Raw genomic sequence first — 72,089 nt, forward strand, 5'->3', positions numbered from 1 at the left:
ACTTGTGGTCATGAATACGCTGTGACTAAGCTACATAGGGGCTATGCTGAAATATTTCCCCAACATGTACCCTCTCTGCTAACAACTGTTTTGAATACTTTTTACATGTTGAAGCAATTATTTACAGCCTGTGACATGCAAAATTTTTTTGTCTGTTGCAAATCTGGTTACACAGGTAGAATTCACATGAAAAAAATGAAATACCAGAAATTGTCAAGTAAACAATTGCACCCTGCACAGCATTAATTGATCGTTCGCTTTGCATTTTGATATCATAAGGATAGTAAATCATTCTGACAACAAATTAAAAACCTTTGCCTTTCCTCATAGAGATTGGGTGTAATACTTTTAAACTGTAACATTGCACTAAATTATTTTCACATACTTTTCAATAAAAAGCAGATTACCACAATGAATGTAAACGCATTAATAAATAATTTTATATAAAGTTTTTTTTTTATGCTAACAACAACTTCCCACTCCTGTTCCCTCTACTGGAGATCCCAGCTGAGGTCTATGGAGAAACCCTGTGCATATGCAGTATGCCAGCATAGACCAATGAGGGTGGATGCTGGCTATCTGGAGTCTGCAGTAAGGGGTATATGAGGAATAGGAATGTGGGGCTTAGGATTTATTATGACCTGGGTTACAACCTATGTCCCCAGTTTAGGGGTGCCCTGCTTTATATGAAGGGACCTCATCAGATTTTTTGTGCTTCATTGGATCAAATTGGATCCAGTTCTTCCAATACACATGATGTAAATCCTTGAGTTTGTGCAGTTTAGGAATATTTGATATAGATCAGCCCCAGCTTGTCATTGATACAGAGTTACATTGAAACAGTCTGATCACTTACAGAAAAGAGAGAGAGGACATGCTTTTTCCTGCCTGCAGCATAAAAGCATGCCATTACCCAAGCCACTGATTGGAGAACAAGGAATACTTTTTAATGATAAATTATACAACTAAAATGGTTATTTGAGTGTGTTTGGTTGTGGCAATACTGGAAATATAAAATCAATAAAGACAATATGGACTGTATAATTTAAACTTTGTTGTTTTTTTTTTAATAATACAGGACAATAGATCATGAAAGCCCCTGTAGGCTTTTTTGATATTTCTGTCTCTGCAGGGGAGATCCAATCTCCTTATTTGTGCTGATGACCATTGTTCTGTTTCAGTGGCAATAGTTCTATCAGATATCACAGGGGTAGAAAGTGAGCTTTAAGTTTCCCAATGAATATACATTTAACACATGAACATTTAAATATTACATATACCTTACAGACAAAGTATTTCACCATCTAACAGTGTGCCATTAAAACAGCTCTGACTTATAGAAGTCAACTTCACAAGACCTCTAGTTGTTCAGTGGTATGTGGCACTGAGATGTTAGATGCTTTCTTCCCATAGTGCATCAAACTTCCTCAGGTAAACATTGAACACGTGTCATCCACATGATCTAAACATAATTCATTAGATCAGCAACTTTCTTCCTTATCTCCATGTTCTAGTTCGGACAATCAAGCGCCCATTGTAGGCACTTTTGGCAGTGAAGAGAGGTTGCAGGCTGCAATGTACTTTATCTCAAATACAGCAATAAGTTTTTAAAGCTAGATTTCATCTAAAATTATTTGCCCTTGAGGGCAAAGATTATTAGTTTTGTCTGGAGGATGATGCTTTGGAGTGAAAACTTACTCTCTGCTCTTACAGCAGGTGGTGCTCTCCTTCCACTTTGCTAGACTGGTGCCACTCAGGCATGGAAGCAGCCTTGGAGCACCACCAGTCTGACTGCTGACGTCATCAACTTCAGTACATGTCTAGGAGCATCATACTGTACAGCAGGGGTCGGTACCTGGACTACCAGGCCATTTCAGGAGTTCAAGAAGGCACACTAGGCCGGAAAAAACAAGGTGTCTAAAGAAAGGTTTTTTATTTAAAAATACAGTAAAATTAATGGGAAACATGATGTTGCATGTTCTTAGAGACAGATACAATATCAGGTTCCAATGATGAGGAGTTCAGCAACAGAATGTCATTAAGGTGATTGTCAGTGAGCTGAGAGCGCAGCTTGTTCTTACAAAACTTCATCTTGGAGAACAGCTGCTCGCACGAATAAGTGCTGCCAAACATTGCGATCACACGCTTGTCATGGGCTAACAACATTGGAAACTGAGCATGTGGCAGTTGACGGTAGAAGTCAATGAAAGTCTCTTTACGTGTGCGCGTGCTTGGCATAGAAATGCCCCTTGAGATTCGACCACTTGAAAGTGCTGTTGGTGTCGTTGCACACTAAACACAGGGCTTTGTTGCCGCGTTGGACGAAGAATAATTTGTCAGTCCATTTGGGGTTGAAGACACGATGTTTGAGGACAACCTGCCAGAGACTGGTGGCTGCGCATTGCTTCTCCTCTTTAGACATAGTAATTGGGGTTACTGTGCAGAAACTCAATGATATTGAGTTTGCGGGAATGCGAAAATTCAATAGGCCGGATCCAACAATAAATAACTAGGGGTCGCGCTAGGTCGGACTGGAATACTGTCTAAGCCGTATCCGGCCTAAAGGCCGGAGTTTGCCTACCTCTGCTGTACAGGATGACAATTAGGCCCCTCCTATATTCTGGAGCACCGGGCTGCAAAAGAGAACCTCCTAAAACTGCAGGAGTAATTAGTGAGGCACATATGTCTCCCAAAACAGCATTCTCCAGACAGAAGAAGCTATTGAACCAATGCATTAGAACGGGGGACCCACTGCAAAGATATTAAACAGAGATCAGCTTTTAGGAATTTTTGAGTCCATGAGTTGGCAGACATATTAAAAACTACGCGCCCTCTTCATGGCTGATATTTTATTTCATTGGGAGGTAGACTGACTAGTAAAAAAAACATTTGCTTCTTTTGTTAATTAATTTACAAATCTCTATATCTAATACTATACCAGAAATACATAAGAGAAAGCTTGAACTAATGTGAAATAAATTCAAAAAACAGTGCAGTAAAAACTCCAAAGCATTAGACCAGGGGTCAGCAACCTTTTCCAAATTAAGGGCCTATGCACACATATGCACTGCAGTACCCTGCACTAGGGCCATGCAGCACTGTGATGTGCGCTAAGTATGCCTCTACATCCAAGTGCATGAAAAATGGCAGAATATGGTCATTTCTATCATATGGTCTGAACTGCATTGTATGTATGATGCCACATGCACTGCAACATTTGCCACATGTACTGAGGCGGCGTGATGGGAGTGCCATTAAAAATGAAAAATGTCACTGCACTACACAAATACATAGTACGCATGGTACCTCGCACATAGACACACAGCATTTGTATGAATGGGCCTTATGTGTACATTTTGCAAGCGGACAGTTGGTGTTTTAATAAACAAACCATTTGCCAGAACATGTCAGGTGAAGCGTGTTCGATGGGATATCACAAACAGAGGCAACTCTGGTAACATATATCTTCTCCTTGTTCTGTTTTCCAAAGTGACCTTACATTGTAATAAATACATATGACTGAGGTAGGGACATTAGATTGTGAGCCCCTTTGAGGCACAGCTAGTGAGCTAGTAACATGACTATGGACCTTGAAAAGGGCTGCAATATATAAACACTGTGTAGTAAGTAATATTAATTGGAAGTGTTGATTGCATGTCTTAGTTATACTATAGTTGTATTCATTTATGCCCTTATAGTCGTGCTTCTAGTTGAATTCCATTATCATTATATCTCCCCCAATTACAGAACCTTTAGACCTCTGATCAACCCCAAACTGTGAACTCTCAGACTAACGTCAATCTATGCAACTTCACACCACACAGGTTAGCCCTAATTTAAACTTCAGTATCTGCACCTTCAGACCACAGGTAAGCCCCAAATTTTGTTCCTGGGGGTAAGCTGGGGTTGAGTAAATGCTTACAGCAGGGGCTAGCATTCCATCTATGTGGACAAATCTTTTATTCTCATTAAGGAGGAACTCATGATAAACTCACCTATTTCCCATGTCATACATGGTGTCTGATTATTGGAATTCCTAAGTGCAGCACAAGCAGGGCAGCCTATCCCTGAACAATGACTTGCATGGTCAGTATTTCAGTATTTACATAGGATTTGTGGCGCCTGAGAAGGAAGGTTAGTAAACATGTATGTGTGTATATATATATATATACCGGTATATATTTATATATATATATATATATATATATATATATATAAATATATACACTGTATATATGTGTGTACATTCTAGATCTTGCTTCTCCGTTGATACTGTACAGTGAGTGTGCTTCATTGTCTTAGCAGACCTAGAAGTGGCAGGGTCACCAGGTGAAAAAACACATGAATGACAGGTAAGCTGCAATACATGATATTTCTAGTATGGGTGTAGATACACAAGCTTCTAATTCTTAAATAGCATAGTGTATATTCTTACAGTAAATTTGTATTGGAAATTTAGCAAATGAACATACCATTCTAGATATTATGATTTTATGAACAGTATTTATATAGCAACATATTACACAGTGTGAACATTAAATAGGGGTTGCAAATGGTAGACAGAAATAAACAATGACACAGGAAGATGAGAGGATCCTGCCTAGAAGAGCTTACAATCTAAGTGGTGGGGGATGAATGACACAAATGGTATGGGATACAGTATTTATATAAAAGAAATGAATATAGTTTAAAATACCCAATTAGGAAAAGACCAATAATGTAGTCACATCAAGGGGCAATTCACATTAAGTGACTCCGGTACAATGGCTTCTTACAAAGCTGAGAAACTTTGGTCAAGTGCCTATTAATGTCTGCTGTGCACATATCCCAACATTTTATATTTCAGCCAGTTCCTTCCCTCATAACTTTACTTTCCTGCTCTGTGCTTACATTACTCATGTAATCTGTAGAATGTACACTTTCTCCCCTATTGCATGTACTTTCTTTTTTTTGGTTTCCTTTCTCCTCCCATTCCTCTATTTTCTTTCAGCTTCTTTATTCACTTCTGCTCCATTTTCATCTGTTTGACCACCTCTCACCTAAACTATTCCTAAACCTATTTACACTACATGAAGTCACTACATTCTTGTCAGTTATAAGTGCCATTCTGTCTAAATGTTTCTGCTCACCTCTCCTAGCTCTTATTTCTGTAGGAAATATCCATTTTTTGCCTTTTGTTCCCTGACTTCCCAGCAGCATTCACTCCCTCATCTCCCTGCTCCCCAGGCTCTTTGCCAGCAAGTGGATAGTTTTAGCCTGAGTAACATCCTCTATGGCAGATCCTTCTTCCCGTCCTGAGTATTTGAAGTGGAGGCACACAAGAGGGAAGGGAAACGGGTTCCTCTGCTTCTAGCACAGGATGTCAGAATGTCCCACCCGCTTGGGAAAACAATGTGCGTCTTCTAATGAAATGGGACGCAGGTATCTATATATAACTTTCTCTTTTTTTTTTTTTTTTTTTACATGTCACATGAGTGAAAACTGTTTATAACGACTGATTCCATGCAATAAACCTGTTTTAGACATCAATGAACATGTGGAAATAAAGTTTAAATTAAAATACGTGACACTTCAAACACAACAGGGCAAATTAAAAAAGCATCTGGTTTTCTCATTGCCAAAGCAGTAAAAAAAATGTTTATTAATCACTGTAATCGCTCTATTTGGAACAGTGATTGTACTGATCTGTTTAAGGTAGCAATGGGTTGTTAACTCTCAATGACTAGGAGACTAACTATTTATATCTGGTATAAAAAAGTTAGACTTGCAAATGTGTTTTTTAAGTTCTATAGTGTAGTCATAGAGATCCATGCATAATCCATCCATAAAACAGGGAATCAGACATTCCCTCAAACACTTGCTTGTGGGAATCTTCCAGGTCCATGTGTTACAGTTGCAGTAATTGATTCCCACAAAAGTATATTTGAGGGAATGTCAGATTCCGTTTTATAAATAGAATGCATAGTAATGCTCAACTTCACACACAGTCAAACAAAAACTAAAGCAGTTCGGTAAATGTCTTAATCAAATATGTGATTTACTCAAGTGTTATACTTAAAATATTCGTTAAAGAAGATGTCACTTGTAGAAGAACTGTTTTCACCATTTATACAAGGTAGCTGGTTTCCACTCAGATGTTAACGGCTCACATTTACAAAATGAATAATTTGGGGAAAAACGTTGAACTACTATGTGGTGCTCAGACACAGTGCACTTTAGTAGCAGTTTCTCTGCAAAACATTTAAAAATGTACTGGGCAGTTATTAAAATGTTAAAGCTATTTGTATACAAAGTTCTTGGCATGTTATACAACACTAATACATTCAATCTGTATCAATTTGCCAAAGAGGAGTTTAAAGGAACAGGACCATGCACCAGGTTTACTCCCAAGATGCACATTTCCTTTCAATCTGATTGCTCCCTGTTTGGCTGCAAATAATGAAAATGAATACCAGTTACAGGGCATGGGATGCAATGGTATTCGTTCCCCTCCAGTCCCACACCCTAAGACATTCACTGCCAAGGCAAGTGCAGGTTCTTCTGGGAGACAAATCATCTAGAAGTTAATGTTTAGGAGTTTAGGGAGTGGTTTTGTTTTTTTTTTCCTCCCTGCCCCATGTCATGTAATCTGTGGAAGAGGTCTGCTTTCTGTCAGTAAATACCCACTGTAGCAGAGCCAGTATTGCTCCTAATGCTGTTCATTCTATTCAGTCTAAGGATTACAGAACAATGCTGTTGACTAGAGTAGCTACATTTAAAATGCACTCTATTTAAGGGAACACAGCCTAATTATTTAGGATTTTTTTTTATCAGCTTGGAGTTCAGATTTCCTTTTGTATTCAACGTAGAACAAAATATCCTGCACATAATAACATACATATTTGTTTACAAAGACTAAAAATAGAGGTCTTAAAAACTTTATAAGACTGAAAACTAGCAGGTAGTTGTGCCTTGGTAAGACAAAATGAGTTACATGGCAAAAAATATTTTTGTTGCTTCAGGAAGCTTGTGGTTACCAGTAAAAATTACAGTGCTGAAATATAACTTGCTGGTTTACAAAGGAAACCTTTAGGGCAGAATTTGCAACATGTAAGGTTTTTTTTTTTTTTTAGGTGCTGGGTCAGTGGGACATGATAGAATGACAAGGAGAATGTTTTTAAGGTGCATTCATATTTCTACCCCTGCAAAGTTCCTTATAACTAATACTTAACTGAGGGAATGGGTTGATGCTCTCAGCTGTAGTTGAAAACGCCATGTAGACATAAAAACAATTACACAGGAGAACTTGTGACCACAATGCTGCTGTGTAGTTGTTGATTTACTGGAAAAACAGGTTCCTTGCAGTATTAGGGGGTAGGAATTTTCATACGAATGAAACAGGTAGTGTGTAGTGATTATGCAATGTTGGCTATTTAAGACTTCCCTAAAGCTGCGTACACACGGCAAATTTTTCTCGCCCGATAATCGGTATCGGCCAATTATCGGGCGAAAATCTGCCGTGTGTACAGTCGTACAGTCCTGGCGGATCCATGGACGATGGACGACGACCGATCCTAATGAAAGGGAAGGGGAGAGCGCGCAGCAGGGTGCCACTCCGTCGCTCTCCCCCTCCCCTCTCCATAGAGCATGAACGGTGCTGTATGTACAGCATCGTTCATGCATCGTGCAGTCTTTTCTCGTTGGAAAGGATCGTGAAAGATCCTTTCCAACGAGAAAAATTGCAGGTGTGTACGCAGCTTAAGTGTCTTGCAATCGACTTTCATACACAGGCAGATAGATGTCTCTCAGCCTGCTATCCCTAGGAAGACACTGGGAATCATATGGCCACCAGGTACAGAGGTACAGATGAGACAATTTGTCAGAGTATGGTGACAATGAGGAGTGTGCAGTGATAAAGTTATATTGTAAAGGGAGTTTATGTATACAGGGGGTGTGCACTATTTAAAAAACAATATACCATTAACAGAAAAAGAAATGTTCAACACATTTACAGCCAAGTGAGGATGGGGTGATTGCTTTATTTACAGCCCACAGACTTGCAGTATAGTACATACACAGGTAATCCCAATAAACAAAATATATACAAGAATGTTAAGGCGGCTCTTTACCTTTAACCTCTCCAAACAAATCCATAGGTTGTGGTCATTTTTTTGAAAAGTGGAGAGGTATAAAGCAGTGGTTTTAATACAAGTCACACTCATACTCACTCTATGCAATAAGAAAGGATACTGCATGGTCTCTCTTCTGTTTAAAGAACAAGCAGTTAAATTGTACACAACAGAAAACACAAAACAGACTCATGCACACACTATGATGCCCAGCTCATGCCAACGCTCGGCTGACAAAGATCAGTGAAACAAAATCACTAACAATGGCACACATATAGATTGTCATATTGCACACAGTACTCCAATCTCATTCACTCATTATAGAACAAATTAGAAAGATGCTTATAAAAACACATTCAATCTATAAACAATATAGAGATATCAATAATCCTCTCTTTGTACATAAATTTATATATATAAAAAAAAAAAGTTGCTTTGGCTTTTGTGCTCAAAAAAGGAATGGCCACAAATTCGATTTAAAAAAAAAATCCAAGCGTGTCTCAATTAAGAGAAACCCGCCTATTCAGTCCATTAGCCCCTTGGAGCGGCTAGATGACATAGTTATAGGCCTTCTAGACAGGGAAAAGCTCAACAGTTAAAAAGTTGGTGCAGCTCATAGGGGCAGAGAAAACTCTCAGGATCCTCCTAGGTATCCAAAGTGATTCTGATCGGTTTCACACAGTTGGAGACTTGGTTTGGTCTCAAGAGGGTCTTTGGTACACTGGAGGGGAGGTCTGACTTTGAAAAAATCAGACACATACCGCACCTATGGGAGTCAAGATACAGGGAGATGCTATTACCAAATAAGAAAAATGGCATAATGAGGGAAAAAAATGTAAGGGAATGACAAACATATATCACATTTACTAGTTTAACCCCCCTAGCATTCTAGTTCTGTCCATATTTCCATGCAAAAAGCGTTCCTTTTTTTTTGCATGGAAATTTTTTTATTGTAGGCTATAATGTTTAGGCATAACTCACTGAAATATGACCAATACTTAATAAATGAAATAATAAAATATAAAATAGTATTTAAAATAAATAACACATTATATTAAATAAAAAAACAAAAGTTTGTTAAAAAATAGTGAAAAATAATATAACTCTACAGAAGCATGCATAATATATATATATATATATATATATATATATATATATATATATTATATGAAGATTTCTTTGTATTGGACTCAATACAGCTATTTTGTATTTAATCCAATACAAAATTATTTTAATTTCCCGCCGCTTCACCGTGAAAACCCCGTAGATCGTCTCTGCAGTTGGTGGTAGAGATCAGAGGAGGACGTGTCCCCAGGACCTGCGGGGACCAGCAGGACATCGTGAGACGCCGACTAGGCAAGCTTTTTTTTTTTTTTTTTTTTAAGTTTTAGGTGACCCTGAGTGTGACTCAGGATTTCTGCTTTTTGCAGGTAAAATCCACCCTAATTCACACTCGGGATTACCTCTGGGGGGGGGGTTAAGACATATATAGTATAAACCAGTATAGAGTGTGGATTATGTTCTTACAGGCAACATACAGTGACTTACTGTAAGTGCAGCAACAAGTGCCCCTTGAAGTAGTCCTATTAGTACATCACTCCAATGGTGTTTATAATCTGATACACGTGTATATCCAACATATAAGGCAAAGGACAAAAGGAAGAACTGTATTGTGGGTCTCAGAAGGCGAGCCCACTTTCCACACAACCGGGCCTGGATATATAACTGGAATAAAAAAAAATGGTTTTATTAACAGTTTTCATGGAAAAAAGGCATTCAACTGACACGAACCTTTATCCTAGGAAAATAATTGTTAAAAGTTTTGTATCAGAAAGAATAAATTATACATGCCTCAAAAATGCAGTGTGTGTGGTGCAATGCTCAATATACCTGTCTAGCTCCACAAAGATAGACAACGAATACTGAATGTATTGATTTTGCAGGGTCATCCTGCACACTTCAGTGGGCTGGGGGAAATTATCCATGCTTTATGAAGAGACTGCTTTTTTCTTAAGCTAAGCATGTCACCCTGCCATTCCTGGATCCTAGTACAGGGGGTGTCATATTGTTTGGTGCACGTGGTAATTGATCTATGATACATGTAGCTGCCATTAGCATGCAGTGAGTATCAGCTGACAGAATGATACAAAGTGCAACTGTAATTTAGAAATAAATAGAGGCTGTAAATCATGCTTACTACACACATGAAACTGAAAGGTGATAAGCAGCGCTGTGCAATAAAGTTATCAAAGAAACCCTAACGTTGAATGCTAGGCAGATATAAAAAAAAACAAAAACAAACAAAGTGATACAGCTCTGTAATTATTAATACATCCTCCTGATAAAAGGTCACAGAGTAACAAAGAAAGATGCTCATCAGACTGATGATTTTTCGTTATTTGTCCAGTCATAGGGGCGGTAGTTTAAATGAAACTGCAGCAGAGAAAGATCAAGTTTCTTAGGAATACAAATCCTCTGGCTTGTAAACAGTTCCAGTATATGAAGTATATTTTTTTGTATTATTTTAGCTGTTTTCTTAGAGTTCAATTTTAAATAATAATTATATAAATAATACAAGCAGTGTGAGGTCAATACACTGGCTTTAGCTTCTACTACAGCAATGTGAAGCTTTTAAAAAGTACCTATTTATTTCCAATTTGGGAATGCTGAACACAGACTAAATAGGAGCACTGAAAGTGTAAACAAACTGCTAACAGGTTTCAACTTTAAGTGGTAAAGCTCATTTACACTTGTTTAAAGTGACAGTAAGCACTCTTTTTAAGATCTGTGTATATCATTGCCAAACTAGGGATGAATGGTACTTTAAAGGCTTAAAAGGGCACGTAACAGCACCAAAAATGCTTCAGGAACACTTGCTTTACACACTGCTTTATACAACCTGAAGCTGTCAAAGCAAGGCCTATTTTTCTGACTTTAAACATGTATCAGCCTTTTGCAGTCGACTGTAATGCAAAGCTAAGACTGGGAAGATGGAGTCAGAGGCTTGGGAAAGTGGCAAGATATGTAAGTTTTATTCAACTGCAACAAAGTAAAAACAGGTCCCATGTGCTGTGTAAATTTAAGGACTGGATAGATAAGAAAACAAATCTTTTGGCAGGTAAATTTCTCCCCATATGTATTTCATTGGTGTCTTTAACTGTTTGCCTGGAGTTCCACTTGAAATGTCACACCATCTAAAAAAATGGATCATTACAATTATTCAAAACAATTTACAACTTCTGAACTGAGGCAGGGTTTATTTCCTGCAAAACTGCCTACTGTCTTTGCCCCTTTCACTACTATAACAACCAGGCACAAAAGAAAAAAAAAAGGGTTTAGGCTGTTGTGGCCTTTAAGTTAATGTCAGATACATATAAAATGCACTTTTTTTGTTTTCCTCTCTTGTGAGAATAGGCAACAAAAAGCAAGCTGTGCACTGAGAATGAAATCTTAATGCGTAGTAAGAATATAGGTATACTTGCACACATGCTTACCGAGAGAAACAACATGCAGTACATTCCAAATGAAGAGTGTCCAGAATAAAACGACAGCCTAGAGAAAGAAAAATCAAAACAAAATGAGAACACTCATAATCGTAAGGGTGTGTCAGGGTAGCAATTTGCCCGCAAATTTCATGAATGCAGATAAATAACCACAATAGCACAGTGTACTGGTTAGGAAATCATTTTAATATATTTACTGTTAGAATTACCCATGTATTCCACTTCAAACTATAAAAAATGTCTGGAAAAAAGCAAAACTTCTGGGAGCTTTGTTTTTTATCGAACATCAGCAGTCTTTATTAGAAATAAGACTAAGATTAGGAACACCAATCTTGTGTAAAATTTGGGGAACAACTCCCACCCACATCAGCAGGGTACTTTCAACTCTAAAGCGACCAACTCTAAAATTAAGTATGAGTACCCAAGCCTGCAGGATTATAAAAGTTTCTATAAAATAATCTTTGTGATTGTTAATTAGATGTTAATATTTTTATGCCTGAAACATTTTTGTCTTTTATGAATAAAAACAGGAAAAAAATGGGCACCTAATATGTTCCTTAGTCTACACTGACTTTAATTTTAAACACTTATAAAATGACCATACAGCTAAAGAAGAGTTAGAATAAGCCAAAACGGTCAAAAAAGCCTTCCAAATGTCCAAAAACATCCACTCATGTTATTAGTAGCGTTAGGAGTGCATATGGGCATTTTAACTCCTTCCAAACACTGCAGGATGGTGTGGAATGGCCCATTAGAATTAATTGGAATTTCAAACATTGGTTGAATGCTGGGGAAACAGCATACAGCAACATAAAGACTAAGCCTTATTGTATATAATTATAACATATTCATCAAGTACAACACAAGTGAAAAAAAGTCTTATGGATAAAAATGTCAGCAAAAAAAAAAAAAAAAAAACACACACAAGAACTACAGACTAATAAAAAGTACTTTTGCTTAAGTTGCTCACCTTGACTCGGTTACATTGGCATGGCTGCCACGACATTCAAATTCTGCCACATATCCAGAGCAATTAATAGTTTTCCAGTCAGGGTCACACACAGCCAGAAAGTTAGGGCGAGGTCGGCCTATCATGTACTTGGCTAGGTCTGTAAGAGACTGGCTGACAGAGGCACCAAAGAGAAATGTTCCTATCACCTTGTAGAGTGCGGCCACATAATTATTACACTCTGAGCGGGAGTACAGGCGCTTAGAAAATACCATATACATTTCTCCAGAAGTTATCTGTGGAAAACAGTGAAGAACAGTCAGTCATCAAATTACCAGCATTCTTTGTTGTGAACAGTAAAACAATGTAGTAAATACAAACAAGCAAATAGGATTAGTTATCGTTTTTCTGCCTCTTCATGGCAGTTTTTAGAAGTAATTATACATTAAAATTTACCTTACAATTTTCTCCAAATTGACTACAACAATAAGGAGTATAAGAATATATCTTTTAAAAATTTTGCTTTTAAATAACATCCTTGTGAATCTGTAAAATGTTATTTTCAAATACTTGGAAGTTCCCTTTCACAGGGGAATGTAACAGCCTAAGAACATTAAATCTTAAGAAAAACTACAACAACAATTAGAAAAACCAAACAACCAATACCATAATATACTGGAAAAAAAAATATCCTAAGAGAAGTATGTAAGACGCAAACTATATTTCAATGGTTTCAGTTACATTAATTGGGGATGGAGGTTTACGGATTGCAGAAATTATAATTTCTTTATGTCTACAATATAAATAAATCCTTATTGTTTTCATGCTCTCTTAATACCCATAAACCACTACATTAGTTTTCTTTAAATACATACAATTATAACTGTGCAGGAAATGGTGACTCCAGCCATTAGACCATGAGTTATGGTATCTTCTCGGTATGGGTATTTGATGGATTCATCATTGCAATAGAAACCTCGTTTGTACGGCCTGTTTACCAGAGTCATAATAATAAAAGGCAAGGATGCTAAAAGAAAAAAAAAAGATCAGTTACATAACACACATTTTTTTCTCACTTTGTGACAAATCATGACAGTGTTTTTAAGTATAAAGCATATGAGAGTAACTAATAAATATGCAGCCTTATATTTCATGATTTAAATCTGTAGCTCCAGAGTGACATCACCAGTCACAGTTCACAGCAATCACCCTCACCCCATAATACACTGGGAGAATGAAAGGAAAAATGACAGAAACCAAAAGGGCAGCACAAACATATTTCCATCAAATATTCTGGAAAGAGTGATATAAGAGACATAGGGAACTGGTACAAAAGTCAAACACACTACAAACCATTTGAAAAAAGTGCTGTAAATATAAACAAATAGTTAGGTTGTGAAGTGTTAATTACATGCAGAGGGCGTAGCACATGGATTAGAAGGGCAAGTCTAAACTTTACCTCTCTCCCTGTACCTGGTCTAGCTGGTTTGGATGGATGAAAAAACACTTTTTTACCCCGTGTCTTTACCTGACAGTAGTAGATAGCACAGCTACTACTAGCTTACTAACATATTCAACCTCAGACATGGAAGACTAAATTCTGGTAATATTTTAAGATTTTCAAATCTGACAAGTTCATCCCATTTATTTATTATCACAACTATCAGCCTTGAAAATAGCAAGCAGCTATATACTATTGAACTGATTTAGGAGGTCTACACTGGCTTCTCTAATTAAGTTCTCTTTGTGAGCCCATGTTTTCTGAATAGGAATACAGTATTGAAAGCAATGAATGACTGGTTCAAAGCTGTAAAAAGACAGTAACTAGCAACACAGATGGATAGCACTGGATAATTATGCCCCCAATCTGAATATTATGAGGGGAAATCAGAGGTTCAATCAAGCCTAAAGATATGTATTGATGATAGATTATTGTTGCCAGAAATGATGGTTATTGATGGTTTAACAGCAACAGTAGGAACAAACAATCACTGTAGAGACAGCTGTTAGATCTATAGAGAGTAGAAGAAAAGTGTGCATTTTTGCTCAGGTAAACAAACATTTGTTTTAGCATGTTTGTCAGTACATTTGATATATAACAAATGGTGAGCTTTTTAGACACCATGAGATAATATTATAATTAGGCAAAAATTATATTATGTATAAAGCAAATTGTGACGGCAACATGCATTTTTATTCTCACACAGTAAAAAAGTTTGATGAACTTTGCAGCAAAGAATTAGCAATTTGCACCTGGGCAGTTCATAGTTCTTGGACCCTGCTACCAAACTAACAAATACCCATAGTGGTAGAATGTGAACTGAAGCATAAACACGCTGCATACGTTTGAATGATTCTTGGCATAGTCAGTTACAAAAAAAAAACCCTGAAAATATAATAAATAATTTATAGAAAAATATAAAATGTATCATTGTCTCAATACAATTACCAGGCCTATTGAATCTAGCTGGATGTAGTATTAGGCTCTTAAATCTGGACACAGAGCTAGTGCTTTAGCGCTTTTGTGAAGCATATGAGCATCCTAAATGCTTTCTGAAAAGCTGTTTCAGAACAACTTGTCCATGATGCCCAGAAAGAGCACTGAGCCAGGAAAGGACAAGCCACAGAAAATGTCCAGTCAGCAGCTTCTGGCATTCTGGCTTAATCCCATTCACAGTATAAAAAAAATGCCTAGGGAATAGAGCCAACAGAGGTTTTCTGTCAGGAACATCAGAGTTTAAATCAGACCTCTACAGAAAAATAAACGCAGTTATTTTAAAATTTAACTTTCATTGTAGATGGAAAAAAATAGTAGATGGATAAAAAAAAAAAATTCTATTTAACCTAAACATGCATGTAAATCAATAAATGCATTTTAGGTATTGTTCATTTTATATTGCTTTAACAGTTTCCTATATAAAATCAAAAAGTAAAGGGTGATCGTTTGAACCCACTGAGTTTGTTGGTCTATTTTTAAAGCACTAAAAAGAGAGAGAAAGATGTCCTTATAAGTGTGGTGATGATCTTTCAAAGTTTAATCAGGAGCCTGGCACCTAAATTGGGGTTTGCTTTAGAAACACATGACAGTAAAAAACAACATGACGACATTCACAACATGTATGAACTAAAAACAGATTAAAAGATGCTCAACTTTCCATTGCTCACTTGCTGTTATGAAAACCAGAAAGCTTTTAACGAATTTGAAGCATGTAACAACCTATTATGAAATACTTTTGGCTTATACTAAGGTTAAGTTCACTAAATAAAATAATGTTCTCAGTCAACAGCAGTGCCTTTATATGTTTATTTAAGCAAGCAAAACTAGCATGTACAGAACTTTAAACCTTTCCTTGCAAGCAAAACAAGGTTGTGACATGGCCTTTAAATTGTATATAGTAAGAGTCTGCCAGATGTGCAGCAGATCCACCAAGAGGAAAATTGAAAACGTAAAGCTATGAGGAACACCCTCTTTAGTGTATGGATTGTGCAAAGTAATTTGAAATTCGGCATCTAACATTGGTTCCATTGAAGTTATAATGTCCCGGGGACAACAGTTTAATGGAAATAAAGTACTGGTCTACTGCAATCACAAGCTGTAGATCTCCACCACTCTGCCAATACAACAGATGATTGTGGTACTGTGACACAAGGTCTGGGATGTTAATAATGCGAACCCCCAAAAAATAAAAAAAATGTATATATTGCAGCTTACACACCTTAGATGATTTAATTCATTTTTATGGAATTCTGCAAATAAAACTCTTGCAAATATATTTTTTCATACATCTCTGGGGGGTTTGGTGTATTTCCACCAGATCAGTGCAGTAACATGGCACAAAACTTTGTGTGTAGGAGCTTCATGTGTCTGTATCCCTGTAGTTTATGTGCAGGCCTGCCAGATTCCTCCTATAGCTCTGCTTTCTCCACAGGTTATATGCAGCACAGTAACTTAAATTAAAAAAATACATTCTTATAGCAATCATGTTGATAAGTATTTTAAGTATTACTCCTGGCACTGAACTTCAGTGTTTAAAAACTCCACTGTGTAGCTGGGCAGCTGAAGACCTTAAATAAAGAAAGATCTTACATCAGCTCCCTCATCTTCATCCTATGATGACACATTCTGTTTTCACATAAAGACTGAAATGCAGAAATGCTGGGAAATGTGGTCTGGTATTTATTGTTTTTCCTTTTTACTTTGTATGCCATGAAGTCACACATGATCAGAGAAAGAGAAAATGCGATTATAATCTATACACAAATTTGCTTCTAGACACTGTTTGCATTTATAGATCAATCTGATTACTATTAGAAGGTGGATCAATTATGGATTATATTGAGTCTAGAGTTCAGCTTTAAACATTTCTGCCTGTTCATTCCCATTACATGGGAATAATTGTTCACAAAAAAGGTTTTGTTTTCCACTAGCTGCTTAGTTTACTGGAATTGACTTAGAAGTCTAAACAAAGAAAGCTTATTCAAGCCACATCTAGGGACTGCTAAACTGCAACATACTAAAATATCCTTCTTGGGTTTAGTTATCCCTTACATATTTCAAAATTAATAGTAACTGCATTACTATATTATCACAATCTGAGCCTCTGTATGACATTTACGTCAATTACATATTTGTAATGTTTGGTTCCTTTTCCTTTAATTACATGGGTGTGTGAAAAGGTTGTCTCACAATATAACAATTACACAACTGCACAACTATGCATGTAGATGTTTTCACTTGTAGAAAACATGAGGAGAATATTTTGTGCTGTGAGAAAAGAAGCCCCTATTTAAGAAGATAATAGTTCTACCAAATTACTAATGATGTGACCCCAAAAACTGTATTCACTATGTTAAATATGAGAAAAGAAAATTTGAACCTTGTAACAATGATAACAATGCATTCTGCAATATTGTGCTTAAGTGTAAACCCATAGTTTATTTAATCCATATCAATTTGAACACATGCACACCTACAGCCAGAATATAATAAGATGTTTGGAAAATGTGGGTATGATTGGCAACAGAAAAAAAATACTTTTAAGATCCAAAACTGTAAAGGAAAGGGAAGAGGGAGTGTGGGTAGATTACAAGAAGAATGTTACATGTATGCTTCCGATAAGGAATTGAAAACAAGAGCCTAACATGGTGTAGTTGGAGAAAATTAATTCAGTATTAAAATGCAAATCGGAGTGATGTAATCAAACAGATGAAATTGGCACCTGCATACACCAACAGTTTAATAGCAAATGTAATCTATTTTTATACATTTTAACCTTTTAAATATCCATCCCTCTAGAATTCGTATACAGTACCTTTTCTTTACAAATAAGCACTTAAAGTTTACTTGTAAGTGCCATTTAATGAAATGTTAACCATCTGGGTAAAAAAAAGAAATAAAAAACAAAACAAAATGGAGCATTTTTCTGAAACCACACAATTTCCTTAGCTCATGGTTTGAATAAGGGTCAACATCACTCCACACAGACAATGATGGACGTACTGCGAGTATAGGCTATCACCATGTGATGGTCCTGACATAATTGGAACAAGAAACAACACTGTAATGGTGAGTTTTAGGCTGACTAGCTTTCAATGAAAAGTATAATGAGGAGTATGTCACTGCGGCTTGAGCTGCTGATATGGGTATAACATTTTTTTTCTTTTATGTGACTATAGATAGGATAGATAGGGGTAAACATATGAAGGACAAAAACATACAAATGTACAATTTAATTTTCTCCATGGCACAATTGAAGCAACCTCAAAAAGCCATGTGCACCTGTGCCCAAATTATGGACAACATGCCCTATGTGACAGTGTACAAATTCTGGTTTATCCTTTTTATTTTGTCTTTCCCCGCTGTATATGCTGTTTTATTCTGTAATTGTCTTAATGACTATAAAAAAACTTTAAATGTTATAAAAAAACAACTACAGATGGCAAAACAATTAGGGGCTCATAGACAATGTTGCAGTTATTGTTTATTTAAATTGGGCGATGGGGTGTAAAGCCCCCCAGAGGTCTCTATGATCTATGAGAGCAGGTCATAGGACTGACAGGTTATCTGACCAGGCTCTCTACCGAGCTTTGTGTCTTTACAGAACTTTTACTGAGTACCAAAGCAAGCACAAGCACATTGCTGTACCATTTGCTTTATAAGCAACATTGCCTTTCAAATTAGCCTCTTAAGCTGCGTACACACTTTCAATAATTATCGTTGGAAACGAACAACGGAAAATCGTTCACAAAAAAGGTGACAGACACCGACGAATGAGATTTGTCGTTGGAAATTAACGACGTTCACAGCGGATCCGATTGGCTGACAATCGTTCGCTATCTATCGTGTGTACGGTCTTACAGCGATCGTGCATGTTTCTACAATACACTTTCTCCTATACATGCCACTCCCTGCATTGTTCAAATGATTGTATCTAGCCTGTGTACACTATTGGTGGATTATATTTGAAAAATTGTATCGTTACAGCATGTACAGAATTGTGCACCTATACATTCGTTCAAATATATCTGTGCATAATCGTTGATCGGTCGTAATTGTTCTGTTTTCTAACAATAATTATTGGAAGTGTGTATCTAGCTTTACATATACATGTGGGTTTTCCCATGACACTGCACAAGACCTGTCATTGGGAGATGTCCTAGTCATCTAAACCATTACAATATGTCAAAGTCGCAAAGATGCGCTTAGACTTCACCTTTAAGAACTCACTGTTCATATGCTCCCTAATAAATGTCTATACATACAGCTTGGACAGGTGACATTATATGATAACACAGGTCAACATGTCATTTTCATCAGATATCATTTTATGTGGGCTTTGTAGCATTTTTGATGTGGCTTTCAAATTTGTGTTCAGTTTTTCTCTAGCACACCTAGTTTTTGTGATGCAGATAATATATTGTGTGAAATTCGTTATAAATAGCCTTAACATATTACAACATTTAACGACTATTTTTTTTTTTTTTAAGGTTAGAGACTGCAATAACTGCCATTGATTTCATTTGTCATCATGCCTAGAAATTGCCTTAATAATCCAGACAGTTTCTGTTACATGTGGTTCATACACGACGAAAGCACAATGTCGTCAAATTACCACAGAACTTAAAAAGATATACAAATTATTATTTGGCTGTCCACTTGGTGACCAGGATAAATCTTGGTCTCCACATGTCATCTATGCCAGTTGCTCCAATGGACTGTGTGATTGGGTAAATCTGGGTAAAGCAGCAATGCCTTTTGCAATCGACTGCTATTTTTGCTGTATCAACAAAAGTGCATTCTCAGGTAAAACTAAGCACAAAATTGTATTTCCCAAACGCGATTCTGCAAATGGCCTGTTCCCAATTATGATTCATTGCCAGTTCCGGTATCACCACATGATGGACTTGCTTCTGTAGAAGGTGATGAGGAATATGCTGGAGTAGCAGCCAGTTACAACCCCGAATCATCTGATCCTGACTACTTGGTCAATAAAGATTCAGAACCAGAGACCTTTTCAAAAGCAGAGCTGAATGATCTCGTACGTGATCTAAATCTCTCCAAAGAAAGAACTTCTCCCAAAGCAGAACTTCTTGCTTCAAGGTTTAAACAGAAGCACTTGCTTGCAAAGGGTGTAACTAACTCACTACTGAAAACAAAATCATAACTTGATATTGTTCTTCATTAGTGATAGCCCACTGTGCTACTGTCATGATATAAATGCACTCTAATGGTTTGTCACAAGAGCGTGTTCCATCTGAATGGCATAGAGAGGCATAAAATTCTTTTTTTTTATTTTATTTGAGAAAACATCTTCTGCCTCTTTCTCTATTTGTAGCCTTGAATTTCAATGGTAACCTTTTTGCACAGGCTAACAATAATAATACCAATATTCTTCTATGAAAATCCAACCATTCAAGTCCATGCCTTGGAGTAAGGAAAAGTACAGCTGAGGGGGAGTGCTGGAAATATCAGACGCGGCCAATGCAGAGCTAAATCTTATGAATGGCCCGCCTCTGAAACCCCCCTCTTCAATAAAATAGTGCAGCTACTAAAAATAGTATTTATTTGTGTATAAAACAGTCCAATGCAGGGCCACGCATAGGCAGGGAGCCGGCGGGTCTACAGATGCAAGTGATGCTGGGAATTGTAGTAGTGGCGCTATTTCAGTGCAGCGGCGGGCCAGCTGCAGTTCATATTTAGGATTCCTTTGGGGGGCCAAAGAATGGACATTGGGGGCCAGATTTGGCCCCCGGGCCAGAGTTTGACACCCCCTGCTCTAAAAGAAGCTTGAAAGCAGTCTTACTGCATAATAGTAATTCCAAACCAAGTTTACCGATTGCCCATTTCGTTAACCTAAAGGAGTTCTATGACAACATGAAGTTACGACTTGAAGGAATCCAGTATAAAACACACCAGTGGAACATCTGTGGGGATCTAAAGGTCATTGGCATGCAAGAGGATTCACAAAATATTGCTGTTTCCTATGCCTATGGGACAGCCGATCTATGGAAGACCATTATGTCAAGCGTGATTTGCTACCAAGAGATACCTATAAGCCCAGAACAAGCAATGTCAAGTTTCTGCCTCTGGTTGATCCGCATAAAATATTTCTGCCACCTCTCCATATCAAGTTAGGCTTGATGAAGAACCTTGTAAAGGCCATGGGTAAATCAAACTCCATGGGTTTTCAGTACCTTGTTGAGAACTTTCCAAACATAAGCACTGCAAAAATTAAAGAAGGGATATTTATAGGGCCACAGATCAAGTCTGTTTTGCAGGGTGATGTTTTCAAACAATCTCTCTCAGCAGCTGAGCTAGAAGCTTGGTATGCATTCAAGTGGCTGTGTGAAAATTTCCTGGGCAACCATAAGTCTCCTGCATACAAGGAAGGAGTTCAGATTCTGCTTGATTCCTACCAGAAACTGGGTTGTCGCATGTCATTAAAAATACATTTCTTGCACTCGCATCTAGAATTCTTCCTGGAAAATCTTGGTATGGTGAGCGACGAACAACGAGAACGTTTTCACTAGGCAAATTCAGTTAATGGAGCACCGCTACCAAGGTTCCTGGAATGAAAGTATGATGGCTGACTACTTCTGGGTGCTGTACTGCCACAATCCAAAGAGTACACAAGAAAATCATACTGTAACCATTTCTAAAGAAACACTGGTACCTGACTGACACTGTTCAGTAGATCTATACTGCAGTGTGCCTTATTTTACTTCACACTGAAGATGTATTAACATTCACTTCAATGGTGCATATGTTTTAGTACAAAATACATGCATGTACAATGGTAACTATAATAGTACTCATAACTTGGAAACTGTATGTGTTAGGGGAAAAACTGAAAACAGATCTGAAATCTGCTGGAAAAACTGATTTAGAAAAGTTTGCTGTGGTCTCTGATGATTATCAAAACTAATTTTTTGTTGACCTGTGTAATCTATAATTCATTTATTCTGTCAATGATTTTATTGTTTTGGTAAATCCCAATATGTTCCTTCCCCATCTTATGTCGTGGTGGTAATTATGGTGTCTTAAGACCTGTATATTACAGAGTGATTTATTCATGCATTAAGCACTGACTGTTTATAACTTACCAAAAGGTGAATAGAGAACATGCAAATCTGTCAAGATAGCTGTTTACACATTGTTCTAAAAATGTTTTCCAAAATGAGCACAGTGATGTGCAAACTGATCTGAAAATGGCACAGACACTGAACACTTGCCTACATTGTTTTAGTGAGAAACAATGGAAAGTGTGTGTCAAAAGGGAACAGAGCAAAATAATGTACATTCCTGTCCAACCCACAGTTTCTATGAAAAAATGGGCCTGGCAATTTTAATATCTGCATTATTTACCACACTGTTTGTTCTTTCTACAATCTATCCTAAACACGACAAAAAAAGGTAAATGGTAAGGGAAGGGTACAGAAAACTCTGAAGACTTCTTTAAGAAACCTTCAAAATCATTATGTTTGTGTGCAGATTTTTTGAGAACTTGATTTTGTGAATCTTTTGTGAGCTTTATTTACTTCAAGATGACCTCTAGGTAAAGCAGCTAAACATAGAAGTGAAATACCTAAATAGAGGTTGTGTATTTTTACCTGCCTATAAAGGATTTATAATTACAGTTTGATCACGTGGCTTGAAAAAAAAAAAAACACACAAGGTTAAACCTACAATTTTAAATTCCAGTGTTGCTTCGATGAAGAAGGCACATGCCCCATAAATACATTTCTGGTTTTCAAAAAAAAATTTGGATTTTTCATTTGCATTAAAATCAGGTCTAATTGTTTTCTAGTAGATTTCAAAGCGGACCAGCATGAACTGATTTACGTATACCATGTTCTGGTAAAGTATTGCAGAAAGGCCTTTTAAAACCCAGGCTTATAACAGATTTGAATTAAAACAAATATATGAAATACTTTACATAAAATTAAGTGCTATTTTATACCTTTACCTTATGAACATGTGACCCACCCAGAAGCAAGTCTGACTATGGCCACAGGATAAGCCCATTATACAAACACTCATAAGGAGAAGGGCATGCCAGCTTCTCCTTCAGGCAGAGATGCTGGTCTTGTCCAACTACTGAAGCCTTTTCCTTAGGGCTATAAAATCATTCTAAGGACAATGATCATAAAAACAACCTATCTCTATTAGGCCAACATTGCACACAATTTTAACAACATCAATGTAAAATATAAATACTGTCCAAACATGTTATCCAGGTACAAGCCATTCTTGGCAGTTGATCTCTGTGTTTATGTTTGCTACCAATACTAAAACCATATTTAGTAATGTAAAAAAATCCAAGGCAATAAAGGAATTGCTGGACTGTTATATAGAAATAACTGACTAGTCTATATCAGGAGACAAATTGGTAAAAAAAAAAGTAAACACTATATTGTGCCATTAGACAGGATGCATTCTGGCCATGTTCTTTAGTATTCCCTAAATGAAACCTGGATAAAAACATATCAGTTGTCACGCCTTATATATACTAATCTCAGCTGAGAGCAGTAGTTGTGACTTCACAGGTAGAGAAAATGACTGGTAAAGACAAACTGATGCTCACACACAAAGAGCAAAAGTCTTCATCTTATTACTTACCACCTCCTTCCATACTTTGCAAGTTCCCTATTGCACTCTGTATTCTCTATTATTCACCACCTCTTCTGTACTCTACACTGTGCATTTCTCTTAGTACATTACACATTCCTTCCCAAGGTGTTTATTAACACATGCTCAGAAAGTTTAAGGTCTACATTTCTGAGTGCTCAAGCATACCTGTGGGTACTAGGACTGTTGCACATGTGCAGTGTATACAGCAAGTCGCAGGATCTAGTTAGCTAAGCCCCTCCTGCTGTCAGCATAGTGTATCCACACCCAACATTTTCTGAAGCACGCGTATCGCTGTTCTACTACAGGTGGCCGTGGGTGCTCCAGGTATTTCATAATCCTAGAATGACACTCAGACAGCTTTTAATATAAATATTTTTTTACTATTAGCTTTTCACTTCATTGCTTTATAAATAGGATATGAAATATACTTGAATGTAAACACTTTTATAATTTGTTTTGTTTGCCTTTTGTATTGTTTTTTTTATGGCTTTGACTTTTTGGAAATAATGATCTTTTTGGTTCCAGTACATTAACAATTTTAGGCTGGATCCTTGAAAAAAAATTCCTCATGTAGGATTTTTTGTTTTCAAGATGATCCCTGTAGTTCTCAGATAAAAAGCTGGGACTAGAGGCGTCTGTGCACATTTAGCTGTACTATTACGTCATAATGCTCCCACAAAAATATGTTTCCACATACTTGTCTTCTGATTTTGTTTTGTGTCCCTTAGTAAAAGCCTTGTTGTCAGAAAGAAGATCGAAGACAACTCAGTAACTAACACGAAAGTATATGCAACACAAAAAGAAAGAAATAGCACGGTTCCTGTACACACAAGTTATTCTATTTCAACTAAAAAGATGCACATTTTACCCACTTATAATGTGGTTAAAACAGATGGCTGCCAAGAGATACAATGTTATGCTATCGAATAGTTCAGTACAAACAACACTTAATACAAAGCTATACCTGTCACACATGGGAGTTTGTACTGAGCTATATCATGTATTCAAAGCTTAGAAATTTGGTTTTCGAGGATGGCTCATTTGGTGCTATACAAACAAATGTATTTCACTTTTTTAACAAAAAATAAACTGGGCTTTACGTACATGCTTACATTATCACTAAACCGATTTCATGCATTGCATTACAACATCTGAGAAAAACACAGTCTAAAAATGTACTCTGTTCTGGGTCTCAGTGGCTGTAACAATCATATATGATATATAAAATAATTTAACATTCCACATTCCTGTGTTGCTGCTACTCTTCTTAAAAACAGGTCTAACATCATGCAAAAATATGTAAAAACCTTCAAACATGTACGTATATGCTGCTGGGTTCCCTTGTAGCCATTATATCAAAGGTTCTCAATTCCAGTCCTGAGGACCACATACAGGCCAGATTTTGGTACAGTCATTTTCGCATTCTTTGTAAAACCATTTCTTACTTCAATTGTTACTGGTAGAGATAAACCCGGATGGTACCTCTCAAAGACTGTTGAGTTGTGGACTCCCGAACTAGATAGTGTTAAAAATAGCTTACTAGAAACATCAATAGGAGAAGATGCTGTTACACATGATATTCCAAGGCAACTGTAGGTAAGACTTATTGGGCGACTGCCTTTCTTTTCTAGTGATCTTTCTCAGAGATGATGTCACTCGCAGATTTATTCAACAAGGGTTTATCAAAGAATGCATGCAGCATCTTTTGTTTATAAATTTGCGATGTTCATAAGCATAAAGAGATTGAAAAAAATACACAAATCTTCCATTTATGTTAGGACAGTATTGCAAGTTTTCTCTGACACATTTGACTGAAAGCAAGGCATCACTACTCAAAAAAAAAAAATGATGTGGATTGTAAGCTGCCGCAAAGAATCACCTCTTGCTCTGCTTATCTAGATGGAGTAGAAGCAACCCATGCAGGAAGGTGTTAAGGTGCGTACACACTTCCAATTTTTATCGTTCAAAATGAACGACGAACGAACAACGAACGATCGATTGGGCAAAAATCGCTCGTAAAAAAAGTAACCAACGACGCCGACGAACGAGGAAAGTCGTTGGAAACGAACGACCGGACCGGCGGATCGGATTGGACGACGATCGTTGACCATCGTTCGTGTGTACGATCGTTCGTTGATCGTCCATGGTCTGAGCATGCGTAATGAACGAACGTTCGTTCACTTCCTGTCGTGCACATAGTTCCTCTATCGCTCAAACGATCGTATCTATTGTGTGTACAATATCTACGAACGATCGTGTCGTTATCTGTATGTGCAGGATCGGTGCTATACGATCGTTCGTAGATATCGTGCGGGATTGTTCGTTTTCCAACGATAGTAATTGGAAGTGTGTACGTAGCTTTAGTGTTTCACTGTCTGTTGTGTTTTACTTTTAATTAAATTTTAATCCTGCCACCGGGAAGTTCTTGACATACAGCAGAATCACAAGTTTTATAAATTGCTAAGAGAGAACTCTTGTCTGCACTTTATAAAGTGAACATTTCTGATTAAATTCCAAATCTCCAAATTTATATGCAATCTGAGCTAAAACATGCAGTGAACTTTTCGAAACCCCAGTTCAAACCCCTCTACTAAGTAAGACCGTAAGAAGTACAGAATAAATTTAAAATTCACTCTGTCAAGAAGTCTCTAATTTGCAGTAAGTTAGCAAAGGCTTCCCGGACTCTCTGTGGGAGGCCAGTTTTCTGCATGACAAGGTATCAATGTCATTTTATCAGACAAATCTTTGTTCTCTAAAATTTTGATAATATCAAGATCCAGAATGCTAACAAAAGTTATTTCTACCTGTGAAATCAAAAAGTTTATTTCGCCAACGGTCAGGCTAGATGCAGATACCATTTTCTTACCTCATTATTGCCCCATGTCCCTCCCCACAAACCCTTGCTGAAGCTCCAATTAAAAAAACGGGAAGATGAATGTGTGTTTAGCCATGTACAAACTGCATGATATTGCAGTGCACCACATGGCAAAGGTGTGTATTATAGCAAAAGAACTGACTTTAATTACAAAATGACTCAGAGGATGGGACTTTGGTACAGGACAAAGTAGTTGTTGAATCAATATGACAGCTAAGAAAGCAAAATTTGCAGTGGAAGCCTTCACTTTACTCAGTACAGGTTTCCTTTTAATCACAAAAGATTAGAGACATACAAAGCTGAGCACAATACTGACTGCTTTGCAGGATCAAAGCACACATGGTCTGATTTTGCAGACTATTCTATGAGATCCAGAGAAGAAAAACAAGGTGTAGTATAAAAAAATGGAATTTGGAATAATAATAATAATTGTATCTTTCCAAAAAAGGGGGTGGTAACTACCCATCTACACAGCTGTCAGGAAGAACAGACACCCATATTGAAAGACCTAGACTCACATCCTAATCTAGTAACAGCTCTAAAAAATTGGATTCCCCTTCACCTTGTACAGTAACAATGATCACAAAAAATTAAGGGGCGAATCCCCCCAATGAGGAAAGGACCACTGTAAAAACCTGACAGAAGGTCTTATTAAAAAAAAAAAAAGTTTAATATTAGCGCAGCACTATTTATTATGCGTGTTAGGAGGAGAGATACTGCCCCACTGTAAAGTGGACTTCAAATTACCTTTATGGTCAAGAATTTAGGAACATGTGAAAAACTTTTGTTTAGCTTTTTTTAGGTGCTGGAAACCCTGACCAAGAACAACTAGCAGCAGGTTCTTAGAAAAGAAAACCAATATTCCTGGAACAGCATGTACAGTAGTGTTGTAATGCCAGTATGTGGCATATTCTGCAAATATCTTTTATGGTGTTTATAATATGACTTCTTAAGCCATGAAAGTTACACCTATTCAAAGGTCACATATGAAGATAAGTCAAAAGCATAAAGGGGGAAATAATAATAATAAAATAAAATAATAATCCTGCAGAGATAATCCATAATCCAGAACAGAAACCACTGTCTACAGAGTAAGATTTTTTTTAAATATAATTTTAATACAAGTATTAAAAAAATAGCACAGTAGTCTTTGAGAACATCATGCAAAAAATTAATGGTCTCAACGTCTTTGACATGGGGGAAAACCCTTAAAACTAAGAACACCTCGTATATTTACAATTTCCACAGTTCACAGTACATTAGCATGGTGGTCAGTAGGAAAATCCAACATTGCTGACTGATGGGAAGAATGCTACCCTTACAGATATCCAGAAAGATCATTGGTATCCAATAAACTGACCTGAGACACACACATTGCTCATTGATCAAGCAACCCCTAGCAACCTCTAGAGGTACTATAGGGTTCTTTTTTGTAAAATATTTTGTGCTTGCATGCCATCTATTTATTGCCAGAAAATATACTCAATAGTAAAAAAATTTGCCCACCTAAATATTTTAATCTTAAACCTGTGTTTTGAAGGCAAACCTATCTTGCGTCTCCAAAAAGAATTGTTAGAAAGTTACTGCCTCTAGGGCTATGGAACAAAGAGTGTGTTTTTCCATTAACTCCCTGTTTTGCATAAAAAAGGTCCGATTACACTGTGAAAGGATACAATTTCAATAAAAGAATCCCATCTATGTTCATTATCATTCTCTTTACTTCAGATGAATAAATTGCTACATAAAACTACTGTGTAGTCTAACACACCTTCAGTGAATAGAAATGTGTTGATATACTATCATTATTACTAAACATTTGCATCTGCATTTTTCTGGCAAACTAAGCAATTTACCTAAAACTCAGACAAGTCCACACAAATCTTGGTGTTGATCTTAACTCTTCTTTTTCCTTTATTTTATGATATAATGTATTTTCACATTCAGATAAAACAAGTTAAACAAATAAAACATGCACTTTTAGTGAAGGATGAATTATTACATATCACCTATAATCAGTAAAATGTGTTTTGCAATTATATATATACTATAAATATCTTTAGCATAAGGCACACCTGTATGCACACAGCGACCTCCCTGTACACAGGGGAAGGCCGACACACCTGGGTGAGTTCTCCAAGATCCTGCAGATCAGGTTTATCTACATGATTTCCTCAGTCGTTTAAAGCTCTTTGTAGCACCATGAGGAGGAAATGCACACCCGATCTAAGTTTTGTTTGCAGTGACCGTGATTAAAGCAGATTTTATAACTAAATCAATGGAAAGCTTGCTGAACTATATATTAGTTATTGAAACACTAACACCATTAGAAAATGTGAAGAAAAAATGTAGAATCACAAGAATAAGTTTCCATCTCAGATCTTTGCTACAATATGCCTGTCCATTAAAGCCCTAACAAAACAGCCCACAGACTTCATGTTTGCATGAAAAGGCGTATATTTCCATACTTTAAGCAAGAAGATAAAAAACACATTGAAGGGATGGGTACTTCCTGTGAATTTCCATTAATTAATATTTAGAAAGCCTTTGGACTGTGTTTAATAACATTAGGCAGTTAGAAGTGGTGTGCAATGTGATGGAGTCACTGATAAGCTTCCTGTAGATCAGCCTTTTCTGACCTTTTTAACCCTTTGAAATTATTATTACACAGTATTTATATCGCGCTGACATTATAACACAGCGCTTTACAAAATGCATATTCATGTCACTAGCTGTTCCTCAAAGGGGATCACAATCCAATGTCCGTCTACCTCAGTCATAAGTCTTTAATACAGCCATTTTTTTTTGGGGGGGGGGGGGGGGAGGCAAAAAACTCCATGTTTTTAGGAATGTGGGAGGAAACCCATGCAATGTTTTAGGAATGTGGGAGAACCTGCAAACTCCATGCAGAGTATTTACCTAGGACCTAGCGCTGCAAAGGCCAAAGTGCTAAGCTCTGAGCCCCCGTACTGCCAGGCTAATAACTTTCAGGTCTTAAGGTACCCGTGCTATAGGTACCGTATATATATATACCCAAAAAGATCATTGGAGACCTGAGAGGGACACATAGTTAAATGCTTAAGGAACCCATAGTAATCTCTGGAGGAACCACAAGGTTCAACGGAACCCTGGTTGAGAAACAAAGCTGTAGAGCAGGGGTGCCCAACACGTGGATTGCGATCTACCAGAAGATCGCAAAGGCAGAGTGGGAAGATTGCGGAGCCCTACCTTTCAAAAATAAACTCTACTGCGCACAGAAGTTAAGTCCAAATACTGTTGTTGGTAGATCATTTCACTTGGTCATTTTAAAAGTAGCTCACAAGCCAAAAAAATGTGGGCACCCCTGCTGTAGAGTAACTAATCTGTACAACAAGAACCTGGCACTGGCTGAATTACTGCCCTGTTCTAAAGAAAAACATTATATAGGTTTCTACATCAAAGTAAAATCTTCCAATCTGAAAAGGGAATAGTTAACTTGTAGCAGGGAAAATAAAATCTGTGTGAAACTAAGCATGGCAGAATCTACCTGCTGTCAGTTCATCACTTCCCTGACAAATATGAAAGCCATGCACCTTCTTCTAAATGTTTCATGTTATCCTTACTCAACAACCACCAAAGTTACTATAAGTCAGCTGAAAATAATTCCTTTCCACACATGGAAGAATGTCAAATCAGATAACTAGAAAGACAGAGAACCTATTCAAGCCGCATCCTACCAAACAACATCCCCTAATTGAATAACTGAGCATTTAATTAGACCCCTGGGGTTGAAAAGAAAAGTGAGGAACAATAAACCCTGTAAGCAATGTGAAATAAAACCTATTGGTAATGTCAAGAAATGGTACATGAACCAAAATATTGTGCAATATTCATACATGTTGACAACATATCCATATCAACTGTTTTTGCAGCCTTATCTGCCCCTGCACCTGTTATATACTTAATCACTTCCCTAACAGAGAGGGTGTGCACAAATGTTTATCATTTAATAAAGGCAGCAAGGGAACACATGGCTGGCAATAAACAGGTTAACAATGGACAGGTTTTGCATTAGTGGAACCCATCCCACATGGGGACAGAAGTAATGCTGATAAGACCATCCCCCAATGTAATCAGAGCCAGGATGGTAAACATCACACCCAGGAGGAGAGATGAGCATAGCATGGGCTTAAAAAAAACAGAAAAATCTATTAACTCAAATTAGGAGTGTGCTATCAGAAATTCCAGACATAACCCTGTAAATCTTTCTATAATCTGCCATACCTGAACACAAATCAGAACTGCTTACTGAAATAAAGAAGCACACTACAACCAGCAAGTTCAGGGATCAAATATTCTTAGTGGTTCAGTCACAATAACATCAACAGGCAGCTATGTGTTAAAGTAGAACTAAAGTTTCACACTTAAAAACTGTGAGCAGGTAGAATTTGTATTTTAGAAGGGACAGGCGATGTCCCTTCTGCAAAACATAAAACATACTTACCTGCCTGACATTTTTTTTTTATTATTATTATGTATATACAGGGCATGCGTGGCTCAGTGTAGGATGCTAGGATATGCAGGGTGCCCAGGGCTGCCGGGACTAAATAAACTCATCCTAGCATGGCCAAAGATCTGACACCTGGAAGATGACTGAATAATAATGCCAGCGCCTGCAATGGAGCAAGGACAAGAAACATGCAAATCAAAATTTGTGACCACACAAGTATTTTTGATTGCAAAGGAGACATTGCCAATCCCTTCTGCAAAGAAATAGTACATCTATGGTGACTTTTTTGGGGGGTTTAGTTCTGCTTTAAGGCTACATGTTTAAAATCTAAATTGTATCGAAAGGCTTTTGCATTGGATATATTAAGGTGTGTTAGAAGCCTTGTTAGGTTTTTATTATTATACGTATCCCCACCAGGAAGATTCAGCTTCACCATATGTCCAGGTGACCATTGTTGGATTTTTGTCACCTGGGAGAATTGTTTGTGTGCCATAGTCATTTAGCAACCCACCACACCGCATCACTGCATGTTTTACTGTGGGAAGAACGAGGTTCAGAGAACCCCCCAGTCATGGCACACAGCTGTATTCTGTCACCAGAAATAAACCCCAACACTTGTTTCCAGGGACAATTATTAAGCATCAGTACTGAAATTAGGTTAATTATTTCTAATAGATTACCCTTTTTAGAGATTTCTCATTTCCCTTGTATCTAAAAAGAGTTTTCTCCATTTTATGGGAATAAAGTTTATTCTAATCCAAAACACGTTTAGAGAGAATAGTGAAAGCTTAACAAATATACCCCACTATGGATCTTGGCAACTATCCTAGGACTCAATGGGGGTGATTGAACTGAAATAATGTGTATTTCTCTCAATGGGGACACTTGTTGCAGTAATGAGGAAAAGAGATTTCCCCTTGCTTCCTGTTTTCTCTACAAGATAGGAAGTGAAAACTTCCCCATGGAAAACCAACAGTGGTTTTAAGCTTTCCACTGTTCCATAGCTAATAAAAATGTACATAAAGCTGCAGATAAAGGTGTAGCACACAAGGAGGTGACAACACATTCCCCTGCACACAGGTGAACAATGTACATGCAGGGAGAGCTGCTGGGGAGGAGGGGGTCATGTTTGTTATGGGTTCACCAGCTGGCTCCATAGACACGGCACAACAAAGAGGAAGGGAGTAAATAAACTGGGGGACGGGGAGGGAGCTTTTGGGAAAGTCGGTGACCGAACAGCAGCAAAAAAAGTAACACAGGGAGGAGCAACACACAGACGGGGCACCGAGCGGGGAGGAAAGAAATGAAGGGGAACGACTGGGGAGAGGAGACCTGAGGGAAGAATGAGACCGGACAGCACAAAGAACAGCAGCGCTACACTCCAAAATCCCGGTAGAATGAGGTGAGACGTGGACAGTAACCATGCCAGCCGCTGCACACCTTCATCCCACCGTACAACAACTTCCTGAAGGAAAACTACTCACCGACGCAGACGCATAACACGTCCAGCAGCACATACACGTTCCTCCGGCCGGGCAACATCCTCCCCCCGCCCGCTCCGGTCCGCACTCCGGGACCAGACTGACTGAACCAGCCCCGCCCACCGCGAATCCAGGGAACCATCCCGTCCAGTGACGTCACTCCGGCCACGCCCGCTGTCCCACAATTAACCCTTCCTCTTCTGAGAATAACCCATAATTAGAGCTGGTTACATAGGTGTGGGTGTGTGTTCTCTGTACTCCACATAGAAAGGTAGGTATGACGACGCACCTCTCCATACAGTCACGTGCCTGTTTATAATAATATATTCGGATTTGTATACAGACATTATTTTATTATCTTTTATTTATAGCGCCAACATATTATGCAGTGTTTTACAATTATTAAAGGCTGCAGATGACAAGCCTCATATTCAGGAGGAACTAGTTCAATCCAGTTCACAATCCAACATTTCAAAGAAAATAGGAAATAAAATCATTATGAGAGTCCGATCCACAGTGGTGCAAATACCAAACGCATACCAATCCCAGCTGCGTCATTTACTTACATGCACTCCTATTATACATTGCCTTAAACGCAACAAAACAAACCAATAATTGTGCATGCAGCATTTTTAGAACTACAAGTGCACTATGATGGCGTGTTTGGGTGCGATTTATTGTAATAATTAGGGGTGCAGTGGGGCGGGCACGTGTAGGATGCCATGCCCTCACTTTTTTCCGTGGTCCGTGGCTCTGGCCAGGCCGCCCCCCCTGGGGTCAGAAGAAGGACCCCTCTTGGGGAGGGGGCGCACTGGCCAGAGCCACGGGCCATGTCTACCTGAATTGCAGGCTCAGGGCGGTGGGCGGGTTGTCTCGGAACAGGCTCTGCGATGGGAGAGGTATCATGACATCACTCTGTGGGAATTTTCTTCCCCTTTGAGTGACACATAGGCAGGGGTGTATTGGGGCGGGCACATATACCGTGCCCCTCTCCTTTTTTTACGACTACACCCCTGCTAATAACGTGCCTTATCTCAGTGACCTAGAAAGATTGCTAGCCTGGGAAAAGGTTATCCTCTACCAACGTTCTACCGCTCGCTGCCTGTGTCCCCGGTGGGCGGGTTAACTTTTTTTTGTCCTGTGACCATTGTCTCCAACATCAAAGAAAGTCCGATGTTTTTAGGTTGTCTCAAAAGCAAAAGTTGGAGGAAAACTTCTAATATATAAATATCCAAGTGTTTAGGATGAAATCCCCTCACTTTGGGAAAATTTCCTCGAATTTCTGTTGCATCTTGAAGACAGGAAGTGAAGGGAAATCTTTGTAGCAGGCAGCACAAAGGAACCTGATAGGGGTTTTAACACTTCTACACTATAAAAAAAGTAAAGTTTTGGCAATGTATACATTGGGTGTGGTTTTCCACAATTTGGACTTATCCATTCCTTCCCCAGGGAATGATATTCAAATTTATGGTTGAAGATTTTTCTAAATCGTCATGGATCTTTAGTAAAATGTCTATTAGTACTTCTAACACAAAAGACCATCTTTTGGAAATTTGGAGAAATTTGGAAATACAGGAATACCCCAATAAATATTATTTCACAAAACATTTAAGGTACAGACTTATATATTAATTAATTTACCATTTGTGGACAGGCTACAGGTGTGAAGTTAGAATGTGTTTGCAGGCTTTATTCACATATCAGTTGTGCCACCACTTCTGCTCTACATGATAGGGCAGCCAGGCATGGCTGGTGGCATCCAATTTGCTTTGCATATAAATCTTTAAACACTTTAGAAAAGTGTGTTGTTTACAAATCACTGCAAGAGGAGTAAAACGGTGTCCAGCCACAGGCATAGCCCACTATTGTTTTTAAAGTTTCTTACACTTGCATGTGAACTGAGGGACTAACACAACCATAATTGACCATAACACAATTAAGGCATAACTAAACCCAAGAACAAATAGACATGGTGGCTGCATTCATTTACATTTTTAAGGATTAGAGTAGAGGTGAGCAACATCTGCTAAGGTTGAGTTTGCATTTTTTTAGATTTTTCTAGAAATTGGAACAAACCCCAGTCAAGCCTTTGGGGGGAATGAATCTTGGTATTCAAAAAGCAAAGCTATTGTCAAAAGGCACAGGAAGCTGGGCAATGCAATTGGGAAATGTTCTAATAAAGCAAAAAACCCAGTACCTCTTCCTACATAGAATTATCATCTCCAACACTCACTGGGAATATGGCTGCTGTAAGCTCATCTTTGATTGGAATTGGGCCCGAGTTATCCATTCCTTCAAATAGTTGCACTAATAATTGGCTTGTGACCCAACTGAACTGAACTGCATTATAAGTTTGTCTTTATTTGTTACAGTGTTGACCAACTTGGAAAGTCTTCATCAACAAGTTTGCAATTCATGAATTTGAAAATTTGCCACAAACCCATTTTAGCTTAAATCTCATCTATAACTAAGAACATTTAAGCAAGTAAAATTAGTAATTTTGAGCAAGTAAAAATAGCTGTTCATTTTGCCAGAAATGCATTGTCCTTGATACTTCTGGTGAGGCATGCTGAAGACAAAACAAGTTATCTTTGTTCTATAAACTATTAATCCTACTAACAATTAACATGTAATTGAGATAAACAAAGACAAACATGTTTGGAGACCAGCCTGGGTTGCAGCCATGGCTTTCTACATATATACAATGGAGAGATAAATGTAGTCACCCATAAACAGTACATTTGTTTGGCTGCATACACACATGCAATTATTGTCGTTGGAAACGAATGATCCATGATAATTGTTAACAAAAAAAGTGTACAATGACTGGTCGACAGTGCCGACGTATGAGGTATTTCGCTGGAAATGAACGACGATCTTTCGTAATCTATTGTGCGGTTGTTCAGTGATCATGGATTGTTCTGTGATACACTTTCTTCTGTACATGTCACTTCCTGCAACGTTTGAACGATCGTATCTAGTGTGTACATTATTGGTGGAATATATTTGAACGATCATATCATTACAGCATGTACAGAATTGTGCACAACACGATCGTTCAAAATAATCGATAATATTTGTTGATCGTTCGTTTTCAAACGATAATTATTGCACCTGTGTTCCTTATTCATAGGATCACCAGGACGAGGATAGGACCATATAGGAAAAAAGCCTGTAAAAAAACAACTAATTAATTAATCTTTTAGGCCTTTATTCCACTAGTTTTGTAATAAAGTGGAAACACCAAAAATGAAATCTAAGCTGTGTGGCCATTCTTTTTAATCTTTCCAGTCCTGCACTATTTCCCTCTGTGTATATAGCACTGACTCCCTAAGTCAGGGAAGGTCCCTATGAGGTTTTACCACCAAAACACAGGCAGTAGGTAGAGGCTTGGCTGGCTGGAGTATCCTGGCAGGATGCAGGAACAACAGTTATCTGTAAAAGTAAATACATTCATGGTAGACTTTTCCAACATACAAAAACAGGCAAACATTGGAGCTTTCACACATTGATTTAGTAAAGCTCTCTAAGACTACAGAGGATAGATCATCATAGGGGAACCTGGGTTATCTAGCAAAACTGGAATCATTTGTTATTAAGTTGGCAAATATTTTAAATCATGGACCAGATTCATTTCAGGTTTGCTGGATCACCCAGGTTTACCCATGATAATCTATCTTCTCCTGTCTAGGAGAGCCTACAGATAAAGATGATATACAGGGAGTATGTGCCTTTTCCATCATTTACTCAACCTAAGACATTAAAAGGCATAATAATGTTCTTTGGGAAACAATGCAGACCACAAAACTTGTTATTCCCTTTTTTTAGAATTTCCAAAAATTTAGCATACCTGCCCACCATTCCTCTGACCTCCCATCCAAGTAAAATCCTTTCAATTGCAAGTTGTGGGTTTTCTTTGCATAGACTGCTAATTTAATTCCCCCAAACAACATAATAATGGAATTCAAGTCAGGGCTTTGACTGCACAATCCACAACCCTAATACCCTTAATATTTTTGAGCAATTTCTTCAAATGAGGATCAGTGTGTTGTATTTTTTTTTAAAAGTTAACTTTTAGTTAACAATGAATACAAGCCACTCAGGCCCTAAAACAGCAAAGAAGCCCCACAAGTTTCACATTTCCAACATATTTCACACTTCTTTTACTATACACGCCCAATTTATTAAAACTCTCCAAGGCTGGCGAGGATACACTTTCAACAATGAACCTGGTGATCATATATATATATATATATATATATATATATATATATATATATGTGGGTGTTATATATATACCCATCATGGACAACTTTGCAGTCATGTCAAATAAATATCACTTGTAGACTTATTTCCTTGCAATGGCACAATTGATTTTAAATAGTTTTGCAAACTTTGTAAATATCTCACCAGACTTCTAGCTTGTTGTTTCTAGACTTCAAAAGCTTTTTTGATGCTAGCATGATGACACCACACGTCAGTAGTAAAGACTGGACCCTAGATATCTGAGGTTTAATTAGACAGGATCCTCCTGTTTACCGTATTTTTCGGACTATAAGACGCACTTTTTCTTCCCCAAAACTGGGGGGGAAAAGTGGGTGCGTCTTATACACCGAATACACGTTAAATATACCGGTAATTAAAAAAAATCATACTCACCCGATCCCGCGATGCTGTGGGCTTCTCCTTCTCCTCGCTCTCCTCCCAGCTGCAGCGCGTGTCTCCTCCTCCTCTGAGCAGACAGTATGTCTCTGAACACCTCAGAATTCATTCGGCTGCTTCTGTCCTGTGTCACATCATGGATAAACACTAGTGTCCCAGTGCCACTGGCAACCATGCACGCCCAAGCCATCACACTGCCTCCGCCATGTTTTACAGATGATGTGGTATGCTTTGAATCATGAGTTGTTCCACGCCTTCTCCATACTTTTTTCTTGACATTATTCTGGTAAAGGTTGATCTTGATTTCATCTGTCCAAAGAATGTTTTTCCAGAACTGTGCTGGCTTTTTTTTAGATGTTTTTGAGCAAAGTCCAATCTAGCCTTTCTAATCTTGAGGCTTATGGGTGGCTTCCATCTTGCAGTGGACCCTCTGTATTTACTTTCATGCAGTCTTCTCTTTATGGTGGACTTAGAAATTGATACGCCTACTTCCTGGAGAGTATTGGTCACTTGATTGGCTGTTGTGAAGGGGTTTCTCTTCACCATAGAAATGATTCTGCGATCATCCACCACTGTTGTCTTCCGTGGACGTCCAGGTCTTTTGCCGTTGCTGAGTTCACCAGTGCTTTGTTTCTTTCTCATGATGTACCAAACTGTAGATTTTGCCACTCCTATTATTGTAGGATTTTTTTTGGATGGGTTTTTTGGGTTTTTTCTGTTTTTGCAGCTAAAGGATGGCTTGTTTCACCTGCATGGAGAGCTCCTTTGACCACATGTTGTCTAACTGTATATATATATAAGCAAATAAAGAGGAAGGTGGGTTAGATGAGCTCAGAGTATGTGTAAGCCTTGGTTAGCTAAAGTGTTAGCTTTGGATAAAGTGGGAATAATTCGTAATCCTGTTCTTTTTTGAAGGTTCTGCTTTACTTATTGTCCCCTCTTAGACAGTTGTTGCCAGAACAGATTTCTCTATTGAAAGCTTTGCTCTCACCTCTTGTTCTGGTGATAGTGATAAATTTTAAATTTCCTAATATATTCTGAGACAGAAGAAATATAGAAGTTGAATATATATGAAATATCTGTCGGGGACAGAAATATCAATAAAAACCTCACAAGGGTTTCAACATTCTGCTTCTCTAGCCAAAGCTAAAAGAGATTTAGGCTTAAATACAGTTTAACCATAATAAAAAAAAAAATTATGAACAGGTTGGTGGGCTCTATATAGGATTTCCAATAATGGCAAATTATTTCAGGCCATAAACACATGTTTATAAATATTCTAGTGAGGTACCAGATACTCTGCACAAGGAAAGCTTCCACAGATAAATATATATGCTGAAGGAGGTTGGAGGGCCCCGAGAAATACAAGTATACAAAAAGTGCACTTATCCTTTAAAGAAGCGTGTCCAATTGTAGTCTTGAACCCCAGGGGTTTATAGGGGTATGTAACAAGTAAATAGGATTACTGGGTATCAAAAAGATTACAGGTAGTGCCCGGGTTAAGGAAAAGTTTTTTTCATAAAGTTTTTTTTTTGCTTTGTTTGTGATTAACTCACAGTGAGGAATTTCTACAGTAACTGACACCATGCTGCCTGATAATATGTTGAGACAAACATCTGCCGTAATTGCATTTATTAAAATAATGTACCTGTTCCGACTTACATACAAATTCAATTTAAGAACAAACCTACAGTCCCTATTCCATATGTAACCCAAGGACGACCTGTATATTGAATGTCTTGAGGTCCAAAGATGGTTAAGAAATAAGAAATTATATAAGACAGTTGTTGATTAGGGTCAATAAAACTTGTGGGATATATGAAGAGCCCTCCTGCAGTCCCTAGTTCTGAGAATGAGGAGGCTAGCAGTGAAACAGGGTTACCTAGGGTTAGATAGTCAGCCGCTAATGATCATGGTGTGACATTGTCTCTAGCTGTGTGTTTTTACTGACCTTGTTTAACAGAGTGTTTTGTGTTGTATGTATGTAACCTTAGTCCTACTGCTTCAGGGAAAAATTTATGCACAAGGTAAATTTTACCTAAAGTAAATAAAATCACCTCAAATGTGAATCCAGGCTTTGGCTACTCCTTTTCATAGAACAAATTTTAACAGTAGCACCAAGCCTACAAGAATGGAGAATAAAAATGTTCAAAAAGTACTAAACTATTATGGGATAACAACTAGTTTGCTAAAATGCTGTATATCATAAATAGTTTGATTTTATTTTTCATTTATAAAATACTTTAACCCATCTTCTTTTAGCTACTTTTTGTCTACATGACTCCAGAGTTGCACATTATTATTATTTTATTATTATTATTAAACATGATTTATATAGCGCCAACATATTATGGTCAAGGTTACGGATATCTCTCTGCCATTGACCAAGTCTGGGATGGGGCAAGGGAGGGCAATGGTTTGATAGGTTGAAGGTGATAAGGTTATGATCAGAGAGGGGGAATGGTGAGTTGTCAAGGAGGGTGAGGTTGCAGAGTTGCACATCATTGGAACTGGCTTCCTAATAGTGACAGCAATGGTGGTATGCCTGTCAAATGTGTAACAGCTCAGCCACTAGTTTCTACCAATGGAACATGTGAAAGATTCACCAACTTGGCAGTAAAAAAAGGATTTATTGCCAATGTTTTTAATAGAAAGGAAATCATAGGGCTGGTATTTTTTTTCAAACAAGGTAACAACCTTAATGGCAACACAAAAGCACAATTAAAGTCATGTCACTTTATAACAGAATGTGTCAGAACAAGGACTCTCATGGTAGGTCTGCACAATAGCTTGAGGTCTCCCCAAACTGATCACGAAAAAAGATATGTCAAGTAAGAGCATCTAGCAGATTTGCCCAGTTATAGATTCATGGAATTTTTTAGTTTGTTCTTCTACCGGGTAGGGGAAACCTGATCTAGACCCCAATGCAACATGGTAGAAACAGATTGCTTGTAATAATGTTTTACTGCTTATTGTATTCAGTCAGCAGTTGATCCCTATAGCAGCGATCTTCTGCTGCAGGGGAGGATCAGGACTGAAAAAGTGTTAATATATTTTATCTGAGGTCATATCACTTCTTTTGAAGCACAAAGAAAAAGTATTGTGTTGACAGTTTTAGCTACAAGTGCATGTACAGATTGCACCATAGAACCAGAGAGAAGGAGAATCAAAAGAAGCTAATTTATTGCCATGGCATAGTGCTGGCCCATGGCTGTCATTGACATTGGCTGTGACTAATAGTTAATGATTCCATCACTAATGCAGAACTAGCTTCCAGCAATATCATGTCTTTAAAATCTAACACAAGTCCGAAAAGGCAATGCAATTTTTAAACCATTACCATTATCTTGGGAAGACATGTGTCCCTCTTGCTGCTTTATCATACATTGCTTATGATGATGTCAAAGCAGCTTTTTACCCTATCTGATCAACTCTACATATTTGGAGCTGCATGACAATTTAACAAATTCCACATTATAGCTGGTACAACAATATTAATTCTTACTAAAACCAACCAGTCTAGCAGTATGGCAGGTCTGGAACTTAGCCCATAGGGTCATATTATTATTATTATTATTATTATTAATAAACAGGATTTATATAGCGCCAACATATTACGCAGCGCTGTACTCATATATAAAAGTTGTCTGCCAAGGGCTATAATAAATATGTTGGCTGCCAGGGGCTATAGTGAGCATTTTGGCTTCAAATAACCCAATTCCAACATATCCAAACCATTTTCTGAAGTCATATATTTTATTTTTATATACAATATTTTTGATGGAAACATTTATTTCTGTACATGTGGACATAGAAATGCCAGGGTTTCTACACAAACATTTTTTGTATTTTGTTTTTAAGACAAATAGATAATACTTCAATGTAAATAAATTATTTAGGAGAAGCACAGTAATATTTTTACAAACGTATATATATATATATATATATATATATATATATATATATATATTCAGTATATAAATGCAGCCATACTTGCAATTTACTTGTAACTAATGCTTATTACAAACACGCTGTTCACTTTATTTTGCTAAAAACAATGATGTTCATATGTGGCTGATATCAGGTCTCATCAACTGTCAAATAAGAATAGGAAGAATAAGAAGTCCCCCACCAGTGGCTAATTTACAAATGTCTATGTTTTATTTTAATTTTTTTGAAACAGTGGCAATGTATTAGAACCTCGTTGGGGGTTTTATTTTGCTATCTGGGGTCAAGCTACCGGCTTTTATTGTTGTTAATGTGTCAGAATTTCCCTCACTACCTGTCTGGTAAAAGGTTATTACCTTAACAGTGACTGAAAAAACTCAAAAGTACTGGCCTCATTTACTATTTGCTTTTCCCTTGTTTGTTGAAAGTACAGTCTATGTAGTTCTCTTAGTACTGGTTACATAAATAAATAAATTAATATTTATGTCATAAGTATGTTATACTATGCCCAAAGCAAGAAATGTAATTGTTTTTTAAATTGTTCTTTTCTTTTATTTTAAACAGCATTGAAATATCAGTTTTCCTTTAATTCCCTTAGCAAATGACTGAATTAGCATTTCTTAGTAATCTGCTTCCTGATGTAATGATTTTTCCATATGGACTGCCAGCTACAGAATAAGCATGAAGCTACATTGAATTACTGTAATGTAAAATGTGAAGTTCTCAAAGACATTAAGTCATGGTCTTGTGCAGCTTGCCAGGATATCCCTAGATTGGTCAAAAGCCAGACTCTTCAGGACCATGAGGCTTGACATACAATGTTTGAATAATACTTCCAGTTCATACCCAAGAAGAGCAGGAACACAGTCTACGGTTCACATTCTAACACTGGGCTTACTCAGTGTTGTATTAACTAAATGCCTATTTTGTGAGCCAATAGTCATGTCACTGTTCTTAGCTTTTTCATACATTCATTACACTGTTAATGTTCTTTATTTGTTTTTATATATTTTGAAGGTTTGCTATATTGTCATTGATTTACAATTTTGGAGAAACTTGGAATTCATTTTTAATGGATGTGAAACAGGATTCTTTTGTAATATTAGTCAGACAGCACTTTAGGATTCAAGCTAGGCATGAGGCTAAAAATAAAATAAAAATTAAATATATAAATAGCAAAAAGATAAGATCCAAGCATGTAAGCCCCTTAAAGGATGTCGCTGGGTTGGCAACTGGGGGATAAAGAGAAGGCGGATTTACTAAACACTTTTTTTAGCTCTGCGTACACAAAGAAAAATGGCAGAGCTCTTGTCCAAATTCATAACAGCAATGTTACTGCCTTAAATGAGTCACAATGGCTCAAAATTGATATGATTGAGAAACAGTTGGGCAAAATTAAGGTTGACAAAGCGCCAGGACCTGATGGATTACATCCATGTGTCCTCAAGGAGCTGAGCTCGGTTATTTCAAACCCATTATTTTGAATTTATAGAGACTCTTTAGTCACTGGCATAGTACTGATGAACTGGCCTAAGGCCAATGTGGTTCCTATCTTCAAAAAGGAGCAGAGTCACTACCAGGTTACTACAGACTGGTTAGTTTAACGTCCATAGTTGGAAAGGTCCTAGAGAGTTTTATAAAGAACCACATTGGGAAGTTTCTGCTAGAAAATAATATTATAAGTGATAGTCAGCATGGTTTCAAGAAAGACCAAAGTTGTCAAACAAATTTACTCTCTTTTTATGAGGAAGTAAGGTAATAGGTAGACAGTGGAATAGCAGTTGATATAGTGTACCTGGACTTTGCTAAAGCATTTGACACAGTTCCCCAGAGGGTTAATATGTGAGTTAGGGTCAATAGGTTTGTTATACAAGCAGGTGTGGACCCACTGTGCCACTGACTGGGTATGCTCCAGAGGGGCGTAACTAAGCTGCTACCAGGTCTTCACTAGAGCCTCTGATGGTGAGGATAGGTCTGGGCTGCAGGGTAGCTGCCAGTTGCCACTCAAGAGCAATCCCCAGGCCAGTGGCAGCTGACCACAGGAGTCAGGATACCCGGTGCAAGCACCGAGGGGCTTGCGTGGCCAAGAAGGTGATGGCAATCAGACAAAGTGCAGAAACAAGATCTGAGGTCAGGGTCAGGCGGCAATCAGGCAAAGGTCCAAAAGCGTAATCCGAAGTCAGGGTCAGGCGGCAAACAGGCAAAGTCCAAGGGTAAGAAACAAGGTCCGGTACACAGTAAAGCAAACAGAGAAAACACCTTAGCACTGGGAGTTACACAGGGTAAAACCTTGAGATTGCTCAGGCAACTTCCTGTAGTAGGAGGAGCCTTTAAATACCTGCAGAAAACCAGCCATAGGTTGTAGAAAACAGAGGGCGTGTATGTGTTACCTCATAGATTAAGAGAGACACACCCACGCCAGCTCAAACACCAGAGCAAGTCTCCAGCAGGGAGGAAACTCAGGCATGGAACACAGGTAGTGGGGTTACCTGAAAGATAGGACTCGGCGCCCGTGCCTGCAAATAGGAGCAGCGGCGCCGGCACGACCTGCAGTGCTAACAAGGTTTAGAAAAGTTGATCTGTAAATGGATAGAGAACTGGCTTAAAGACCGCATTCAGATAGTTGTATTTAATGATGATGATTTAATACTTTGAAAGGTCTAAGGTGTACCCCAGGGTTCAGTGTTGGGACCCTTACTGTCTAACATCTTTATAAATGATATGGAGTCTGGGATTAAAAGTACCATTTTTGTGTTTGCAGATGACACCAAACTATGTAATGGAAATAGGTCTATACAGGATGTCTATAAACTACAAGCAGACCTGGATGTACTGTTCGATTGGGCAGCCAAGTGGCAAATGACATTTAATATAGATAAATGTAAAAGAGAGATTAGCTGAACTTAATCTATTCTCCCTTCAGAAGAGACGTTTAAGGGGATATGATCAACCTGTTTAAATATATAAATTTTCCATATAGAGAACTCTCTTCCCAATTATTTAATTTAAGATTCTTACAAAGAACAAGAGGGCACTATTTGCATCTGAAGGAAAAGAAGTTTAAGCCCCGGATAAGGAAGGGATTCCTTACTGTAAGGTCTGTGAAAATGTGGAATTGGCTCTCTCAGGAACTACTATAGATTGCTTTAAAAAAAGCTAGATGTTTTTTATAGAAGCACAGAATATAACTGGGTATTAAGGATTTAAAGTAAAGATAACACAGACTGTTGATCCAGGGAACATCCGATTGCCTTATGGTATCAGGAAGGATTTTTTTCCCCTGTTGAAGCAAATTGTACCAGGGTTTTTTTTGCCTTCCTCTGGACCAACTATGTTTTATAGGGTTTTATATCTGGGATATTTTTTTTCCCCTAGTGGTTGAACTTGATGGATTTATGTCTTTTTTCAACCTAACCTACTATTTAACTATGTAACATAAAGTATACAATAAAAGGCTCGATATTAGAAAAATGGAAAGCAATATTCGGAAAGATTATTTAAAAGGGCTAACAAAATCTAAGACTACGTACACACTTGCATCGGCTCAGGGCCGATATCAGACAAGAATGGCAGATCCATGGACAAAGGTCGATGAACGATCCTAATGGAAGTAAAGGGGGGGAGCGCACAGCAGGATGGTGCTCCGTCATTCTCCCCCTCTGCTCTCCATAGAGCAGAACAGGGCTGTATGTACAGCACTCGTTCATGCATTGTGCAGCAGTTTGTCGTTGGAAAGGATCATGAAAGATCCTTTTCAACGACAATTATTGCACGTGTGTATGCAGCCCAAATATGTATTTACTATATATGTATAAAGATTTCCTTTTAGTATAGTATGATGAGTTACAAAGGTTGCAATATTGTTGGGATGACCGATTCTCTGAAATCATTTTTCTTGACATTCACTAACTGGTTGTGTTACCACCCCTCTACTCTAGGTTGGTATGTACAATGCAGGACCTGCAGCTGAGACAGAGTTACATATTGCTGGTTCACCTGTCTAATAAAGGCTCCAAAGGTGACAGTGATTTACGGGTTCAGCCTTCCTCCCAATTTTCTACTTTTAGCCTTTAGAGAATTCAGCAAGCTGGTTATTACCAATCTCCTTCCAACTGTAATTATGGACTGTCATACCAGTTTGACTTGAGTTTTAGTGCTGACTTTTATCTCTATGAAGGTTTGTGTACATGTAGGCAAGTTTACATACATAGCTTGTAAGACCTGAGCGTTGTATACAAAATCATGCAAAATCGGACAGTGTTCTATCAAATTTTTACACCCTACAGATTTTTATAATAGCAGTGAGCTAAATAAAACATGATGGATAAATAATTGTATGCCATGGCAGACCATGAAGATAATGGCCACATGGAATCTATGGCACAGTAGCATGCACGTTTTGCCAATAGCAGACATGTTCAGAGTAGCAACAGCTTGCATGTTCATGGTTATCAGCAGTGAGCATGCCCAGGCTTACTAGTGGCGTACATGTTTAGGGGTAATCAGAAAAGTATGTATTCAGGGCTACCAGGAGTGTACATGTTCAAGGTTACAAGCAACATACATGTTAGGTTTACCAGCTGCATACATGTTTAGTGTTACCAACAGAGTACATGTTCAGGTTTATAAGCAAGATACATATTCAGGGTTACCAGTAACTTGCAAGATTAGGGTTACTAGCAGCATACATGTCCAGGGTGCCAGCAGAGTACATGTTCAGGTTTACCAGCTGCATACATGTTTCTTGTTACCAGTGAAGTACATGTTCAGGTTTATGAGCAAGATACATATTCAGGCTTTAGGCTTGTCAGCAACTTGCTTATTTAGGGTTACCATCAAAGCACAATGGCTGGCTGACATGGCACAGAAATGCAGCAGGGGAATGTGAATGGTGGTAATGGCTACAGCATATTAGCCATCGTTTAAATTGGAATGGTTAAGCTTACACACTGCATGCAATTGTTACTGTTCTTGTACCCACAGAATCAGTGTAAGGGGAACATACCCCTATGTAGTGCACCACTATGTTTAGGGTTTACCAGCAGCATAATTATTGAGGGTTATCAGCAGCACCTTCAGGTTTTTCCAGAAACACAGGTAGAATTCACAGCAGAATACTGTTGTTTGGCATAAGGATGGTTCCTTGTGGCTGCTGCTTACTTGGGGAGTAGTAAGGAGGGTGCAAGTATTAAGGAAAGTAGTAAAGAGAGTGTACACTCGCCACCATCAGGTTATCCAGATTTAGTTGCTCTATGCCTGTGCAGATGTGTGCTATTTTTTTAAGTAGTACAGCCAACGTGAATCTTCCCAGTGCTAGCCCTCTGAATGGTGGTACTGGGTGTGGATGAAAAATATGACAGAGCTGGGAGGAAGGATATAGTGTGCCACAGGAAAATGTGTCAACAAGTTAAACTGGGTGCAACCAGTAAGAATGAAGCAAGCCAGTGACAAGTGCCCAGAATATTATATTTACCAGATTACATTTTTACCAGCCAGCATAACCCTAAGGCTAGGTTCAGACTGACAGTGAGGTTGCAGTGCACTAGGAGAAGACACTACATGTAGCACCTACCTGCCATATCCCAAAAGAAAATAGGGGGAGCAGTTAGCAGTTCAGGACTACTCACTGCCACCCACTGTCATGATACAGTATGAATGGCTGAGCAGCTGGCATGGTGTCAACAGCTGAGAGCTGCACTTGATTGCTGTACCTGCCTTAACACAAGCACAAAACTGACTTCCATTTCCTCTAAAATTATCTGTTTCTGCTTTAAAGTAAGCTATCTGCTGATGGTGCTATAGAACTCCATATACAAACCAAGCAACAGCAAGTTCAAAAAGACAAATTTCACCATATATTCTATCATATTCAGCACTACATCCCTGACCATTGAGATCTGTTCTTAGATGCATAAAACTGCACATACATAACATACACTGAGCAGGCAATCCTGCTGATAGACAAAATTTTGCACTGCCTGCTGAGATAAGCTGCTTTGTTCTGTACTGATAGGACCTAGGAGCTTTTGGTTGTGCTGCCTGTAACAGGTGCATCCATTGCAAAACCTGCAGCTGCTCACGCTCCTGGTTTATGCTTCACCTGCACACCTTCCCCGAGTCCTTCTGTCTTCCTGTTCCAACTATGAGAATCTATAGGTAGGTTTTTTAACAAAAAGGGGACCATCAAAATGGGAGCTGGCATGGGGCAAAGACAACCATTGTGGAATACAGGTAATGTGGAATAGAGGTGGGAAGTGGGGGGGGGGGGGGGGGGGGGGTGAGTTGTGTTTTATCCAGGTAGGTGGGGTGCTCCAGTTTCCCATTACCTGTAAAGTGTGTTCCAACTTTTTTTAACCCTAAATTGTGTCCCCCACTTAATATTATTCTATTAATGACAGAGTGTAGAACTACAGAGACTGCTGACATAGATTGGAAGGGAAGGCCCTATGACTAATAGAAAGTGGGGTTTTCATAAGACTGCAGCTGATATGTAGCATGTGCCCCATACAACTGAATTCTTCCTAGTATGTGAGGATCCTAAGTATTACTGTGCCTATATCTTCATGGATTAGCTGCTTGGGTGACTGGGCAGTACTAATAACTAGTCCATTACCCTTTGCTTGCCTTTTTTTGAGCATAAACTCCATAGTTCAGTTCCTCCTTAAAGTGTACTTAAATAGAATTATCACTTTACATAACAGGATAGATAACCCTTTTATGTAAGTTAAAAATTCTGTTTTTTTTTAATAAAAAAAAGGGTGCAGCACCGCCCCCTAACTCTCGATTGCCTAGGCGATCGAGAATGAATGGGAGCACAAAGCCTCCTGGGATACTTACATCAGGCATCCCGGGAGGCTCTTGGGTGCTCCTTCTGCGCATGCCCGAGCATCTTGGGCATGCGCAAAAGGAGCCTTTTCGTGGGGAAAAAAAATTTCCAGATCTTACGCATGCATTGAAGATGGCAGCATCCAGAGCGCTGGCTCCGGGATGGATGTTAGGACGACGCAGGACCAGATGCGGGATTGAAGGTAAGTGTGTTTTTTTTTGGCAGTTTTTAGTTTAGTTCCTCTTTAAATGGAAGCAAGACTCAAGACATGAATCCCAGCAAAATGGAGAATAGCTCACAAGAGGTCATAAGTGGTATGCTATATTCCTTAAATGGTATATATTCACATCCCAAAACCGGAAATTCATAAGAGCATGACAGCACCTTAACACATTTTGTTCAAACAGTATATAGTCATAGGGATTAAAATTGATCTGAGATGGTGGAGAATAGCTAGCAAGTATTCTCTCACAGCTAAAAGAGGACCAACTCATTCCATCAACTAGACTCCAGCTGAGATCAATCACTGCATCACAAAAAAATAAATATTCTCTGCCCGAATCCATGTGTCCTATACTAAATCAAGTCCGCTGAATCCAAATCTGAAGTTCGATTCTGCCTAGGACATCAGGATCTTAAGTTAATTTTCCAGTATAGATGCAATTAGCTACATTCTTTCGTTCTGCAGTTACTATGTATTCGCTATACATAACTAACTTTTGCCATATAGTTTCATGACATTACAAAACGTAGTTTTATGTTGCAACAACATATACAGTTACACATAATTCACCTGAGTGCTTGTTCAACACACATGACACTTCAGAAGTGTTTCAGGCACTGGCTTTTGTGTTTTTGGCTCTCCGCTGTCTCTAGTTGCAGAAACCAGCAGTAGTCGGCCATCATATTGGGGTTGCACCGGTCTTGATATATTGTTTCCATAACAGAAATGTCCTGGTGGGACCTTTCCCCTTGTTCATGTGGCTTACCCCCTTTAATTTGGGGTTCATAACATTCATTAGCATCGACATCATCATCCTGTTCCTCATCCGACATGTCACTGTCAGTAACAGATATAGAAGGGACTGGCACTGGATTCTCTGCATCATATGGCAATGGCTTCAGAGCAGATTTACAATCAGGATAGATGATTTTTGACATAGTCTTCTTTGAAAACCCAGCAATTTTACTCATACAGAAGTAGCAGTCGGAGTGATAATCTTTTAGCTCACGTCAAACCATAGGCACAGCAAAAGACATTTTATTCCTTTTCCCATTCCACCATTATGTTAGGCCAACGTAAAACACCTGACAGCAGATTTGAGGTACCCAGCTTTTATCCTGATCTCCAATTTCACATCCAAAGTAATACTTGTAAGAAAATCTCACCCTCTTGGTTAAGTTCTTGCGTTGATCACATGGGTATATTTGCCACAAATGTAGCAAAAGTTGCCTGGTTTATTAACACAGCTGTGCCTTCTCATCTTTATCTCAAAACAGAGTCGCTATGGCCTAGCTATACTATCCAATAAGATCGTTTCACACTAGAGACAAGCCCTTGGTCCATCTCGCCTTATATACCTATTTCTGATGTCAGCTCACTGACTTGCCCAGAGATGCCCAGCCGATGCTGGAAATTGCATGCCACCAGGGGGCAGCAGGGATAGTGGTAGCTGGCAATAATGTTCCCATGTAAAAATACATTACCTAATTACTGACCCTTTGAACAGCTATAGCACGCCTATACCTTAAAATCTGTACGTGATAGGCAAATTCTGAGTTCAGATTTGGAATCAGCACACTCGATATCATGTAAATCACATGTGTTATTCCCAGTAACAAAATCGTTGTTGCGCAGTGTTTTATAAAAAAAGCAACTGGCAAAACATTTTGCCTCCTTACAAACTAATAAAAATATATGCAACTAAGATTTATTAATCCTACAATTCATAAATTTACAATCAACAAAAATAACAAATGCAAAATTTCTATTTGGAAAAGAAGTGAAAACATAGTACTACATGTACCTCCATTTATGTAGTTGCTAAAGAAGAGACATCTAGTGGTGAAAAAGTACTATGATTGTGAGAGGAGCTGTAGTACATACATGCTAAATAATTGTGAAGAAGTAATCAAAAAGTAAATAAATATTATTGTCTTATTTCAAAAAAAGAAAAAAACCCACCTACTCAAAAATAAGCCTGATCGGAGAGAATGTTATAACTATTAATACCTTGTTGACACGTTATGCATCACTTTGCAAAGTCCATAGTTATGTCACTAACTGTCCCTCAAAGGGCCTAACAATCTAATGTCTATACCATAGTCATATGTAATTACTACAGCCAAAGGCAAATTTTTTTGGAAAGGTTTGATTTGTGAAAGCTTTGAAGATAGACTATCATGGGAGAACCCGGATGATCCAGCAAACTTAAAATGGATCTTGTTCAGAACTGAAAAAGAAATCTATTCCAGATTTGCTGGATCCTTTATATTTCAATATTTTTATGGAATTTTACATGTTATATTACAAGTATTTGTGACAATGAAAACAATATAATAACAATATTATAACAAGGGACAAAACACGCTGTGTGTGCTCAAACATTAACAACATTTTTCAGTTCAAACAGTGCTCAGACTATATTGTTTCCTTAGTCCAGGTATACCTATAACGGGAAACTTAGAGTCAGATGACTGAGTAATAGAGTAAACCGTCTGAAACCGTTAGTAGAAGACAAAGCAGTAAACAGCTAAGTTTGAGCAATGAGTAAACAAATCAAGTGTCCCAGTTGTGTATTAAAGACAATAACAAACATAGAACATATAAACTACAAGGGAGGGGGAATGGGAAAGTAGAGGAAGTTGACAAGGCAAGTAACACTAATGTACTATATCCGAGTAAACCAGCGTAAACCATAATCTATGTATTATTAAACACAATCCAAGGTTCCTATATATCATCGAATTTGTCCAGAGAATTCTTTAGGGTATGAGTTAGTCTATCATTAACCATAATCCAATTCAATTTCGTATAAATAGGGTCCAAAGATATCCACGCTTTGGCCAGGGAGATTCGCCCGCTAGTAATATCAATCTAATCAATTTTTTTGAGGGTCCAGAAAGGGACACTTCGAGCTTACCAAACAAGGCAGCTTCTACAGTACTGCGAATCGTTTGTTGGAAGATTCTGGAGATCAAATTAAATACCTCATCCCAAAACATCCTGGCTATTGGACATGACCACCAGATATGCAACAGGGAGCCCCTAGAATCGCAGCCTCGAAAACATAAGGGAGAAGTTGAAGGGAACATTTTCGCTAGTTTATCTGGACTGAGATACCATCGAAGTGCTACTTTGTAACTACTACTGCAGAGTTCAAGGAGACCTTGGAAAGGGAGTACACCATATCCCACCATTCTTCCATGTCCCATGTGATGCCCAGTTCAGATTCCCAATCCCGCATATAGTGCAGTTTGCTGGTAGGGGCTACTAAGGCTGAGTAAATCACAGAGATTTGCCCTTTAGTGGAAGCTATGGAGGAGCACGTGCTTTCAAATGCAGAGGAGCGCATGGGTCTCGGGGCTTCTTTAATTATCATGTTGATATATGAAGACAATTGTCTATAGCGGAAATGGTCCGTTGGAGGAATTCAAAATTACTGACCAAATGTTCCCAAGTAAACACTGCGCGAACATCAATCAGATCCTTCACCCTCCTAAAACCCCTGGAAATCCACCAATGAAAGTTAGCCGGACTTAAACCCGGCGGAAAATCTGGATTATTACAGAGTGGGGTTAGAGGTTTATGAGGTGAGATTAGTGTCGGACAGTTGCTGAATTTATCCCATACCTGAACGGAATGGGACAGAGCCGGGCATTGCACAGTTCCTCGCCTACTTTTTTTACGTCACATAAGAGATTCTATAGAGCCCGAGAATCCATGCTGATTCTCTAATTCAACCCATTGAGGTCGAGCTCTGTACAAAGTGCTCAATGAGACTTGTGCGACCTGTGCCGCCACATAATATTACTTCAGGTGTGGAACCCCCAGACCCCCCATTGGCTTAGGGGCGAAAAGAGTGTTTTTTCGTATTCTGGCCTTCTTCCGAGCCCAGATAAATTGCATTATTCTAGACTGGAGGAATTCCAGCTCCTTTACAGGTACCTGAATTGGGAGAGTACGAAACAAGTAAAGTAATCTAGGGAGTAAGTTCATTTTGATAGCAGCTATCCGTCCCAGCCACGATGGGGGGGAGAGGGATCACCTTTGAATATCCGCATGAAGTTTTTTAAACAAAGATGTGTAATTAGCCTTATAGAGACCATTGTACGTAGGAGTCAACCTTATGCCCAGATACTGAAGGAGTCCTCCTGCCAACTAAAGTCAAAAGTCTCCCTCATTCCTTCCAGCGTCCCTGAGGGAATATTTATATTGAGGGCCTGGGATTTAGATTTATTTACCCTCAGACCTGAGCACAAGGAAAAATCATCTAATAGTTTTATTAGGTTAGGCAAAGTAGTGATTGGGGAGGTAATAAACATCAAAATATCTTCACCAAAGAGGGCACATTTATGCTCCGCCCGGTCGCAGCTAATCCCTTTAATGTTAGGATTCGTTCGCAGAGCGATTGCTAGGGGCTCAATAGCTAGGGCAAACAGGAGTGGCGAAAGCGGACAGCCCTGTCTGGTCCTTCTTTTGATTGGGATAGCAGTGGAAAAAAATCCCCCTAACGATATTTTCGCTTCTGGCGAATCGTACAGAGCCAACAACAGGTTAGTAAAGTGGGCCCCAAAGTCCATCTTAGTAAGAACCTGAAACAGATATCTCCAAGATATACTTTCAAATGCCTTTTGAAGGTCAAGAGAAAGCAGCATAGCCTGACGTGGGAGGACCCCATCCCAATTGCAGTTAACCACTGAAATGAGATCTATTGCTCTTCTCGTTTGATCCGGGGCCTGTCTGTGTTGCATAAAGCCCACCTGGTCCGGATGGATATACATTCCCAAAAATGAACCCAGCCGAATTGACATGATCTTCATCAAAATTTTAGGATCACAATTAATTAATGAGATGGGCCTGTAATTAGCCACTGCCCATGCATCTTTACCTGGCTTAGGAATCACGCTAATAAATGCTCTATTGGCGTCTCTTAAAAGGGAATTCCCTTTTCGCAGGTAATTAAATAGGCTATCAAATGGGGCGCCAAAATAGGGCTGAACGTTTTGTAGTATAAATTAGAAAAGCCATCCGGGCCAGTTGAACTTCCCAACTTAAGAAATTTAAGCACCCCATTCAAATCCTCGATTGTGAAAGGTCGTTCCAGAATTGCCTTATGTTTAGGCTGCAGTTTAGGTAAGTCAAGCTTATTAAGAAACCTGTCAGTGCTTACTTCGGCACTTGAGTCTTCAGAGCTGTACAAACGACCATAAAAATCTTCAAAAGCTGCCATGATTTTTTTCTGGGTTTTGAGATAGCCTACCATCCCTAACCTTAATTTTGGGGAGCGCTTGTGACTTGGGTCTGGGATTAAGTTTATTAACCAAAAGGCTACCTGGTATGTCACTCCACAGATAAAATTTATGGGCGGACCAGCGGATTGATTTTTCTGCCCTAGTGGTAAGAAGTAAATTAAGTTCGGTGCATTTGGCCTCCAACCAAGATTTCAGCACAGACTGAGGGTCGTTCTTATGTTGTAACTGTAACTGGTGGTATTCATTAGGACCAGTATCAATCAATTTGTTATGAGCCTTCTTACGTGACGCCCCCAGTTTGATCAGCTCCCCCCGAATATAAGCTTTATGAGCTTTCCAATTAACGGCTGGGGACGTGTCACTCGCAACATTAATCTGAAAATAACTATTCAGCATGGAGTCTATCTCCCCTTTCACCAGAGTATCTGAAACCAAGCTTTCGTTAAGTCTTCAGCGAAACCCGGTTGGTGGCCGGTTAAAGCTCGTCAGGTATAATGCCAGTGGATCATGATCAGACCAAGGCATTGACAAAATCCGGGCCCCCAGTATATTGGGGTATATTGACGAACCCATGGTCAATACGCGAATACTGGTCATGGGCTGCTGAAAAGTAAGTATAGTCCCTGGGCGAGGGATTTAGTTCCCTCCAACTATCAGTTAGATCATATTTTCGCAGCAGGAGAGAGAGGCCATGACTCTTTTTCGGAGGGTCCCTATATCTGCACAATTTAGATTTATCCAAAATATGATCAAGAGCTAAATTAGAGTCACCTAGCAAAATAAGGGAACCCTGCACTTTGGGCCAGATTTCACCCAGGAATGCACGAAAAAACGCCAGTTGACCTTCATTAGGCGCGTAATAAGATACCACCGTAATGAGCTGTAAGCCAACATATCCAATAACCACCAGAAACCTGCCCCCTGGGTCCCTTAAGACCTCCTGTGGAGCAAAATTCAAGCTCTTATTAAAACATAAGAGGACCATACATTTCTTCTTATCTGAGTTGGCAGTGTAATGAATAGGATAATTTTTATGGAAATACCTCGGTACTGATTTGTTGGAAAAATGGGTTTCCTGTAAGGCTAGGATATCAACTTTTAATGAGTTATAGTAGTAAAACGCCTTGGACCTCTTGACCGGAGGGTTAAGGCCCTGGACATTATGGGAGAGCAATATTAGCTTAGTAGGGATCATGGGCCCTGTGTGTGAATCAGACAACATGGGGATATAATACCAGTAAATCCATCATTGAGCTTCCTCTGAGAAAAAGGGTAAAAGAAAGGGAACTACCGGGGGACAAACAAAACAAATAAGACAGACAGGAAACAAACAGCACATCAAAGAGCATCGTAGTAAACCGAAGAGGATTGGGTGCCGCCCCGACCCCCGGGAAACACACAGTCCCGGACCTTGAGGGGCAGCCTCACCTCCCGTGCTCCCAGGAGCTCCAACTAGCTCAATCTCGTCAGGGAAATTCCGAACAGGCCCAGTTAAATAAATAGGACCCGAATTAAATTCCCTGTTGATAGAGGGCATGTGTTACCCCCCCCGGATCCCACGCCCCTCATAGATCAAATGCAAAAGCGTCAGGTCCCCAACAAACAAAACTCAACAGAATATGTGCATAGCAAACCAGGGGAACCTCATGCTTGATAATGACTCGGCAGCCACTTAACATTCAGTGCAATGAAACAGTACACAGTACCTTGCAATCCAATCTTGGCTAAGAATAACTAAAACGGCCCCCACACGGGGTTACTCCAGCAGGCACAAAAAGGTAATACAATATATATTAAAGTATAACAAGCACATAACACTAGAGCCCCCAGAGGTTCTCCAACAGCAGCATCTATCCCGTCTTGGCTATAAATAACCAAAACGCTCCAACTCGCGGTTACTCTAGCAGGCAGAAAGAGATAATACAAAATCTATTATAATATAACAACCCCAACATGAGAGCCCCCAGAGGTTCTCCAACAGCATAAAAATGTTAAAAAGTTCAAGAAAAAAAAGCCTGATACAGGAAAGCGTCTAGAGTATCTTTTCAAGGTGTCTTCTGTGAATGTTTCCCAGATGTTTTAACTTTATTCCACAGTGGGTATAAAGATGCGGACGCTTCTCTATCCGGCATAGGCTGGACCTCTGCCCTCTGAATCAGATCCAGGTCTTTGAGGAGTTTTTCTCCCTCAGCAAAAGAGGCGAAGGAAAAACTCTTTCCTTGCAGTTGGAAAATCAATTTCAAGGGAAAGGCCCATCTGTATTTAATGATTGTGATCAATCAGGACTTGCAGTAGGGGTTTAAGTGCCCGTCTACGTTGAATAGTAAATGGGGTGATATCAGAGAAAATTTGTATTGGGTAGCCTTCCATCTCAACATGGTCCAATCCCCTGGTTACTTTCAAAAGCGCTTCCTTTGTGCTAAAATAGTGGGGCTTAACAATCACATCCCTTTGGGGGCCATCTGGTCTAGGAGCCACTAAGGCCCTATGAGCCCTGTCCAGCAGAAGGTGAGACTCCGGGATATCAGGTAGAAGATTTTGAAGGAATCGCTTCACCGCCTCTGTAACATCTTTAACTGATTCAGGGAGACCCCTGATTCTAAAATTATTTCTGCGTGACCTGTTTTCCAAATCATCAAGCTTAAGCTGCAGGTCATCAATCCGGTCATATAAAACCGAAATCTCTTTGGAATTCTGATTAACTTGTGACACCCATCCACTTTTTTCTCAAAAACATCAATCCTGGCGCCCAAACTCTGTAAATCTTGTCGCAGTTCAGAAGTAATAGTCTCTGTAGCTTTAGCCAACTCAGACAGTATAAGGCCTGCCAGATTCATATAAAGCCTACTTTCTGCCAGTGGGAGTTCAGAGGAAGGTGAATGTGCAGGTGAATCCTGCACCAGCGTTCTGTATTTGGAGCCATCTACGAATAACCTGGCATCAGGACTGAGGGAGGTCGAATCTTCCCCCTGAATGTCTGCATATCTAAGTAATGCAGGCAAGGGCACTGGTGAGGGGGGGCCCTGGGCAGAGAAAGGGCTGGGGGAATCCTGTACAGCCTGCATACATGCTGGGGAAGGGGGAGAAGCGCTCCTCTCCCCCCCCCCCCCCCCCGTCTGCTAATCCCCCAACGGTACGATTTGCTGGATCCTAGTGCAAAAATGTATCACTCTAATCCAAAATTGAGACTTTTGAGGCAATATTTACCATATAAATATTTTTTTATAAAATATATTTTTAAAATATTTTTTTTTAAAAAACAAACTTACATAAACCTTAATTAATCTGGTTTATACAAAGATGACACAAAGATATACTTTTTAAAAAATTTTAAAACATCACAATATATCAAAGCATGCAAAAAAGCAAGTACATGCCATCCTCGACGTGTTTTGTGGATCACGTCCCCTTCTTCAGGAGAAAATTTTTCAATGAAAAAATTTTTCAATGAAATACACAACCAATACACATATATATCAATAAACAATACAATGCAAAAATCAAAACTTACATTAAAAGCCATGAAGCCACAGTCCTTTCATACGATAGGCAGGGAGATAATAAAAAAGTGCAGGGGGCAAGCATCAAAAAACCCCAAATTGGTTGTCCTGCAGTACCACTACCATAAGATATATATATCCTATAAATGTGCTGCACCCAAACACTATGTGTCTCCACAGTTTATCAATTTCCAATCAAGTGTAACAAAGCTTGGTATTTATTTATGAATATATATATCAAAGGTCTGTGAACCAGCTGAAAGTTGTTTGTGTTTTTTAATATAAGGTAAATATTGCCTCAAAAGTCCCAATTTTCGATTAGAGTAATACATTTTTTTATTTGTTAGTTACTTGAAAATTCAAACCTGGTGCTGTAAAAGCAAGAGTATTAAGCTGCGTACACACTTCCAATTCCAATTTTTTTTCATTGATCGTCCATGGTCTGAGCATGCGTGATGAACGAACGTTCGCTCAATACATACTGTATTGTGTATATGATTTCAAAACAGTTTTTTTAAAAAATTAAATTAAATTTAAAATAATAATGCAAAAAATTACATAACTTTTAACAAATATTTTCAAAAAAAAAATTAACTTGCACAAAGTGACAAAATTATTACTTACGTTTTCTGTCAATACATCGCCTCAACGTATGCAGAACATCCCTCTCTCTGTTCTTCAGATCAGACCACCTTTTACGCAACTGATCTTTAGAACGGTCAACATTAAATTTGTGCCGCAACCTCCTCTGTAATTTCTGCATTATCCGGTTTTTTCTTGCATTCTGGGATTTATAGTGCCCCCTTCTGCCATTATAATCACTCTTCTCAAGGACCTCCACCAAAACCTCCATCTCCTCTCTAGACATAGGTGTGGCTCTCCTGGAAGACATAATTGCATCACAGACAAACACATATAACAGGAAGTGGGTGGGTGTTTGCAAAGTCCTGTGGGAAATCACAAGTGCAAAGTGCAAGATCCAGCGCGGTCGTTCGTACGAAAATTCGTCCGAGAATTCGATCTAGAAACGAACATTTTTGAGGTGGGTGATGCTGCATATTTGTACATGTAATCCTAATTATTATGTTTATAGTTTAGTTACATTTTATATTTTACTGTTTTTCACAGAACATGGCCTATGATGCTTTCAATAACCCAGACTTCCTGCGTGAGTTTATTGAGGCATACAGGTCTCATCCCTGCCTGTGGAAGGTGAAGTCTGCAGAGTATTCCAACAGACAGATGAAACTGAAGGCGTATGACGCGATGGTCGAGCTCAGCAAGACCGTTCATCCTGACGCTGACATTAAATATGTTAAGCAAAAGATTCAAAACGTGCGTACCGTGTTCAAAAAGGAGATGAACAAAATAAAGTCTTCACAGCGGTCAGGTGCTACAGCAGAAGATATTTATGTGCCTAAACTTTGGTACTTTAATCTGTTGACATTCACCGCAGATCAGGATGAAGGTCGCCCATCGGTGTGCAGCCTGGGAGAAGCTGACAAGGATTCTGGGGAAGGTACATACCGGGATGCTGAGGAAAGCCTTGATGAGACTACTGATCTTTTCAAGACACCAGACCTGGTAAGTTTTTTTTTAAATATCTTTATTATTACATTTCTAAAAACAGGTACAGCTACATATAGGAAAGTATAAAACATATAGAGTTTTATTACAAACATTATTTAACAATTTTATTACAAACAATCGATTGTTCGCAGATATCGTGCAGGATCGTTCGTCGTTCGTTTACCAACGATAATAATTGGAAGTGTGTACGTAGCTTTAGCCACAGAGCCAACCATCCCACCCAAGGTGAATGTGCAATAAAGGTACTTTTTATAGTTTTAGAAGACCATCCCTCCGATCACCACCAGGGAACATTGGCATTTTCTCAACTCGAAAAACTATATTCTGAAAGTCATGGCATTTAACACTCATAGCTACATTAGTAGACTTTTTTATTCTTAATATCATGCATATGGTCACCTTTTCTGCCTTTTTAGATTTCTAGAGGTTACATACTTGACTTTGCATGTAATTGATATAAATAAATAGATTACATTTTTAATGATACAAATAATTTATTGCTAATTTTTCCAATTATGCTTTATTGAAGTAGAGCAGATTTTATCAGATATACCCTAATTCATACCCTAATATACCTATAACATGGACAACTTTTCTTGCCACATCTGCAAGATTACTTTAAAGGTAAGCCAGGTAGAGGTTTTTGGTTCCCCTATTATGTCATAACAGGCTTTATGTACTGTATATATGACATTCCTAATCTATATGATATGATAAATAAAATTGGATTCCCACTATGATGTAGATTTAAAGATCAGGGGTACACAGTTTGAATAAAAACCAGTGAATGCAGAATAGCTCCAAATAAAACCAGAAAAGAATTTATTAGCACTAAGAAAAACAGAAAACAAAAAAATAACAATACATTTCTGGATATTTACAAATTTCCTCCATGGGATTTATTTTGAGTAGGATGTGTCCTATTTTTATGAGTGGGACATCAATATTTATGTACTTTTTATAAAGTTCTCCCAGGTATTTAGTTTGCATGTACAACAGCTGTTCTCAGAGTCATGCTACTATTTGACCACTAGATGTCTCTTTTATAATTCTATGGGAAGTATATATATTTGTAGGTAAAAGTAGTCATGTTTTTACTACTGTGGAAAAACATTTTGCATTTTTTTTATTTGTAATGATATGAGTAGTCAGACTATTAAATGTTAGTTACATATGTTTTTATTAGTTTTGTAAACAGGGAAAATGTTTTGCTAGTTGAGTAGCACTAGCAAACATCCTAGTAGAACCTATGATTTTTTTGTATATTTATTGATCTCAGCTGCAGTCTAGTTGATGGAAAAGGTTGTTCCTCCCTTGCTGTTGGAAAAAACTTGCTAGGCAATCTCCTCAATCTGAGATAAGTTTTAAATCTAGATTGTAAGCTCTTCGGGGCAGGGTCCTCTCCTCCTGTATCACTGTCTGTATTAGTCTGTCATTTGCAATTCCTATTTAATGTACAGTGCTGCGTAATATGTTGGCGCTATATAAATCATGCATGCATAAAATGCATCAAGGCGCCATCATGCTCTCCTAAATTTCCTGTGCTGGAATGTAAATGAAGCACCTACTACATATGGGATACTGTGGCAGTATGTGCTTTTGAGTAATCTCGATTTCACTGAAACAAAGCAAGGTCCAAGGAGCTAGTGGCATTGTCTGTGTTGCATAGTGGGGCTAATGGTGTTTCCCTAGTGGCAGCAGGACTGTAAATATTATTTATTATTATTATTATTAATAATAATAAAAATAATAATAATTTTAATAAACAGGATTTATATAGCGCCAACATATTACGCAGTGCTGTACATTAAATAGGTGTTGCAAATGACAGACAGTGACACCGGAGGAGGAGAGGACCCTGCCCCGAAAAGCTCTCAATCAAGGGGGGGAAGTAACACACAATAGGATGGGAGATATGTAGTGGTGGGAAGTAGTGATAGTTTCAAAAGACAGAAGAAGATGGGTAGGCAGGTTTGAAAAAATGGGTGTTGAGTGCGCTTTTAAATGAGCAGAAACTAGGAGCAAGCTGAATAGATACTGTACATCTGTAACTGATCACCTGGTTAAACAAAAACAGGTCCATGACAATATTTAGTAATTGTGTAAATGACAAAGAAACAATGTGGATCTCACATAAGAAAACTTTTTACAGCAAGTCAAAAATGTAAATCACTCTTCGATAACTATAAAATATTTTTGTTTAGCTGTGACTATTTAAAATGGAACTTTTAATTGTGAAAGGCCCTCGATTCTCCCACAAACCGGTAGGTCACGTGCCGTCCCAGCTTTCCCCCTTTTTGGCACAGAGGGGACAACAGGCATGCCGATCTTGGGCTTTGCGCAGAAGGAGCAGCAGAAGGAACAGCCGCTTGAGTTTCCCCTTCAGTGTTTACTGCTGTGGAGGTAAAGACATAGGGAGTTCTCCTGAAACATGTTTAAAAAAACACATTTTTTCATTATTATTATCATTCATATAATGTTAAAAGTGTAGTTATAAGTCCGCTTTAACATTAGCCTGTTTGGGTTATATGTATAACTAGCTGATAACCCAGCGTTGCCTGGGTATTTATTTATTGCAATCTTATACAGGAAAAGGAATCAAATAAAGCTATAGTGATCTTCTTGTCTATGGTGTTTTTTCCTTTGATTGCACTCAGAAAATTGACTTACGTTTTCTCAAAGGCATTATTACAGGCCTGAAATTTGTAAAAGAGTCCAAAAAAAGTATGTAAAAATAAAAGCAAAAGGCATTGAGCAATACATACACACATACATATATACATACATACATGCAAATATACCTCTGACATATACCACAGCGCTGTACAAAGATCAACAGTGCATTCACATGAGTCTGATTCATATGTCTAGCAGGTTTGGTTTAAATGTCTCAATGCGTTTCTGAGTGATGATATACACACATACTGTGCATACATCCAATTATATATATATAGATTTATATAGTTCTGACATTTACCATGGTGCTGTACAATGAAAGACTTAGCTATACCCATCAGTCTCTGTACAAAGGAGCTGACACTCTAATGTCCCCCCACAGTCACACACTAATATTATACATTTATATACCTCTGACATATACCACAGCGCTGTACAAAGATCAGTGGTGTCATATGTCCAGCAAGTTTGGTTTAAATTTCTCTATGCGTTTCCGAGTGATGGTGGAACATCGTAAGTTTGGGTGAAATGTCTCCATGCGTTTCCTAGTGATGACATACACACATACTTACATACATCCAAATAAAGCTCTGACATATAACACAGCGCTGTAAAAGATGACTGGTGCACTCACATGAGTCTCAATCATATGTATGGCAAGTTTGGTTGAAATGTCTCCATGTGTTCTCGAGTGATGGTGGAACATACAAACATACATACATCCAATTTGATATATATAGACTAGCCGATTACCTGGCGTTGCCCAGGTATATAAGTACAATATACAATTAAATTAAAATTTAATTAAATTACCCTAAATTAATGGCATATGTTCCTATGCTGTTTTAAATGTTTTAATAATCACATTGTGCTCATGAATCATCCTTTGTAACTTTAGGACAATCTGAAATTTTGTTCCTGAGATGTAGGTGCACCTCTGGTCAGTTTCTAATACTTCATTTTCAAAAAAATATAATTGTAGAAATTTTGGTGGATGATCTGGCAGTGGAAGTAACAACCTTCCTTTATGGTCAATTTGCCCTTGCACCGTGGATGAAAATCCAGGCTGTTGAACATCTGATATGGCGCTGAATGATGCCATTTGGAAACATGAGTTGTATTTTCTGATGTTATTAAGAAAATGCTTTAAGTCTGAGGTATTTGCTGATGTGTAATTCCAAAGTTCGTGTGGTGGTGTTTCCAGTTGTAGAGTCTTACTTTCCATTTTTTACACAAAATACCGGGAGACTCAGATTTAAACTTCTTGGCTTGACAAAAACTACAAACCATTTCCATTTTTCCGATGGACACTTGCATGCTGTGAGTAGTCTTTGTGTGGACCATAGTGGAATCCATTCAATGGTAATGATAAAATGTTGTGCTGTCCATGATCATCTGGCTCTTTCTCTTATTTCGTGTACTCGGGTCTCACGCTTTTGTACTGTCTCTAAAGCTCTAGATGTAGTAGCTCTTTCTCTCATTCCCTGTAGTCAGGTCTCAGGCTGTTGTACTGTCTCTGAAGCTCTAGGTAGTAGCTCTTTCTTTCTGTGAGGTACTTACTCCACCGGCGATCTCGCGTCGTCCTCAGCGACCCCAGGAATCGCTGGCAGTGTAGGGGAGGCCGCCGCAGCAGGAAGCGTGGCCAGACTGCAGCTCCTCTGCTAGCAGCGCGTCTCCCCGCTCTGGCGGAGGGATCTGTTCTGGCAGAACTACTGTTCAGCCAAACAGCATCCCCGCAAACGTGTGCCCTGCTTGTACCCCCCGGGGGCGGGGCAGTCAGTTGCCTCGCCGCAGGGCGGGGCATGTTTAGTTTGAATTTCCTGGAGACAAATCGGCCGCAGGGGATTTATAGGTTCACATATTCATATTCACCCTATTCAATAGCGCCAGGTGGGGCAATGTGATTGGGCAGTCTGCTCATTTAACAAGACCTGTCTATTGCACCCTTGCCCGGTATAGACTGTGTTACAGTGTGCTTGGGTGTATTCTCGTATTGGATTTCCGTGTGTTCCGTTCTGTTGTCTTGTTACCAGCTCGGATTTATTACCCACAGTGACCCAGGCCTGATAACTGACCTTTGCATGAACTCTGCCTGCCCTGACCTTGGATTGTCTCTGCCTACACCTTCTGCTTCATCCTTCTCTACCCTACTTTATTGGACTGACCTTTTCTGTTTTGCCTCAGCCTGTATCTGGATCACGCAATAAAGGTTGTTAAATTACTTCCTGGAGTTGGTTGTGGTTTGTGCGCCCAGGCCCATTACACTCTCATTTCCTGTACTCTGTGTCACGCTGTTGTACTGTTTCTGAAGCTCTAGATGTAGTAGCTCTCTCATTTCCTGTAGTCAGGTCTCAGGCTGTTGTTCTGTCTCTGAAGCTCATGATGTAGTAGCTCTTTCTCTCATTTCCTGCAGTCGAGCCTCATGCTGTTGTCCTGTTCCTTAAGCTCTAGATGTAGTAGCTCTGTTATCCTCTACTTGGCTCTCATGCTGTTGTACTGTCTCTGAAGCTGTAGATGTTGTAGATCTACCTATGTTATCCTGTGGTCGGGTCTTACGCTGTTGTACTGTCTCTGAAGCTCTAGATGTAGTAGCTCTTTCTTCCATTTCCTGCAGTCGGGTCTTACGCTGTTGTACTGTCTCTGAAGCTCTAGATGTAGTAGCTCTCTCATGCAGCATGGCAAGTCTTCATTTCTGTCCTTGGGAATTTTTTGTCTACGGTGTTTCATTTTTTTGCCTTTGATTGCACTCGGCCAATTGCCCTACATTTTCCCAAAGGCATTATTACAGGCCAGAAATTTGTAAAAGAGTCCAAAAAAAGTATGTAAAAATATAGGCAAAAGGTACACTGTCACTGAGCAATATACACACACACATTTATACATACATGCAAATATACCTCTGACATATAGCACAGCACTGTACAAAGATCAGCGGTGCAATCACATAAGTCTGAGTTATATGTCTAGCAAGTTTGATTTAATTGTCTTGATGCCTTTCCAAATGATGGTAGAACATAGCAAGTTTGGTTGAAATGTCTCCATGCGTTTCCTAGTGATCACCAAATATAGCTCTGACATCAAGCACAGTGCTGCACAAAGATCAGCGGTGCACTCACATGAGTCTGAGTCATATATCTAGCAAGTTTGGTTGAAATGTGTTGATGTGTTTCCTAGTGATGACATACACACATCCATCCAAATTTAGCTCTGACATATAGCACAGCGCTGTACAAAGATAACTGGTGCGCTCACATGAGTCTCAGTCATATGTATGGCAAGTTTGGTTGAAATGGCTCCATGTGTTTTCAAGTGATGGTGGACCATACATACACACATACATCCAGTTTTATATATAAAGATTCATCCATAGAGGAAATTCCATCAATACCTGTGTTAATTTTCTGTATGAAAAACTGTTTCAAAATTACATTTTTTCTTCATTGTGTTCACATGTAGAATTAAAAATAAATGTTGATGCTTTAGGCCAAGGGTGCCCAACATCTGGCACACAGAGCTGCCAGATTCCCTCTCTGCTGTCTAGTTGCTCTGCCTGGGAATAGGGCGTGTGCATCTCCTATGTATCTTTCTATGAGATTGTGGAGAGGGAGCAATCACATCTGTGTCTGCCCCCTGCCCACCTTGTACTCAGAAAATGTTACCGTATTTTTCGGACCATTAGACGCTCCGGACTATAAGACGCAGCAGGTTTTCCGCACGGGAAAACAAGAAAAAAAAAATTCATTTGATTTCCTGGTATTATTGGGACGAATTTAAGACCACTGCAGATTATTTGCGGCTGCTCCGCCCACTACGGTGAGCATACAGTGCCTCCACTGTGCACCAATCCCTACTCCCCCTGCCCCCTCCCCACTACCCTCTTTTCTATTTTATCCCTATACAGCACCTCCCCCCCTCCTCTTTCTCTCCTCTCTTTTTCTATACTCTTTAATAAAAAATCAGCGACCAATGAAACCCAATGGTAGATTGCTTACTGCTATAACGGAAATGTTCTTATGTACGTATACAATTTATTTCTCTTTTCCATTTATCATTACGTGGCATGCTATATGCTCTCTCGAGTTACTGGATATGACTATTTCTGTAAAATTGTATGCCTTTTCACACTTTTATTTGCTTTTGCCATCTGTATACACTGGTTTGAGTTCTGTAATTGTCTGTGTTTATTGGTTGCTAATAAAAAATAAATAAAAAAAAAAAAGAATTACAGGTCTACAATGTAAAATAAATTTTCTTGAAGGACAATGTACCGCTTTTAGAAATATAAATCAAGACAGAAATGAACTGCCTGGGAGGTTAAAACTATTCTATTTTAAACATATATCTTGAAAAAAAAGTTTGTTTGCATTGTGGCTCGCAAGTTTTACCTCAATGTCAAATGCAGCCCCTAGATGAAAAAAGGTTGGGCACCACTGCTTTAGGTTGTGTATAATACTGGATGTGCAAAATGGTGTCTGAATCTTTTGTCTAATCCCTGGGGAATTTGTCACATTTTTACCAAAGTCTCATAAAGTTACTATATTTTACGGGTATGTGTGACCAGATTAGACAATTCGCAGTGTCAAGAACTCAGTAGCATTACATAATTGTGTATGACTTAGAAGCAGGGCAGAACACCATGCATTTTACCCCTGTAAAAAGTCATCCTATATGTTTTTATTATACTTCATTTATTCTGGGTAGTAAAATAACTAAAATTCAAGTTTGATCAGGCCTATAAATCAATATATTAAAGACTTTCCCTATACAGGTTATACAATGCTTTATTAATAAATGTAAGCATTATTACAGGTATCCTGCGTATCCTGCAAAAGAAAATTTGGATGAAAACCAAAATGCACCTCCTACATACACAGGCAGTTCTTTTTACATTTTGAGTTAATGTGTTTTACTTTGAGATAAATTCAGAACAGTTTGAGGCAGGGAAATTATGTGACATGTTTTTAAAATAAAGTATGCTGCCTAGACATGAAATTATTATAATTGTTCATCACATTTAAAGTATCTGAAGGATTTGCTAAATAGAAAAGTGTTTGCATTGCATTATAACAGCCAATTTTTGTTTGAATGACCTACCCAATGCACCAGAACTCCCAGAAAAGTTGTAATGCTAAACAATGATGATAACGTGAGTTTAGAGTACCACTAGGATTCGAAATGATGTGCATTGCAGTAACTTATGCTGCATGTTATTATCATGTAGAACCACATGAATGGATTTATGAAATTTGACATGATTGAATCATTGCACAATCACAATCTAATGTTCCTACCATAGCCATATGTCATTATTACAGTCTAAGGTTAATTTTGGGGGAGGCCAATTAACCTCACTGCATGTTTTTGGGATGTGGGAGGAAACCGGACTACACAGAGGAAACCCATGCAGATACGGGGAGAACCTGTAAACTCCATGCAAATGGCCAATCTGAGATTTAGCGCTGCAAAAGCCAGAGTGCTAAGCTTTGAGCCACTGTGCTCCCTTTGTGAATTAATTCTCATTTCTTAACTGTTTTGTTATGAAATGTGGCCACTTCAGAAGCAAATGTAGGGGAATTGTCCTTTAAATTTTTACAGTTCTAGAATGTAACTCCTTCATCTTGTTTGTAACATAACTACTCTCAGTTTGACCCTTCAAATCACCAGCAAGCTAAAGCCCTGTATAGTTGACAGAGCCATTTGCCTATTCAGAAGGGAGGGGGAGGAAGTGTGAGCGGCACCCAGCTATGCTCTCTTCTATCAGAAAATACAACACTCAGCTTTGCTTGACTGTTCATTGATCAAAAAATGGACACAAAAAACACTAATTTATTAAATCACTCCAAGACCTGAGAAGATAGACTATAATGGGGAAACCTGGGTCATTCAGGACAACTGGACTGGAATTCTAGCATTTGCTATTGTTAGGATCCATTCCAGATTTGCTGAATCACCAAGGTTTACCCACGATAATCTATTCTCTCCAGTGCCGAAAAGCTTTGATAAATAAGGCTCAAACAGTTAAATAAAATGGGTTGCAATGTAAAATAATGTTTAAATTTGAGTCCACCTGGTATTCAAAGTTCAGATCTACAAAAAGATCTCATAGCGACAGGGGCAGATTACACCCCCCCCCCCAAAAAAAAAAAAAAAAAAAAATAAAAAAAAATATTGTTAAAAATGAATACTTTTAGAAATATTCTAATTCTGAGAACATTTTCTGCAGCTTTTCCAANCTTTGATAAATAAGGCTCAAACAGTTAAATAAAATGGGTTGCAATGTAAAATAATGTTTAAATTTGAGTCCACCTGGTATTCAAAGTTCAGATCTTCAAAAAAATCTCATGTCGACAGGGGCATATTAGACCCCCCCCCCCAAAAAAAAAAAAAAAAAAAATTATGGTTAAAGATGAATACCTTTAGATGTAATCTAATTCTGAGAACATTTTCTGCAGCTTTTCCAACAATGTTTTATATTGTTGCAAAGTGAATTGACACTGGCCATTTTTCTTGGTTATTCTGGATTATTGACCATGTTTTTCATATCCACCAAATAGGAGGGCAAAGGCTCTTTAGAAGTAGTCTCCTTATTTGCTAATATTCTCAATCAAATCATAATTACTTAATAATACAACCAGATCAGGTGTGTTTTAGGTCTTTATGGAATTTTAGAAATTCGTACATTTTTGCCATTCTTACATTATGACACATCAACATGTTTCATAACTGAAATTTTTAGAGAATCACCAGTTTCCTTACTTTTTAAGCAGATTTAATGATATACAGTCAAATGTGGCCAAACCAAAAAATAGGCACCAAACCAAAAAATATGGCCAAAAAATAGGCACCCTTGCCATTTATGTCAGAAAATGCACCACTTCTCCCAGAAAATTGTTGCAATTGCAAATGCTTTGCTAATATGATTATTTCCTTTGTTGGCACTGGAAGAACACAAAAAAGCAGAAAAAAAAAATCACATTGCACACAAAATGTCGAAAATGACCTGGACAATAAATTTTTGACTCCCTCAACTTAATACATGGTAGCAAGCACTGATATTAATCGCTTTATGTAACAATCAATGAGTCTTTTACATCTCTCTACTGGAATTTTGGACCACTCTTCCTTTGCCAGTTGCTCCAGGTCTCTCAAATTTGAAGGGTTCCTTCTCCCAACTGCTGTTTTTAGATGTCTCCACAGCTCTATAGGATTTAGATTTGGACTCATTGCTGGCCACTTCAACTCTCCAGCGCTTGGTCTTAAACAATTTCTGGTGCTTTTTGAAGTAAGCTTTGGGTCATTATCCTGTTGTAAGACCCATGAACTCTGGCTGAGATCCAGCTTTTTGACACTGCACCCTACAATGTGCCTCAGAATACTTTGTTAGTCTTCAAATACCGTGCAAACAGTCAAGACTACCAGTGCCTAAAGCAGCAAAGCAACCCCAAAACATCAGTGATACTCCTCCATGAATGTAGAAACCGTGTTCTTTTCTTTGAAGGCTTCTTTTTGGTTTCTGTACAGTTGAATGAAATAAACTATAGATGTATTAGACCAGGGGAGTCAAAACTCAAACATATAGGGGGCCAAAATCAAAAACACAGTCATGGTCGCGGGCCAATTTGTTTATTAAGATTTTAACATTCATTGAACATTTGCAAACTGAGAATGTTTTATTCAGAAATATGAACAGGGTGCAACAACCTTTTCCCTTAATATTAAGGGAAAAAATAAATAAATTACATTTTCTTCCTTCACCATCAACTTTTCTCTTCTTGGACATTTTGGGATTGATTGAAGATATTTCTGCAAAATAGGGGACCCGCTTTTCCTCACTGTCACCTTGCAAGGAGAAGGTGATGGATAGTCAGCCCAATGTGTGGCACTTTTAATGGCATTCAGAGTGAAGCAGGTCCCCTGGCACTCTTCTGCCCCCTCCCCGACTGTGACCAGAAAAGTCCCTGTGCCTGTGATAGCATCAGGGTTGAATCCAGTCTCCCAACACTGGTCCAAGGCACTGTGCACTGCGCTCCACAACCTCCATCTGATGTGCCACTCACAGTGAGGTCTCTGAGGCAAAAAGATTGTACCAAGCTTGAATATGGCTCACCATGTGGCAGCGAGCTGATTTCATGGGAGGGTACTACTCGTTCTACTACTACTGCCACTACTTGATGTGCTAATCCAGGACAGCTGGATGGTTGGCAGTTGGCGCTGGGCCTGCAGATGGCTCAATTGATTGATTTAAAAAGTCTTAAGATGTTCTTAGTCTTACCTTATCAATACAAAAAAAATGTTTTTAATAAAGTTACCAATCAATTATTACCTAAGCACTTTGGGGAGGTACTGTACGTGGAAGCCATCCTGGTTTTTTATGAATCTCTGGGATAGAGGCTATTTAGGTAAGCTCTGTTCACAACAGACCTCTTGAATTCTTAAAGTGGAAAAACCTGACTCCAAAAGACCTAAATAAGGATATGAAGTTTTGTTTGGTGGTCTTCTTAAAGTGGGACATATAGTTTACTTATAGGGTCTGTTAGTTTATAAAAATGTATTATAGACCTTCTTTAGTCCAGTGGAGATATTAGTAAGTGTTGTCATTTCAGTTTAATTTAGAACTACTGGTCTCCTCACTTTAGAAAATGTGTATATTGCCATTTAATACTGATCTTTTAATCATGAGAAAAAACAACACCCTCTATTAATTCTTTGGTTTGTGTATCAGGATATAATATTGTCCACTTGTAAATATTCTCTCAATGTAAAATGCTGGTCCTCAAAATGTTTGTAATTGGGCTTATAACCCTTAAATGGGCTTAAGTTAAATAATTCCAATAAATGCTTTTGAATACATTTGGATTTTTTTTTACTACTATCCTTGTGACAAAGGTCACTAGCAGGAAGGCAAGCAGAGATAACATTTCATGAAGATCTGACCGCATAAACTAAAATTTTGGCTGTAACCAACACTTACTTCCTCAAGGCATGAAATGTAAATTGATCTTGAAGTTATGGAATTCCTCTTCTAATGAACAATGTAAATAATTCCAAAAAATGACATGGGTCATATTTTAATTTATTGGTGTTATTTTAACAAAAACCAAAAGAGACTGAACTCCATAATGTACAACTCAATAAGTAAAAATAAATGTTGCTTAAGAATACAATAAAAGTAAATAATATCAAAGGAGGTATTTCAAACAAGATTAAATGATCTAATTACACACCATGCTGTCTGAACATTACCATAGCAGCATGCTAGAAGATTAGCTTTTGAAAGAATTTGATGTAACCTTACAAGGTCACTGCAGGTAACATCAAACTCTTCCACATCCTAACCTTCTTACAACAAAAAGACAAAACTTAGTTGTATGTAACCAGTGCTTACCTGGTAGGGAGATATGCCTAAATATCACCCTTTGAAAATACTTTGAAATTTTTATTTATAAAAAAATGGAAAAAAATGCCTACCTTCCATACATACCTGATTTTCCACATATCTTTTCCTCCAACACTATACTTGCGTGCGTCAGGTAGAAGATGCCTTTAATACATTTAGTTTTTGTGACACGTGTAGGCAAATGTAGATTTGTTTGTGCCAATTCCAGGTGAAAATCACTGTACTGGCCCTTAGTTAATAGTTAAAGTTTGTGAAAGCAAGAGAACAAACCCAAGCTGCATAACACTAGGATAACAAAGAATGAGCAAAAATAAATGACATAACTAATTGCAGGTACAGTCCAAAGAGGTTTGAATGTTAGCAGTGTCAATTGTGAGTAAAGAACCTTTATAAATAAACAGCATTACAGGTTGCATAAACTAAGAAATTTCCAGCACACAGTTTAATGAAAACTTCAAAATATAAAGCCTCCAAATTTTCAGGTATGGTTAGGTATGTCTTCCTGAGTTGATACAATTGAGCATCTGTAACCCAACAAATGATAAGGACAGAAGGAACAGTGAGAAATTTCTTCTGCTAGACAGAATTCAAAGTCCAAGGCAACTTTTAAGTATAAAGTGAGAAAGTTTAAGAAGAAAAAGAACCAGTGCAAATAAATGATTGCCTTGACAGGAAGCTGTGAAGAGGTATTTCGGACATTTCAAACTCTTCCAAAGGATGGTCTTGTTTTTTTGCATCAGGTAATGTGGGCAGTTGTGACTGGTTTGGGTCAAGGCTGATTGATTCATTGTCCTCCTGGTTAGGACAAGGAGATGTGTGATGTCTGCAAGGAAACTGATCTTTATTGCAAGAGCAAGTATTGACCTGAGAAGAGCTTTTCTTGGGTCCAGCTGCATAAGTAAAAAATGCCACAATATTAAAAAAAAAAGCAATAGGCACTATATACACACACACAACATCTTCATTTTCAGAAACTGTTCAAGTTATTTTATACAGGTAGTCCCCAGGTGAAGGACATCAGACATACAGAAGACTCCTAGATACGAACAGTGCAGGACAGAGGCTTGGAGGGGGGCTGTTTGCGTGACTTACACAGAAGAAATCTTTTGCTCAACACACCTGAAACTGAGCTCTTCTGCAAGCTCTTGCAACTCCTAAATGACCAAGACAGACTCTGCAGTTGTTTTTTTTGCATATGAAAGCACAGCTTGCTCCAGCTGTAAATCAATGTCTAGGCTCCCTAAAGATTTTTATTTTTTTTTGCTTTGTGATTAGCTCACAGTGAGGATTTTATACATTAACTGACACCACACTGCCTAAAAATATATGTTGGGACAAACATCTGTCCTATTTGCATTTATTAAAATAATGTACCTGTTCTGACTTATACAAATTCAACTTAAGAACAAACCTACAGTCCCTATCTCATATGTAACCCGGGGACTACCTGTTCATAACAACATGATTATACCAAACAGATAT

General features: G+C 38.4%; 2 protein-coding genes across 3 annotated transcripts in view; both read right to left on the minus strand.

The window, feature by feature from the left end:
* Nucleotides 1–7,998: 7,998 nt before the first annotated feature.
* On the minus strand, nt 7,999–32,647 carry PLPP2 (phospholipid phosphatase 2). The gene is made up of 6 exons (XM_072404746.1): nt 32,537–32,647; nt 13,436–13,587; nt 12,582–12,856; nt 11,603–11,660; nt 9,657–9,833; nt 7,999–8,874 (listed from the first exon to the last, which is right to left on the minus strand). Exons 1-6 carry the CDS (start codon nt 32,592–32,594, stop codon nt 8,743–8,745), a joined length of 852 nt encoding a protein of 283 aa, XP_072260847.1. The 5' UTR covers nt 32,595–32,647; the 3' UTR covers nt 7,999–8,742.
* Nucleotides 32,648–70,262: 37,615 nt separating this feature from the next.
* MIER2 (MIER family member 2) overlaps nt 70,263–72,089 on the minus strand; it is a 14,290-nt gene continuing 12,463 nt past the window's right edge. For both annotated transcript variants that reach the window (XM_072404747.1, XM_072404748.1), the window contains exon 12: nt 70,263–71,497. In XM_072404747.1, the coding sequence (XP_072260848.1) occupies nt 71,235–71,497 (263 nt within the window). In that variant the 3' untranslated portion in view covers nt 70,263–71,234. The remainder of the gene's footprint in view (nt 71,498–72,089) is intronic.

This window comes from Pyxicephalus adspersus, chromosome 3 (genome assembly GCF_032062135.1).
Source record: "Pyxicephalus adspersus chromosome 3, UCB_Pads_2.0, whole genome shotgun sequence".
Taxonomy (NCBI): Eukaryota; Metazoa; Chordata; class Amphibia; order Anura; family Pyxicephalidae; genus Pyxicephalus; species Pyxicephalus adspersus.

Bases quoted from the DNA above. Each gene is read 5' to 3' on its own strand.
- PLPP2 (XM_072404746.1), bottom strand. From the start codon at position 32,594: ATGTTGCCCGGCCGGAGGAACGTGTATGTGCTGCTGGACGTGTTATGC. The intron at 9,834-11,602 runs GTAAGCATGTGT...TTTTTATTCCAG, and splicing joins ACTGCATGTTGTTTCTCTCG to TTATATATCCAGGCCCGGTT. The intron at 8,875-9,656 runs GTAAGTCACTGT...TGACTCCCATAG, and splicing joins CACTTGTTGCTGCACTTACA to GTGCGGTATGTGTCTGATTT.